Genomic DNA, 60,948 nt, shown 5'->3' with positions numbered 1-60,948 from the left:
TTTACTCTGCAGGAATGGGCAGTAAGCGGAAAAATAATGATATAAAGTTATGCCATGTTCAATAGGACGATTTGCAAACCGCTCTACAACTTTTTAATTAAGATTTCTTGCTTAACTTTGTAGCTACAGAAGCTGGGCAGCTAATTTTGATTAATACTCCCGTGTCACACAGGCTACACCTCGAAAAGAACTAAAGGAGGGGCAACCTAATTGCCCCCTTGCTTTTGTCCTCCGCGTCGAACGTCGCCTTCTTTTCAACCTCGTCTGACGACTCGGACGCACTCTGACTCAAAACATTTGAAATGACAAACGCGCCTTTCAAAATATTTCTCTGCGCCCCCCACAAGGATTAGTAACTTTTGATTGATTCGCCCGCGCTGCCTTCCCTGCCGCATTCCTGAATTTGCGACGTCTCTTAGCACTCTTTCTGATGATCATTTCCGAATGCCTCTTCTTTCTTCCCGTTGGTGGTTACTCAGCCTGACCAACTTCCTCGGTTACTGTCGAGGCAATCCAAAAGTTTTCCTCTTCTGGCTGAACTACGCCTCCCGAACTAGTTGCTTCATCCTTCTCTGCACTGTGTTCAGCGTCGCTACGCAGCGGCGGATCCTCTTTCTGAATTTCTGCCGAGGAAATCGGAAGAATTTCCTCCTCCAACTTACCTACACCTCCCGAGCTAGCTGCTTCATCCTCCTTCTCTGCACTGCCTTCGGCGTCGCAATACAGCACCTCATCCTCTTTCTTTCTGGTTTGCTGCCCCGTAGAGAAACATTGTGGCCGTGGGAAGACTTTTGATCGTATTGTGCGCAACTTATCTGCCTCCTGAAGCTACAACTTCCAACATACTCTTCGGCCAGCTGGGCAGCACTCATTACAGACACGCCTTCTTGCCTGTCCTTAACCGAAAGGCTCAACTAATCCATCAGGGTCTCGTCAAACGGCTCTAAGCAGATTACATCTGCAAGTTTACTGACGTTATCCGCCCCTACTTGTTTCACCCAATCTGCAAAATTATCCTTCAGGCGACACGCAAACTGGACGAAGCTTTCATTGGGCTTCTCATTTTCCTCTTGAAATCTTCACAATATTTATGCGGAGAGCCTGAATTTTTATAGCAATCTCGCCGTCACTGAACTGTACACGCCTACCTCGGCTGCGCTCAGTCGGGCTACAACCTTCGAGGCTTTTCCTGGAAGCAGCTCAAGCAATCACTCCGGCCATTTCTCCTGGTGAAATTATCGCCTCTCACAAATTCGTTTGAAATTGACCAGGTAGTGACCGATGTCACGGCTGAAGCAAACTCGTCATTTCGACGCTTGGCCTTTATGGCGGCGCCCTATCCACCGGTAAGGTTAATCTCGCTTGCTTGCTTTCGCGAGCTGAATTTCATGCTGCCTGTTCTCCTGCTCATTCTCTGCCGGCATTTGTTCCATCTCTTCTAGCCATTCCTTCTTTTCTTTCTCGCGTTCCTTCTCTTCCTCCCTTTCTTTCTTCTCACGGCACATCTTTTCCCAGGCATCCGTTAACTCGTCCTCATTGAAACGCACTTCGTTATTCTCAGTACAGATTTCGGGCTTCCTCAACCCATGCTTAATATCCATACCGAGCTCTGCTGCCAAGCGGAACAGGTCCTCCTTCTTTAACACTGTTATTTTCATGCTTTTAGAGAGCTGACAACAACTTCCCTTGTATTGACCGTTAACTCGGTTGCGATCCCTCAATCCGAATTGCCCTTAGAACCCTGTGCTTATCGCCCGCCAAAATGTGTTCTCTCAAGCACTCATCCTACGTTGAGGTTGCGAAGGTCGTGCCTACTGCGGCCACGTTCCCAGGTCTGCCGATCGCGCCGATGGTGGAACTGCCTTTTCCTGCTCTTCCTTCCAGTTTCCTCGAGTCGTCCAAGACTCCACGCCATTACTGAGGAGCTTGCGCCTCTCTGTGCCATGAACAAGAGGTCTGCTGATCCCGGATTGGCAGAAGTCGCTTTTCCGTCCGTAGTCTTCCTTGACATAGCGAAGTTCGTGCTTCCCGGAGCCACGTACCCATGTCCGGTGATCCCAGATAGTGAGGGCTGCCTTCTTGATCCCACCGCTGGCATCAGTTTGTTGCGGCTTGTGTGGGCGTTAGAATATGGAATTGACCCAACCCACTGAAGTTTACGTCCACGTGTAGGAATGAACGAAAAAGGGTTTTTTGGCTTAGTTTCGCAACTCCAGTTGCAGAAGCCCACTGTACGCAGGAGCAAGTTCAACGTCCGAGTTCACATGAGAACCTTCTCACCTTCTGCATGAAAAGTCTCCGCATTTAATACCGACGTCTTCTCTAGGCGAGTCGACTAGGGAACCCGAAAACTGTCTAGCAGCAAATCACAATCGTCCAATTCGTTGCAATACCACGCCCATGCTATCGCAACGCTTCGCATTAACGCCGCCTCCGAAGCCCGATGGTATGGAACATGCGGCAGGATAGCAAGCTGCGAATCGAAGGTCGCCGTCGTTGTTCGGTAGCATTTGATGTTGGCCGCCCCTCATAATTACTTTAAGCTGCCAGTTAGTGGCGGGGGTCGTGGCCTTTTGTGGACCATTCAAGAGTCGGTGTCCATGCTGCGTGGACATCTACATATGCGCTGATGGATCGGGGGGTTTGTTTCGGGGCAAACGTCTAATTAACGCCTTTGTGGTGTTGACACGTAACATTTTTCACAAGGAAGTGGCGATAGATAGAAAGAGAAATGGTGAGATGGTGTAATTTGCAAACAGTCGAATTGTTATGCCATGCTAACACACATTTGTTCTATAAAGAGAATGTTTAAAATGCGGACACTATTTAACTACTTAAAATAGAAACCATGGCAAACTTTTCAAAAGTTTAGCGAAATATGCTTAGACAATGAAGAGTAGCACGGTGATATCATTCCCATACTCCATAATGGAACGGGCACTATGTATATTTGACTTCATCCGCCACCCTCGTGTGCGGCACACATCCCATATCTAAAGAGTTCACTAATAGCGTACTTAAGCTTATGACCTTGATTTTTCGCCAATATTTTATGGTCTGCTTCACAAAGCAGTACCGCCCTGCCTGCACCTATTTTTCGTTATCCATAATTCGATCAGTTCCTGCATTGAACTCACACCGTATATTCCTGTAAAAAGTACTACGGTCAAGCGCCACCTCATAACCATAGTTAAATACTTGCAACATACACCTCTCTTCTGTTGTGAAAACACCATCTGCTTAAGAGTTTTATGCTCTTGTAACGCAAGTGCAACTAGAATTTCATCAAGAGAAATTGTGAGTTGGTACTTTCGCTCGTAGAGTCACTGGTAATTTGTCTTGCATGATGTAACGGGGAGTACACAACACAGGAATTCAAGCAAAGTTATATTTACAGAATCTTTCTTAGCCAAAGTAGTTTACGAGCAACGCTAACCGTGCTAGCTGCTCATTTAAGCAAGTCCTTTCCGAGGTTTTATTGCATTACTCGGGGCAACCTCATTTACATGACGGGGCTGGAGTAACCCTGCAGTCTATAGCCAAAAAGTTCGAAGTCATACATATATATGGCGTACAGCTGCAGCACCTGCTGCCTCGATAACTCAGAAAAGTGACGCCTGAAAGACTCATGAGCTGCACGTTCTTGTGTTGGGCTGTGCACGTTCCTGATGGGAAATTTCCATTCTGGCAATCCGATACGTGGCAACACATGCTCCATGTCTTTGTCCAGGGTCTCTACTTTGACAATCATGTTGTACCTGAAATGATAACAAATGATTACATGGCTGATTTGCACGTAGTACACATGGCTTGAGCCAGGAGAAAAATTTTACATACAGTGCTGCTAATTATAGATAAATGTGAACTTGCCAAAGCAAGGAAGGTTACCTTTGAATATATTCAAGCTAGTGCGATAACTGCCAATAAGCTTAAAATCCATCACATGCGTGCAAGCGAGCGCTGACGTTCATGATTGCTCGAAAATTTTAACTTGACAATAAATTGAAGTTCTCATTCCATGGGCAGTAATCTTTTTGCAATTCAAATGTTATTTCAATAAAAATCTACAGTCGGAAACAATAGCATTGTTTACAACTAATACTAAGTATGATATATCATCCTAATTAGAGCTATATGATTACCCAAAGCTTAACAGCATACCAATAATCAAAGCACACTGCTGTTTTGTTTAATCTCGAACGCAGAGTGTCGAACGCAGATTTTCTTTTCAGTTGAAGTCTTGAACAAATCCTTAACTCTATACTTGTTTTTTCATGTTGGTATAATTAACGACTACATTGACGCGGGCTTTTTTTCAACAAAATGGGCAGCATGGGAAATAGAGCTTATACAGGGCTGCCTTTTTTCTAGTAGCGTTACCAATACGACATTCCATGGTAATAAAACCGCCGTAGAAAACAAAGAATGCACACATAATAATTGTAGCTCAATAAAAAGATCATGGACTAGGAGGTTTAGATATCCGAAAGTGGTACCTATTGCTTGGGGGTCAAATATTACGGTACTGTTTTATTGTCCTGAGCAAAAGCAATGCGCTAAGAGGAAATAAGCCCTTTTCTGTCTCAACCAAGATCATGACAGCTCTCATTTGGGTTTTCAGGTGTTGATCTGCATTTTTTTTTATTCAGCAGGCGTAGTTTTACCGGTTAGGCTTTTCCTCACAGTGTTCTGCATCCATTTTTGAGCTATCATGACCAGTAAATTTATTTTTATGTGATGTGTTTGTATATGGAAGCCTGTGTCCGCATTGCGTTCCTTAATTCGTACATACGGCGTATTGCCACATTTAGTTGTACGCGTTTTTCGAGGAAGCCAAATTAAACGCCGGTGTCGTGTTCGTCTCAGTGGAGCGGAGGTGCCAATTTCGTAGGATAATATTTATGTTATTAGTTGAAACATGCTGCCATTCCGGTCGGCGATTAAGGCAGAAGGGGGAAAAGGCAAGACGAAAGATGAATACATTACGCAGAATAAAGCGAACAAGCGGACTAGCCTTTTAGATACTACGCAGATATATACCATTTGATCAATGTATAAATGCATACAGGTAATGCAATTGCAAAACTAATCAGATATAGAAGACAGCATCATAATACATTACCTATAATAACTGCTTAAAATGCAGGTCATACAGTTCCATTAAGTTAGAAGGATGACACAAGATGCCAACATAAAACATATGAGCAGTGAACAGCGCAATTTTACAGGATAAGCAAACAATTTGCGAAAGAAAACCATTCGGGTATTGACTGTGTATCACGTGTGTTTTAATTTCTGCAAAGTTGACTGAGATGATGAACTATGAAGAATATGTGCTATTCGTCCGCGTTATCTGGCCCGGCTGTTAGAAAGTATGAAGCTTTCGCTGTCTGTAGGGTAAGTCACTAGCCACACGAATGTTTTCTATATAGGCTCGCTGCGGACATGAAAATAAAGGCCGTTATCTCGCTCATCATTTGACTGTGCGCTTGTTCCTTTCTGTGGTTGATCCTGCTGTGCTCGGAATACGCCAAAGGCAATAACGCTACCTGATGGCAGCAGTGGAGTCTTCTGATACTCCATGGGCGTTGCACTTTATTGTCACGCGCACTTGGGCGCTATAACGTAAAACTATTCCAATATTTTTTTACTTCAAACTCGTGACGCCAATTTGGGTAACCGCCGACGCAAGCATCGATCTGTTCGGATGTTCGGCAAGCATCGGATTGGTCTGTTCAGACAACCCCCAGGTTGTCTGAACAGACCAATCAAACGCTTTCCTCGTTTACCGGAGGGCAATTTTGTTTTCTTGAAAAACGAATGACATTGTCTACACTGAGCGGCTTGTCTTATCTAATTGGCTGAAAAGCGGCGAGGAGCACGCTCAAGTGGAGAGGGATTTGATAGGGCCGAGCCACTGCACTGATAGTCGATAACCGGATGAATGAAGAAGGTGGTGCCGGCGTCTGCGATTAGTCGGCTTTCCCTTACTTAGCTTGCGGTGGCTCGTCGAAAATCGCGGCGGCATGCAACGGAAGCTTAAGAATGACACTAAAACGAATCCTCAGCGAAGAATAGTTGGCAGAATGAGCTCGTTAACGTACCGGAAGTGCTGGAAAACGTTACACGGCCATGCAGAAACATTTATTATACGCAAATAAACCCATGTTCTCAGGCAGGTGCGAGTACCCAGCACCTGAGCGATCGGCAGCAGCCATATTTTCTTCCCTTCGGAACGGGGAAGCCTGCATCTATTCAGAAGAAAAGTCAGTTTTGTTCGGCATATTAACGCATCTTTATTGCGTACACGTCATTTTGACGCGGTGAGTTCTTGCGGTTTTGTGACGTCGAGTGACAAGCAGGTGAAGCGGTGAAACCCGAAAACTTTTGACCAATAGCCGGGGGCTAATGGCGAAAAGGCGTGGAATCAGAAATAACCAGTTTTTTTTTTAGTTAAATCATGCATAATCAGTGTGTACACGCTATATCAGATGGGGACTTATCGCGGTTTTTGTGACGTCGCATGACACGCAGGTGAAGTGGGGGTGGTCCAAAAAAAGGTTTTTTTTTCAATGGCAAGGGATTGATTACAGAATTGGAATAGAAAAGTTTGGAATAGTTTTACGTTATAGCGCCCCTTGTTTGTCTTTCTCGGGCGACCACAGTTCACCGGCTAACACATGTTAAACGTTATCGCACAGCGCAAGACGCGCCTGCATTCATCATCATCAGCAGCAGCAGCCTGGTTACGCCCAATACAGGGCAAAGGCCTCTTCCATACTTCTCCAACTACCCCAGTCATGTACTAATTGTGGCCATGTTGTCCCTACAAACTTCCTGATCTCATCAGCCCACCTAACTTTCTGCCGCGCATGCTACGCTTCCCTTCCCTTGCAATCCAGGCCGTAACCCTTAATGACCTTCGGCTATCTTCCCTCCTCATTACATGTCCTGCCCATGCCCATTGCTCTACCCGACCATGCAATGGCCGGGTAGAGCAAGGCAAAGGTTACAGAATGGCCTCGTCGCACTCGAACGACCACGAAGTGAGGGGCCTGTTTCCTCTAAGCTGCTTCGTCAGGGGCGATATGATGGTGGAGAAATTGCGAATGAAACGTCTGAAGTAAGAGCAGAGACTTATCGAACTGCGCATTTCTTTGACGGCGCTTGGCTTAGGGAATTCGGCAACGGCCTGAAGTTTGACGGGATCGGGAAGAGTTCGATGCGGGGATAAGATGTAACCTAGAATTTTCACCTGCCCACCGGCAAATCCGCGCTTCCGTTGATTTAGTTGCAGGCCAGCCTTTCCTTAACACACCAAAACACACAGGAGCCGCTGAAAGCGTTTGTTGAAGTCAGGAGCAAGAAACTACGTCGTCATGATATCACAGGCACCTGTGTCTCTTCAAGGCGTTGTAGAACTGTGTTCACCATGCGCTCAAACATTGCGTGGGCACATCAAAATCCAAAAGGCAATACGCCCAATTCTTATAAGCCGTTCGGTGTAACAAAAGCTATCTTCGGCCGATCGGCCTCTGCCATTGGTACTTGGAAACCGTGAGCGCAAATCCAGAGATGAAAAGAATTCAGCGCCTTCTAGACTGTCAATCACGTCGTCTATAAGCGGGAAGGGGTAGACATCCTTGCCAGTGATCTTCTTGAGGCACTAGTAGTCCGAAAAGAACCATGTTTCTTCGTAGCGAGGGTGATAACGTGGGGATGCCCACGTACTATTCGAAGGTCTCATCACCTCATGGCGAAGCATGTTGTTAGCTTCGTTATTTAGACATTCTGTAGGAGATAAATGATACGTATGTTGCCACAATGACAGATGCGAGCCTGTTTCGATGCGATGAGTAGCTGTTTACGTCCGGCCCAGGGAATATTGCCCTACATTGAAAGAAGAACGAAATTCTTTTTAAGAGGCACAGAAGCTGAGACCGCTGGACCGGTGTGAGGTCATCGGCAATAGAGGAACCGAACACATCCTTGAGTGATAGGTCACACGTAGGACTAAAACTGAGCGCACTGGAACTAGAACAGTAATTGTCGTCTGGCACGTCCATAACTTGGACGCCTGCGATCGCTTCTACATTGCTATGACATTCCGCTCGGTGCAGAATGACAGGGTATAGGAACGAATTGCAAATGAAGATAGTGCTGCAACCTGGTATAGTGTCCCCTGTCGCAAAAGGCAGCAGTAGACCTTTTTGAGTGAGAAAGCGGTCAGGTGGATAGAGAATACCAACAGCGTCAGAGATTGCGTTGCAGTACATAGGCAACCGTCGATGCGTTCCGAGGAACGTGGGAGTTGGCATGGACAAGTTGAATCTTAGAAAGCGAAGAAATGAAGGTTAGCGGCCAGAGTTCTATTTCGCCCGGTGCGCAATAAATAACGGCATTCTTGTGTGAGAGAAAACCACAACCGAGGATGACGTCATGAAAGCACGAGGTAAGGAAGACGAATTCTATGGCGCGTTGAACGTCGTCAATGACAACATCAGCAGTGGAATCCACTATGGGCTGGATATTCTGAGGAATGGCTGTGCCGAGGGACAGCCCAGAAAAGGGCGTCGTGACTTTTCGAAGTAAGCGGCAGGGCTTAGCATCCATAACACATACGACGGCTCTTGTGTCCCCAAGTACAGATGCGCGAAAACGGTCAACAACACTTCGATTACGTTCGAGGGACTGCGTTCAAGACTTTCGCATTTCGTCGGTGTCGTAGCCCTTGCTTCCTGGACTGCGGCGATTAGTTTTCTTTGTCCTGGGTTACATGGCGACGTTGCATCGGTGGCAGAAAGCGAAGGCGAAGGAGACGTCGAACGGCGTATAGTTGGCGTCAGGCGCAATGTCGGCGACACAGCCGACGGGGGTTGTAATACGGATTGTTGAGCTGGCTGGTCATGGGTATGCGGCGCTAGGCGGCTGCGCACAGTTACAAAAGCATGCGAGGTAACTGGCGTAGCGGCACGGTCGTCGGGAGTATGCCACCAGTTCGCTGGAGCAGGTCTCATCCATGTCACAAGACGCATAGTATGGGGCAGCTGCTGTTCTAGTGCATGGCGGGCTGCAGCCAGGACCTAGCCACAAAGTCCGCATTTCGGATAGGCATACAGAGAGTAATTGGGTCCTCGCGACGACTTCAGCGTAGCCGAGTGGTGCAGCCACCGGGACCTGTTGCAGTGGCGCAACGACTTCAGCGTAGCTTAGTGGTGCAGCCACAGGATAACGTTGGCGCTGGCATAGCAAGACCTTGGCGATTTCTTTCTTGGTGGCATGACTGAGCGGAGGTATAAAAATCGAGGCAGGCTGTTGCATATGTGGCAGCTGAGCGAATGTCATGAAGAAAGGCTGGCATGGAACTGCCTCCCGGACGAACTCTTTCATTTCTGTTGGCAGCGCTCACTGGTCAGAGATGGTATCCAAGCCAGCAATGTGTTCGTCGCGCGATGAAGGACGGCATCTCAACGAGCGCTGCCTGCATAGCTCCTCGTAGTTTTCGCATAGAGTGACGATGCCAGTCACGGACTGAGGGTTCTGTGCAAGGAGTGTTGAAAGCATCGCCCTCTATTACTTTCATGACATGTCTGATGTTGTCTAACTCCGACATCATCACGTTGACTCTCGTAACGAAGTTCAAAACATCTTCAATGTAGCTGGTAAATGCTTCACCCGGTTTCTGTGCATGTTCTCGGAAACGCGATTCTGCATGCAGCTTGCGCATAGCACGACGGCCAAACATAGCCACTAAAGAGGTTTTCAACGAGGACCCAGAAAATCATTCATAGTTTTTCTACCAGAGATTGGCCACACCCGCACAATAGATGAGCAAGTTGCTCAGGTTTGGGGGCGTCGTCCCATTTGTTGCGGATGCTTACCATCTCATATGTCGTCAGCCAGTCTTTCATGCTGGTGTGGTCCGCGTCGCTTAATATGGCAGGTTTGCTCGAGGCACACCGTAGAGCATGACTGACCGACCACGCGCTTGCTGGAATGCAGTAGCGGGTGTAAGCTGGGATGCGTCTTTAGGCATGGTTGAACGTAGGGTGCGGGATCGAAGTTCCAGGATTGACGTCGTAGGCTGAAGCACCCTCTACCACTTGTAAGGGTGGCTATTAGTCAACTGCATATGAGCTGACCATGATAGCAGGGCACGGACTCTGACAACGAGTGGCGTTGCCCGAGAAAAAGCACTGGAGATACTGACCCAATAGAAAGCGCTGGAGAGGATGGCCCATTATAGCGTTGTTCTTCTTGGCTACACCTGTAAAAGTGTGACTACTAGTCAATACAAGCAGGCAGCTGTTTTATTATATGTTTAAGACAGGTTCACTTGGTTTTCACCATTGGAGGACGAAAGTGTTCTTGTAGGCTTTCATACTGTTCTTCATTTGCAGGGCATACCACCTATGGTGCGAGCGTAAAAATACTATGAAATCCATCATTTACGAAGGGGACCCCCTTAAAAACACAAGCTCGATGTAGAGCTTTCGAAAAGTAGCAAGACAATAATTCATCGCGCGCGCCTTGGAACAGAGTAAAAAAGAACTTTCTATATTGCATAAAACTTGGTTCATCAAGGGATCGCTCCTGTAACAAGCACGAGTAGCATGTTCCCCATCTGCTCCACGAAAGCCCAAGGCACGCGCCACATAGGCGGAAGCTACAACAAGAACTACTCTCCATTGATCCTCACCAACCATTCTTACACATAAATCTGCTGAGTACTTGTCACCAAAAACATTGCACGAAGCAGTAAAGACACTGGAACATCTTTTCGAACCCACAAGCATCCTTGACGAGTACTAGGTGCTGCACTGAATAGTATTCACAATAAAATCAGAACTTTCTTCGGTTATTTGTATTTGTGGGCGATTTCATATGATGCATCATATTCTTTTGTATTTTGTGTCGCAGCTTACATTGAACTGTAAAATCTATGGTCGTGAATTATTTAATGAGCGTGTATTGTTGTTTACCTACTCGGCTTATATGGTAACCTGCTCATCGCAGACTTCATCACAACCTCGTGTGTCTCTTGGGGACTGCACACACATGTGCACGAACTCATTTTGCTGCGACTTGCCGTTGCATGTTATATCTACAGGGTGTCCCAGCTCACTTTAGCCAGAGTTAAAAATATGCATTTTTACTCTAAGACACCACGTCCAAATGCATGTTGCTGACTATTGTACGTAGTAATTCGCAAAATTTTCTGCCATTCTTTTTAATTCAATAGTCACCCAAGTATAATTAACCAAATTCAGAAGCAATGAAGTTACGCAAGCATTGAAATGAGGTTGTACAGCGATTTGTAAGATGTCCGACTCAACGGTTTATAGCTTTTTACTTATTAGGTTTTTTTCCGCTTACTGAAGATTCGCGCGAAATACAAAATAATACCGTGTGACGTGCCCGCTTGCGCTCTGTGATTGCAGTGCTCCCAAATGTTGCGCGTACAAACATAGCATTTAGCCGGGTGGAGGGACACAACTTTATTTTGAATCCGGCAAATTTGATGACACGGGCTCAGGTCTCCCATGAGGGTACTTCGAGGCCTTGCCTCGTCGCCGCCTCTCGGGCTTGCTGGACAGCCCACTCTTGTGTCTTGAGGTTGGAGCTGCGCAGAGCGGCGGCCCACTTCGACGCAAGAGCCTCCGGAGCTACTGCCATTGTAGCTGATGTAACATGACACTCCCACAACATGTATGACAGCGTCACTCTACTTTCCTGACATAATTTGCAAAGAGCAGTCGGGTATTGCGCAGGGAAAATGTGTTGCAATCGCACCGGACTGGGTAAGGTTTGTGTTTGCAATTGTCGCCAGACGACTGCCTGGCGACGTTTCAGCATGGAGTGAGGTGGGAGCAGCAACCGCCTGTCTAGTTGGTAGTGCTTAGTGATGTCATTGTACCTGACCAAGCGTTCTCGCGTGTTTTGAACCAGGAGTTCCGAACTGGAAGAGGGGGTCACCAATTCTGCGCGGCGGGTCAGTTCTCGCGCAGAGCGGTATGCTACCTCGTTCAAATTAACGGGGAAGGGGGGGGGGGGCTTATCGGTGGGGGTGGCGGCGTGCGCTGGAAACCACATGATCGCGGTGCTTTCGAAGTGCTGTCGACCAGCTTTCCTTAGAATCTGGAGAGCTTCGGAGGAAATGCGCCCCCACGCGTAGTTGCAAACTGCGGATTGTGAGTCGCTAAAAACTACCTCGCAGGGGTCCATAAGCGCAAGCGCAATCGCTACCTCTTCCGCTGTTTCCGGGTATTCTGTTGCCACACTACATGCGTGCGTAAGGATGGAGCTAACGTCTACGACTGCCGCCGTGAACCGGTGTTCTGGTGTGTATTCTGCGGCGTCTACAAAGAGCGTAGTACACTTTCCAGCCAAGGAGCGCAACAGTGCCTTGGCACGGGCCTGGCGTTGGCCCCGATTGAATTGGGGGGTAAATGTTTCGAGGGTGAAAGGGCATCGGTTATCCCAGCGCAATATATAATGGTTGCTGATGTCAATAGCACAGCGAATGCCTGTGTCACTGCCCTGTCGTCGTCGCAGCACACTTCGCTAAATGCTATTTGCGGTTTTACGAGGAGCGTTCGGTATCACTCCAATGGCGGCGCGCAAGAGGGCATGTCGTTTAGCATTTTTTTTCTTTTACTTCGCAGAAATCGGCAGTAAGCGGAAAAATAATCGTAGAATGTTATGAACTGTTTCATCGGACAATTTGCAAACCGCTTTACAACTTGCTAATTGAAATTTTTTGCCTAACTTTGTTGCTGCAGAAGTTGGGCAGGTAATCTTGATTAATAATGCAATTATCCACAAGAAAAGTAGGAAGATGCCTATAAAAAAAGGGGTTCAGACAAGGAGACACAATCTCTCCAATGCTATTCACTGCGTGTTTGGAAGAAGTATTCAAGCTATTAAACGGGGAAGGCTTGGGAGTGTGGATCAACGGCGAATATCTCAGCAACCTTCAATCTGCAGATGACATTGTCCTGTTCAGCAACACTGGGGACGAGTTAGAACAAATGATTGAAGTCCTTAATAGAGAGAGTATAAGAGAAGGGTTGAATATTAATATGTAGAAGACAAAGATAGCCGGGCAAGGGAACAAGAGTTCATTATCGCCACTCAGCCTCTTGGGTCTGTGAAGGAGTACGTTTACCTAGGTCTTCAATTACGGGGAACCCTGATCGTGAGAAGGAAAATGAAAACGGGTTGGAGCGCATTCGGCAGACATTGCCAGCTCCTGAATGGAAACTTACCTTTATCATTGAAAAGAAAGGTGTACATCAATGCATTCTGCCGGTACTGACATATGGGGCAGAGACTGGAAGACTGACAAAGAAGCCTGGGAACAAGCTAAGGACCACAGAAAGATCAATGGAACGACGAACGTTAGGCGTAACGTGAAGAGACAGAAAGGGAGCGGTGTGGATCAGAAGCAAGCAGGAGTAGCCGATATTCTAATAGACATTAAGAGAAAGAAACGGAGCTGGGCAGGTCTTGTAATGCATACGCTAGACAACCGGTGGACCAATAGGGTTACAGAATGCGTGCCAGGAGAGAGGAAGCGCAATCGAGGACGCCTGAATACTAGGTGGGGTGATGAAATTAAGATATTCGCAGGTGCTAGCTGGAATCAGTTGGCGCAAGACAAGGGTATTTGGAGATCGCAGGGAGTGGCCTTCGTCCTGCAGTGGACATAAAATAGGCTGATGAAGATGATGAATTCTGTAAATAAGCGGAATACAAAAATTTACGTGACTTCCTATGTGAAATAGTAAGCAGCATGTACTTTCAACCTCTGGCAAAATTTAACTGGGACACGCGCATATGTTCCTCTGCATACGATACTTCGTGCTGTAGATTTCTCGCCGAGCTGTTTCCTTTCTTATTACCTGTGCGTTATTTTTATTCTGTCATTACTGTTATGTCAAAAGAAGTGGCGGTCGCCATTTTAGCATTACTGCATCTGTTTCTTTCGTTTCCATTTGAATAAAGAGCATGCAACCCATATGTGCGTCCTTTAAAAAATCATCGTATATACCACCCATGGCGTTGGCAAAGAAGCTTGCAGATGGAGCGGAAAACAAAAAAAAATATTCAAGTTATCGTATGTATGGGAAAGAGAATAGATGTTTCGAAGCTTCAGCTCTTACCGCACACTACAGGGCCTGCACCGAGTCGTGTATGGTGCCCAGTGCACGTCCCAGTCACTTACTGGGTCCTGCAGTATGTTCTCCACGAATTCTCTGAAGGTGAATGTGCCGTTAGGACCGTGGCCTACGAAACCTCGCTGGTACATTCTTGTCGCTCCTTCTGTAGCCGGCATAGTCGTGCGCACTCGGTGAACATAGGCGGAGACGAGTCTTTCGAACGGGTGCCGCACGATGACCAGCTTCGTGTACGAAGACCCAAGCCGATCTCGCCAGTATGCACTTGGAAACACTGCGTGCGTCCTGTGCTCGAAGTCAACGAAGGTGGCTTCAGGATTGTCCACAGGATTCTTTCCATACTCCACTTGCAAGTATAGTGTTCTGAGGCTCGTGGATGCCGCTTTCGGCACGGTGCAAAACGCGAAATTGTGCTTTGCCATCAGGTGAAGACAACAGACGGCAACGGTGCACTTCGAGTGATCCGAGTTTGTCCTGTTGTCGTGGGTATCGTCTTCGAAACTTTCGGCGTACTTCTTGCAGACGTTGTCCAGCCTCGCCACGCGAGCAGCCATGTCGTCCCTTTTGTTGCTTACAGCTTCCGCGCAGTCACTGTTGCCCTCCACCTGCGTTATAATAGATGAACAATACCTGACGAAGATGGTGGCATAAAATTTTCGATCACAGAGTTTTTTTTTCATTTTCTTTATGAACCAAACTTGGCCTGCGCCAAATAACATGTTAATAGATTTAGGACAGCCATCACTGCACTCATGTCACGTGTTGCTAATACTCGCGGGAGCAAGTAACTATTTATTGTAACCTTCCTTTTCAAGTTTACTTTATTTTGTAGCTTTTCTCAGAGTAGAAAACCAACGCCGGTGGGTTTCGTTTTTTTTTATCTAGGATACGTAAAAAGTATTTGTTTCATGAGGTTAAATTATTTCTGTGCTCCGCATTTTATTAAACTTTTATCTGTTTCATGCCGTCTTATTGCATTGCGACGTAGCGTATAGGCCGGAGAATGCAGACTCGACAAGTGATTAGGCATGTCTTGCACCGCCCTAGTGTTAGAAGTGCAAGAGCTTTATTGATTGAATGCCTGCGAAACTGAGAAACACATAGCGGCTTTCTCTCTTGCGGTGAGAAGCGCACGGTTTCTTAAGTGTGCCCGAATATACTGTTCGGGAGCACAACTGTTTAATCCTGATTATTCGGAAACATTTCAGGAAGACTACGCTGTAGTTTACAAGCTGCGAGTGAATTAGGACTAACACATACAGTCATCGAAGGACTTTTTTTTATTAAATCTCTGCACACATCCACATAAAAATATAGAATACTCATTAAGATACTGCAAGCGGCTTGTTTCTCACAAACACTACGAAACAAGCATTTTCATTTGTTTGTGATAGCAGTAAGACTGAAAAGGAGGCAAAACGAGCTGCTGATTTGAAATTGGCAAACACTATTTTAACTGTTCGGCCCGTATGCTAGCTCATTCATACTTAGCAGAGCTATTAATGAAAGCACATTAAATACTTACATCTCACCGTCAGACATTCGTTCAATAGAAAGCTATATATTCATTTCCTTAATGTGCTGCGTTGTTACGTGTACTGTGGAAAGCGCAAAAAATATTCACTGACGATTACGGTACTTCTTAATGCGATAGTTGAGCGCAGCTCTATACGTCTTTTCATTTTGCGATCTAGTTGCTGGCGTGCGCAATCGGTCTCGTGCGCCAGGTTGCAAACGGAGCTAAGTGTGGCGCAACTGCGTCGCTAATCTAAAGATCGCTAGAACCATGGCGTGACCAAGCGCGTGTGCGACGCGAGGACGCGATTCGCAGAAGCCACCGCCCATAAACCTCCCAGTCGATGCGCGCTACCCTGGCGCCATATCGTAGCCATCATCGCCGCACTACGCTTTTCTCCTAACGCTTTATCCATACCTTCCCCCGCTTTCCGCCTCATGGCTCCGCTGCGCCCTCCTCTCCGCTTTCCTTGTCGCGCCTTCTTTTCTCTCGCCGCTTTTCTTTTTTTCATGCTGCGCTGCGGGCCGCGTTGGCTCTCATCTTTTTCTGTGCTCGATCGCTCGGTTGCCGGGAACGCCGACGCTTGCCGAAGGAACGAGCGCCTAAGCGCTGCGCTCTAAAATATACTTAAATAGAAGAGAGCAACGGTAATGTTATCGGTCTGCACCCTCTCAGCAGCGGAAGTGTGCATTGGCAGAAGGAAGGTCATAAATGACGTCATTGTAGTTAGTACACTGTGAATCAAGCTCGCATGTAGTGGTTAACCAGAAGGGTGAATGTCCACATGGCTGCCATTAGGCTGTTTCACATGGCGCGATTGGGGCGAAAAAAATCGTTCTGCCGCACACGTCGCAGAGCTCACAGCTTTCACATGCGTTTGCGGCAGCGCGATATCCGTCGCAGCGATGCGCAAGTTTGCCTCTTGCTCACAAAGTATCCATGCCTGCATCGTTAAATAAAAACAACATGGAAACTAGTCAAATATTCAAATTTTCCTATCTTTATTCGATAATAGAATAGGTAAACCATTTGTAACGTTTAAAAGGGTTGAGACTTTACGACAGCTTGCAGATACGGTGAGTGAGGCGCTGCACAACACCCCAAGTATGAGCGTGCGGCTTGCGCGGCGTCGGTGGGGTGGTTCCGTTTAGTACACTCTAGATTCGTTGTTACTGGGGAAGTCGCAACTTTTTTCCCTGGATGATTATTTGCTTTTGCGAAGAAAAAACTAATGTTGAGTGTGCATGTATATAAGCAGCTGGCGCGATTTGTAGGGATTAAGAGCTTGACGACGGCGGCAATCAAGTGGGTACGTGCCTTATGTTGAAGTGGCGTCCTTCTCCCGATCTGGATAGCGTGCAGCTTCTCCTTTCAAACTAATTGTGTAAGCGACAGACAAAAAAGAAAATTGGAGGACGCTTAGGCTTCGCCTTCAAGAGTGGAACGCGACAGCGTTCCCGTCGACCCGCCAAGGGGTGTAAGACAATGGGCTACGGCGCAGCGACTACGCGCCCCGCATCGGACGCGGTGAGCGTCGAGCAACGCAGCGTTCGGCGCGACAACGAAATGTGCGCCTGAGCAAGCGACGCACGCCTGAGCCTTAGAAACAGCTCGTTTCTAAGGCAAGACCGCGTTCACTAGAGGCGCTTTTGTACCGCTTTGAAGCATCGAACTGAAGGATCTCACTGAAAGTGTGTTCCCTGTTCCATTATATCGGTTAATTTTTCAACAAGGGCCTGGGCAAGACGTACTTAAATCGGTTAAAAATATGTGTATACCGGCGAACGTTAAAACATTCTTTTTCAAGCTTCACACGGGAACCTTGCCTGTTAAAACGTGGCTAGAGGAAAGAGGGATTTATGTGCCATGGGGAAGCAGATGCTTTCTGTGCAACAAAGCTGAAACGATTGAACATGTTTTCATCGATTGTAATAATGCCATATTCTTTTGGGATATATTACAGAGAACGCTAAAGATAGACCTACCCCTCAATCCACATGGCATTCGTTTTTTACCGCCTGAACGCGATTTTGAACAGATGGATGTCATCTTTTTACTTGGACTGCACGCAGTATGGCGTAGTCTGTTGGCATATAGACATTGGGATGTTAAAGGGCGAACTGTGTATGAATATTTTGTGGAAATGGTTGTGAAGGTACGTGACGTGTACAAGATGAATGACTGTGATGAAGCTGTGGTGTCAATGCTTGATACTTTGACACATATAAAACGAGTGTGATCTATGATCGCAAACACTTTTGAGGCTTGTAGCCAAGCTGGAAATAAAGAAAAAAAAGAACTCGTGGCTCAGTGGTAACGTCTCCGTCTCACACTCCGGAGACTCTGGTTCGATTCCCACCCAGCCCATCTTGCAAGTTGTTTTTTATTCATGAAGTGCCTGCTGGGATTTATCGCTCACGGCCAACGCCACCGACGCCGACACCGACGACACCAGCTTTTCTGCGACACGAGCTCCTTAACGCTGTCGCGTTAAAATGTATGAAGCTCCTAAGCCGCAAACGCTGGTGGGTACGCCCTCAACATAGCTAGAACTGACGCGCGACATTGCTCCACAGAGCTACCAACGCGCGCTGAAACGCACATTGCCCCTCCCACATCGCGCCGATCACTGCGACTGAGCGACGGCGCGACCAACTTGTTGGAATCCAGTCGCGGAGAGCCCACGACGTCGCGGCGGTCGCTGAGCGACGGAATTCGCTGTGTCGCTGACTGAAAATCGCGCCATGTGAAACAGCCTATTGGCTGTTTTCGAGCAGACGCTCTTTCGACGCTAGCGCCATGGTCCCCTTCAGTTCTAACCATAGAGTTTCTCACTATAAAACCTAGAGGGTAATCTGGCGCCACCGTCTATGGGAGTTTCTTAAGGGGGCACCGTGCCGTCATGGGAATGACGGTATATGTGTCTGCGAGGCTCGTGTTGGCTGGTGTTGTAAGAGGCTTCGTCTAAAACGTGGATATGGCTACGCAAATAACGCGTTCTCAAAGTAAAATCTTCATAAAATGTCTCCATTCACGCATATTACATCTTTACTCACCCACGATGCATGACCAAGCGAAGAAAAGCAAGAACAGACGACCAACTGTTTCAAAGCGAGCGCGAACCTTGTCGTCTGTCCTCCAACTTTAGCGGCCCGCTGATACTTTTTACGTAACATGTAGTCGTACACACAATAACAAGTTCTCATAGTTAAACAAAACATGTTTTCGCGTAATAATAAAGCTAAAACAGCTTTTCACGTGCTGTTTTAGTAGAAAGTGAATCATTGTGACAGACGGAACGGTACTTGCCAAGCGCGTCTTCATGGTGTCCGGTCTCTACGAGAACGATGCCAATCCGAATCCACAATATACCGGCATTCCCATGCATACCACAGCGCAGCAGCGCCAGATTTCCCTCTAGGTAATGTAGTGAGAAACTCTATGGTTCTAACCAATGGGCGACGCAGAAACAAAATGGCGGCGCACACGATTGTTTACGTTGTCATCGCAACAGAAATAGCAGCCGCGCGGCGCCTCCCTCCAACGTATTGCTTTTCTTTTTGTTTTTATTATGCCAACCCGCTCTGCTCACTTTCGCCCTTTCCCCCATGCCGCGCGCGCCGCTTACTTTTTTTTTTGTTTTTGCCTGCACGCGGCACGTTTTCTTTTTATCACGCGCGTGCTGCGGAGCACCACGCGCCAGCTCGCAAGCAATGCGCGCGCTACGCAGCGCATTGGCATTGCTTGCGAGCTGGCGCGTAGTGCGCCGTGGGCTATGCGTTGGCACGCACGCAGTCTTACCCATACTTATATTATACCAGCATGTGCCGGGACATATAAAAATTCCACTTCCAGCACAACAGACGTTTAGTGTCGTTTTTTTTACTTTGTTTCCGAAAACAGATTTTTCTTATAACGTGGTGGTCATACACGCTCAAAAAATGTGCAAAAGTGAAAGGTGCGTGACATATCCCTATCGACATCAAAACTACCCAAAGATTGGAAAATAGCTAAAATTATTCTGATCTACAAGTCGGGAGATAAATCCGTTGAATCAAATTTCAGACCAATATCGTTAACTACTCGAACATATAATTCTAAAACATTTAACTATTTTTTTGAAAACGAAGGCATCCTGTCCCCTAACCAGCATGGTTTTCGCAGGGGTTTATCAATCATAACTCAATTAACAGAAGTCATACACGATCTCGCGCTGGGTATTGACAATCACGGCCAAACGGACCTAATCGTACTTGATTTTTCTAAAGCGTTTGATTGTGTTTGTCACACCAAACTAATAAATAAACTAAAAAGCGTTATCGGAGACACAGAAATTGTTGCTTGGGTTCGTGGGTTTTTGTTTTTTAGGTGTCAGTTTGTTATTTTCGAACATACAACATCAGATATAGTATCAGTTACGTCAGGAGTACCCCAGGGCTCCGTGCTTGGGCCCTTGTTATTTCTCGTGTATATTAATGATATAACCACTAACATAGACTGTAAAATAAAGTTATTCGCGGATGACTGTATCATTTATAGAGAAATTAAAAATGATCAAGATCACTCCTCCCTTAACAAATCACTTAGTAGTATTACAGAATGGTGCTCAGACTGGCAGATGATAATCAATGTAAAAAATCAGCATGTATGACTATAACGAGGAAAAAAGAATCTTCAGACTTTTGCTACACCATAAATGGTACAGTTTTGACTAAAGTACAAAAATATAAATATCTAGGCTTAACAATAACGTCAGACCTAAGGTGGGACGAGCATATTCACCACATTACCTCATCTGCTATGCAAAAGTTATTTTTCCTTCGCAGATCACTTCAACTCGCACCCTTGTCAACAAAACTCCTAGCATACAAAACATTCGTTAGGCCGATCCTCGAATACGGAAACACTGTATGGTTTCCTCATACCCAAACTAACATAAAGAAAATAGAAACAATACAAAGGAAGGCCATTCGATTTATCCATAACAAATTTAGACGTGAAGACTCTCCCTCTAACCTTCTAGCAATTTCTGGGCTCCTTACGCTCGAAGCACGAGCGAAACAGGCACGTTTGAAATTTCTTTATCAACTTCTGCATAATTATTTCAAAATTGACATTTCAAATTACATTTCTTATTCACAAACACGACCTACCAGGCACAAACACACAAACGCCTTAGTAGAATATAAATGTAATAATAATGTGTTTAAATATTCCTTTTTTCCGGTTTCCATCCGTGAATGGAATATGTTATCGCCTCTCACGACTAACACAGAGTCACTGTCTCAGTTTGAATTAAAAATTGAAAAAAATTGTTTAGCAGGTTAAAATTGCTAGTGCTATTATTGATCGTGCAAACCACCATGTACTTGTGCCCTGTGTATGTAGTCGGGTATGCAGCGTAGCATACCTCAATTGCCATTTCTTATTTTTTGAAAGTTCGCATGTACTTGTGTTTGGTGTATACATTTTGTAGCGAAAATTGTTTATGTTTGAAGGTGCAAAACTGACGTTATACATGTATTGATACTTAACATTATCAGTGTTCTTTGTTTATGTACACACACACACACACACACACACATATATATATATATATATATATAGTGCCCTCCTGCTCTGGTCTCAGTAGAGACTGGCAGTATTTAAATAAATAAATAAATAAAAATTAATATACAAGAGTACTAATCACAAAGTTCACAGACGGTGAAATAAGAAAAGAAAACGCTAGAAAAAACGAAGGCCGTTTCATGTACACACATAAAATCAAGATTTTTATATAACACCCTCAAGACTGAAATGTTGACGAGCTTCAGATATATGCACTAAGATATTGCACAAAATTGCACAACATGTATGACATAGTCATGACCACTATAAAAAGGGAAGACTCACTGGTAATGGCAAGAACAATGACACGCAAGATACCTAAAAATAGAATAAAATGCTAACATTGATTGAGAGCCATACCAAAAAAAAAAAGAGCTTACTTATTAATCTGCACGGAAGTATATGAAATGCGTGACATGTTCATTACTGCTGAAAAAATTGAAAAAGAGATGGCAGAAGAAAAATAACATTGTACTAAAAGCTGAAATACACATCATCACATCATTTTGCACTTGGCGACAACTTCAGTAACGGTGGAAAGGGGATCAGAAGGTAGTCGGCTTTTGCAGCAGCACATAGAAAACATTTGGAGAAAGGCTTATTCCTCAATCAAAGACCAGGTAAAATAAGCCAACAACACGACTTTTCTTTCGACCCAAACGCAATGCTTAGCGAGGAAATTAAGTCACTTAAGGCACTAAGTCGTACCTACCGGGCACTCCTTTGTATAATAAACACGAGCTGCAAAAATCCGCATGTAGGACACTTGCAAAGCTCATGCTTTCCAGAAGAAAAAAAAGCGTATCATGCCTACACGTGAAGGTTGTGCACGCTGTTTTCCCATCGGCGGTTACTGAGATAGTACACAAACACGAACAGTAATTTTTCAGCTGTTAGTACGTTTGTAGAACGTGGCACACAGAAAAAGCACTCAGGGCGCTATGGAAAGCTTTGCAAGTTACTGAAGTTCCAGAATGAGACGGCACAGAAAAACCCAAGTCATTGACCAGGTGACAATGAGGGGGAACATCTATTTGTCAGCTTTCTCTACCGGGAAGAGGCAAGTGTAGCACAATCAGGGCGCAACGACGTAAGGGGCCTCAGGGAGCGCACACATGGACAGGGCTGTGTTCGTGTACATGCGCCTTCTGATGTCCTTGGGTCTGAGCGCTCACCTGTTGTCTTTAGGCACCCGGAACAACCTTTCAGGGTTTGTTTTTGAGGTATTTGTGCACCACTGCACGAGCGGTACGAGTCGTGAAACGGGTGAAACATCGCGGAGCACAAGCACACAGCTACCGAGGACCACGAAACTGACGAAACTACAAACGCCTGTCAACACACAGCAGCGCACGCTTCGTGATAAGAGCAGATAACGAAACATGAAACGTCATGCAGCGGGCTGAGCTGGCGCCGGGCAGGCGGGGCTGCACGGCATGCGTGCGGAGACATTCGAAGTTGAAGGAGTTGCGAGGGAGTGCGATTGGAGAGGAGTTGGGGGGGGAGGGGGAAGGGCTCGGCCACATGGATCGGCGCGCGTGCGCGGGACGATCTACGCGGCCATGCAAGGGAAACAGATTTTCCGGTTCGCCCAATACAGAGATGGCGCCAATTACCTCTGCCACCGAAACCGGGGAGTTTCCCCCCGCTGAGTCAACTACCGAGCGGTGCACATCACCAGGTCCTCTAGCGGCTGATGCTGGGTTCCATGCGGCATGAGGGGCAATAACAATTTATTTCAGTATGGAGGCCCATTTTGTTCAGACATAGTAACATTGCACACCTAGGCGTTTCATGTGGCATGAACTCAAAGAAACGTTCGCACCTCTGGGGCTTGTGTTGTCTCTAAACAATAATCTGCTATGCACACGGTATACTGCGCACGCGGTGCGTCCAGCTCTGGGGCGATATCACCTCTATGAGTGTGACAAGGCATACATATGGAGCAAGATTTAATTACATGAGGAATAATTGGTCTAGAAGCAGTCTAGCGCCAGCGAACAGCACGACGTCTTTTGCGATCACCGCACGAGTCGTAGTCGTCTTCGGGCTGTCATTGAAACCACGAGGCTCATCTATTTTATAACGGTAACCACGGGTGCGAAACGGAGCAACACTAGTGACTCACAGCGCAGAGCCGATGAGGGGATCTTAATATGGCTTGAGAAGGCCAACGTTCACTCACTGTCTCGCGACCCCGACAACGATATAGTTCACAGGTGAGTCAACGTAGGTGATACGGTATAGACCATGCTACAGCGCAAGTAGTTCAGAAGAAAGGCCAGGTTGTTAGGCGGTATCCATGGTCAAACAAGGGTACCAGCAGGGAAGGTGGACATGGCCTGATCGCTGTCATGATGGCTTTTTGACGCCTCTGTTGCTTAGTAACTCAGGGGACCAATTGCAATGCATGCTCACTGACCTGGAGAGGCAAAGCAGAAGGGTGGGTCTAAAAATTAATGTGCAGGAAACTAAAGTAATGTTTAACAGTCTCGGAAGAGAACAGCAGTTTACGATAGGTAGTGAGGCACTGGAAGTGGTAAGGGAATACATCTACTTAGGACAGGTAGTGACGGCAGATCCGGATCATGAGACGGAAATAATCAGAAGAATAAGAATGGGCTGGGGTGCCTTTGGCAGGCATTCTCAGATCATGAACAGCAGGTTGCCATTATCCCTCAAGAGAAAAGTGTATAATAGCTGTGTCTTACCAGTACTCACCTACGGGGCAGAAACCTGGAAGCTTACGAAAAGGGTTCTACTTAAATTGAGGACGACGCAACGAGCTATGGAAAGAATAATGATGGGTGTAACGTTAAGGGATAAGAAAAGAGCAGATTGGGTGAGGGAACAAACGCGAGTTAATGACATCTTAGTTGAAATCAAGAAAAAGAAATGGGGGGGGGCATGGGCAGGACAAGTAATGAGGAGGGAAGATAACCGATGGTCATTAAGGGTTACGGTCTGGATTCCAAGGGAAGGGAAGCGTAGCAGAGGGCGGCTGAAAGTTAGCTGGGCGGATGAGATTAAGAAGTTTGCAGGGACGACATGGCCACAATTAATACATGACCGGGGTTGTAGGAGAAGTATGGGAGAGGCCTTTGCCATGCAGTGGGCGTAGCCGGGCTGATGATGATGATGATGTGTTCTCGATTGCGAAAAGTAAAGGCACTGTATAATGGCCCTCCCCTGTGTTGTGCTAATGCAGTTCTTGTTTAGCCCTCCGGTGTTTGCACTGCGCGCGTTTTCATTGATGACATCCTTCACCACATTCAGTTCGTGGTGCTGTCTTCGTGTACCTAAGCGATGATATTGGGATGAGACTTCTTGTCCTCCGCCTCAGCTTTCATCTCTTGCCGTCAGCGAACTATTCATATGATGTACACTGAATCTTCGTCCGCTGTCGATTCTCATAGCCTACGTTTAGTCACGTCTACCGACTGTTTCGTTCCTGCGGGCAATGAGAATATTCTGACACTGGCTTCCGACACTATTCTTAATGGTGATGTGCTCCTTGCGCCGAGCGGTCACTGCATTTATGGTGGGCTTAGCATTGCTCCTAGCCTTGTGCGCTTTGAGGACCGTAGAGCGTTAGTCGCTGTTCGTAACACTACTTCTTCGCCAGTTGTGCTCCACCAGGGATCTGCTGTGACATGCCTTCTCTCATACCGAAACTCTTTTGCTGGTACCGCTTCACACCGAATCACCACCTTCGTCTACCACAACTGATTATCATACTGCTTCCAGGTCTTTAGCGGCCGCGATAAATCCCCAACTGATTGCTGCGCAGAAAGAAGACCTTTTGGCTCTCCAGCAAAAACACAGCGCCTTATTTGACGTTCACTCCAAGCTTCTGGGGCCCATTTCCGTCGCAGTACATCGCATCGAAACACAAGGCAGTTCGATTGTACGCCGCCGCCCGTATCGCGTGTCTTCCGCAGAACAAAAAATTATTGCGGATAACGTTAATGACATGCTCAAAAGAAACATCATTCGGCCATCGTCCAGTTCTTGGTCGTCTCCTGTTGTGCTGGTTCGCAAGACAGACGGCTCTGCACGATTTTGCGTCGATTATCGAGCCCTTAATAAGGTCACGCGCAAAGACGTATATCCGATGCCAAGAATCGACGATGCCATTGACTCCCTCCAGGGTGCAAAATAATTCTCTAGTCTAGACCTCCGATACGGATACTGGCAAATCCCCATGCACGAAGCGGACAAGCACAAGACAGCCTTTGCAACCCCAGACGAACTTTACAAGTTCAACGTCATGCCCTTCGGTTTATGCAGTGCTCCTGCAATATTTCAACGCATGATCGACACAGTTTTACGTGGCCTTATGTAGAACAGCTGTCTGTGCTATTTAGATGGCATCGTTGTTTTTTTCTAGAACTTTTCGTCAGCACCTTGAGCGTTTGGACGAAGTTTTCACATGCATTTCCAACGCTGTACTCCAACTCAACTCAAAGAAATGCCATTTTGCTAGAAAAAACATCAAAGTGTTGGGCCACCTTATCAGCAAATATGGCGTTCGACCAAATCCCGAAAAGGTTGCTGCCGTGCCTCGCTTCCCTCGCCTTGAAAATCAAAAACAATTAAGTTTCTTGGGCCTGGCATCCTACTTCCACCGCTTCATCAGTCATTTTGCTGCCTTGGCGTCGGCACTGCACAAGTTGCTCTTGTCGGGCACTGCTTTCCCTTGGACAGACGACTGCGAACTTTCTTTTGAAGCCCTCAAGCAAGCATTTACCACCGACCCTGTCCTCTGTCACTTCGATGAGAACGCACCAACTTGTTTGCACAACGACGCTAGTGGCCATGCGATCGGTACTGTCCTTCTACAGCGTGATACCACCTCAGGAGAAAAAGTTGTTGCCTACGCCAGTCGCGCACTAACAGCTGCCGAAAAGAACTACTCGATCATAGAAAAGGAATGTCCCGCAGTAGTTTGGGCGATCGAAAAATTTCGACCATATCTTTACGGACGCCACTGCACGGTCATAACCGACCACCACGCCTTGTGCTGGTTGTCATCAATAAAAAATTTGTCTGGACGCCTTGGTTGCTGGGTGGTCCGCTTGCAAGAGTGCAATTTCGACGTTGTCTACAAGTCTGGGAAAAGCATCAAGATGCCGACGCTCTCTCTCGCTGCCCGCTGACACTATTATCTTCGAGTACATCTTTCCATTGCTCGCTACTTGATGATGAGACTAAGTCGCCACTCCCGTTATTACCTGTAGCGGTTACTGACACGTTATCTTTCAATCGCGTCACTCAGCCCGTCTCGTGTCAACGTTCTGACCCCTACTGTAACAGCATTATCCAACGCCTGTGCGGAACTACTTCTGCACCAAATGCCTGATTACGTCGACAACTGCGGCTATTTAAGCTTCACAACGATGTGCTCTACCGCTACATTTACAACTCCGACGGACACCGCTGGGTACCTATCCTTCCACGTTCGACGCGCACACAAGTCCTTGAACCCTTTCATGACGATTCATCTGTTGGCCATTTGTGTTTCCACAAAACATACCACCGCGTTAGGAGCCGTTTCTTTGGCCAGGCATGTCTACATTTGTGGCCAAGTGCGTCGCTTCTTGCGTCCAGCGTCAACGGCGGCAGTGACCAACTTCGCCTCCTGCTGGGCTGTTACCGCTCATCCCATGTCCCGAGACACCGTTTGCGATCCTTTGGATAGACCTAGTCGACCCTCAGCCCATAACGCCGGCAGGTCATCGATGGATCGTGACAGCTGTTGACCAGCTCACGCGTTACGCAGAGACCACTCCTCTACGCTCTAGTCCGGCCTCCGACGTTGCCACCTTCTTTCTGGATGCCATTGTGCTGCGTCATGGTGCGCCTTGCGTACTGTTAAGCGACCGCGGCAACGCTTTCATGTCAACAATGATCGCAGAAGTACTCGGAGCTTGTGGCACAGTTCATAAGACGACATCCGCATATCACCCACAAACAAATGGCTTAACCGAGCGATTTCATCGCAGACTAATAGATATTGACACGTGTACTTATCTTTATCGGGCGACCACGTTTCGCAGCCTAACAAATGTTATCGCACAGCGCGGGACGCGCCTGCATGTATCCGAAGTTTCTGGAAAGTTATCGATGCTTCTATCCGCTGTCTGTTGTCGCCGAACCTTTATCGCCTGACGCGAATGGTTTAGAACGTTGTGGAAGGCACGCGGGTCCCAACGATTAGTCTGGAACGTTCGACGACTGCTGTATAAAAGCCGACGCGCTTGACCCGCTGATCAGATTTTCGACGATCGCCGAGTGTGTTCGCTGCTACCGTTGTTCTTTGAGTGTAGCCTGTTTTTGAGGGCACAAGTTCGCCCAATAAAACGCTCATTTGGTTAATCACAGTTTTGCTGCCTTCTTAACCGTCACTATCACGCGACAATATGATATCAATGTATATCGGGCCAACCACGACAACTGGGACAGACTTTTACCTTTTGTGACTTTTGCTCACAACACCGCTATCCAACGAGCTATGGGGTGCTCACCGTTCTACCTAGTTTACGGCCGTTCACCGCAATTCACCATCGACGCCGCTTTCTTCAATGGCTTAACTAACACCTCGGCCAGTATACCCGAACAGTTCCGTCTCGAGACTTAAGGAATGCCGTCAACGTGCACGCTTCAACACAGAAGTCAGCCAGCTAAATCGCAAGCAGCGTTACATCTCTGTAACGAGATGTAACGAGAGAAGTTGTGTGCGCAATTAACCAAGCTCCGTTAATTAAATATTCAATAATTTATCTTAGGTTGTAAAAGAAAATGAGTTGCTTGGAGCCCGTCCTCGGAATACTTAAATTAAACGTGCGTCTGCATGAGCTATGCGAACAAAATTTTGCCAAATAAACGCTGTAAAGAACGTCTGTAATGTCGCAAAAAACAGTGGTTCAAGAACAACTTGAAGCGCTACTCTTTCGGTGAAGAAGAACTAAGCCGTCAGTCAGTCCTTGAAACCTGCAGTCCACCTGGCTGCACCTAGCCTTTTGTGATGTCATCTACAGTATGGTTCTGTGAGCATGTTCCTCGTGGCCATTCTGCTTTCAATGTTTATTCACGCTGCTTTATTTTTGAAGGCAAGCAGTTCAGTTTTAATGTCAATGTAGCAGCAAAAGTGTAACGCAGGCTTGCTTGGTCGCAGAAAAAATGCATGACGCAATAATGGTGCAGATTTAGTGCATCGCTGGTATCAAGACAATCCGCTGATAACGATAACGATAGTGAACAGATGGGTAGCTACTCACGGAGCCGTGCCGATGGTCATGGTGCCATCGTGACGAAATCTGGGGTGCCGTTATTGAAGGCTCAGATGTTTTTTTTTTTCGCTGACTTCGCGTTCAGAAAGAGATGAAGCTGCAAATGCGGTGTCGTTCGTTCTTTTTACGCAGATTTAAATATGCGTTTAAATGTACTCGATATCCCATTCATTCCCGAGAGTGGTTGTAAGCGTAGAAATGCTCGCTCTTGCTCGCTCGCTCGCTCGCTCGCTCACACACACACACGCACACACGCGCGCACACACACGCACACACGCACACACACACTCACACACTCATCACTCACTCACTCACTCACTCACTCACTCACTCACTCGCACGCACGCACGCACGCGCACACACACGCACTCACTCACACACACACACAGAGAGAGAGAGAAATACGACACATATTTGCCCGCATTCACATTTACACACGCCCATGCATGCATACACGCACGGAAATGTACGCACGCACGCACGCACGCACGCACGCACGCACGCACGCACATGGAACGGCATGCACAGACAAACGAGCTTATGCTCGCATACGCATACACTCACTCGTGCACACGCATATTCAAATATTGAGACACAAAGACATTTGTCGACGCAAATACAAGTGCTCACGCACGCACGCTCAAGGTGTACCGACCCATATACGCTCCCTCCCCTCCCCTGCTGCCTCTCAAAAACATGCGCCTGATAACAGGCTGAATGACACTCGCTCTGCAATTACCGTTCAAACTTCAGCTTTAATAAATCGCTCGACGGTTTAAATTTGGCGTTTCTTGAAGTCAATGTACCTTCTGCCGAGAAGGTTCCTCTTGTGTGACATAATCGCCCATCTCTGCTCAAAACACTGCTTTAATACAGCACCAATTGTTAGACTAAGTGCATAAATGGGTATGTTGTTAGAAGAGACTATCGTCACGTCGCACCCGCCGTGGTTGCTCAGTGGCTATGGTGTTGGGCTGCTGAGCACGAGGTCGCGAGATCGAATCCCGGCCACGGCGGCCGCATTTCGATGGAGGCGAAATCCGAAAACACCAGTGTACTTATATTTAGGTGCACGTTAAAGAACCCCACGTGGTCGAAATTTCCGGAGCCCTCCACTACAGCGTGCCTCATAATCAGGAAGTGGTTTTGGCACGTAAAACCGTGTAATTTAATTTTTTTATCCTCTCGGCGCAGTCATATAAAATTTGTCAATATTCGGCCGATATATTTAGATAAAATTTTCTAGAATGTTGCACATTCAGTTTTGCATGTTCATTGCCATGAAGTTCCACAGAATTGTGAAAGTACAATCTTCAGAATTTCTCAATATATCCATCCTACAAGGCAAGATCTTGCCTTGTAATCTTGCCTTTTTAATGTAAAACTACGACATGCTTGTTGTTTTGTTGTCTAAGGAATAAAAATCTGATAATAAAATCAATTACTTAACAAATCAGAAACCCCATTGCTACCTTTTAGGAAGCAAATATAAAAAATATAATGTATGAAGATCACTCATGAAAAACAAAAACTGAAAACCAACCTTGAGTTTTCTGTTTAGGCCATCTGGTTACCGCCGAACTCAGTCCTACGTGTCGCTAAAGAAAATATCACACAAATATCACGCAGCACGATATCAAAGCGCTGCGAGCATGACGTAGAATACGTCATTCTCGCAGAACGTTGAATACGTAGAACGTAGAATGACGTAGAACACGAGCGATTAAACCACTCGCGTCACGGCCAAGGTAAATATACCTGGTAGCGAAGCTTCCATAGGTGCCCATACGTTCAAAACATGACGGTCCATCGGCGGTTCATGGGGCTTAGCGCCATCTGTATGTTGTGGGACCACTTCCGGCGGAAGAGAAAATAATGTGACGCCATCTCCGTTAAAAGCAGAAGTGACGTCATTTTGTTTTCGAAGGCGCGAAATTTGTTTTGTTGTACTTCCTTTGGAGCTATATATTCAAATGCCCCGCCATTCGACTTCATGGGCGTTTCGAGCTTTCAGCGTGGAAAGCGATACAGGAAAAGCCCAGCCGTACGGTTGTCGAAATCGCATCCCTGCACAGAAAATAATTTCTTTGGAGGTCGATGAAAGCTTTAGGTGTAGAGTGCTGATCCTATTGTCGGATGCCAAGCCCGCCGGCCAGCGCAGTCGCACGAAAACAACTGCACAATTATCTGGCGGTCGTAGCTCACTACTTTTGACTGAACAGATTAAGAAGCGATGAAGCTACCCGCGTCACCAAATTCAGACAAACTTCGACAAGCAAAACAGCACAAACTGTGAGGAGGGCGTATTTCAACAGGTGAACTTTACGAGTGCGCCTTTCTGCCCATTTCAAGACGTGCATTGCATTGCGAGTGATAGTGGCGTCAACGCCCCCTGTAGCGATGGGCGCTGAAAAGAAATGCATTTATTACTAGTAATAAAATTAAACTTGTATTTTCTTAACTCGTCACGAATATATAAAATTGACTAGGAATCTTATTTTCGTTGAATGAATCTAACTGTGTCTCGTTTGAATTAAAAAAAACGCTTTTTTTCTTCCCAATGTTTGTTCTCTCAAAACATAGTCGCGCTTCAATCGCTGCTCCCATAACCCCCCATGTTGATGTCGGTGACAATCTGTACTGAACCACATTTCGCACGAAGCTTCGCGACCTATTTGAATCGACCTTGTCACGGCTTCCAACGCTTCCGCACTGATACGCTCGGGTTTCTTTCGATACTACCTGAATTTGCACGACTGTGTTTCAAAAATAGCGTTTGGGAGCAATGTTACGCCTTGTGTAGAGAATCAAAATAGTCATCTATCGAAAGCTGAGTCTGCGGTCTGCATACGCTGTAGCGGCTATTAGTATAGCAGCCGTTGTTTTATCACAGTTGCCGTTTGTGTCCCGAAAATCAAGTCCAAATTTTTATAGTTTCCTAAGGCTTTCATTGCTGCACCTTTAACCGCTCTGGGAACGAAATTCCAACTTTACATAGCACGATCAATCTCTGTCACCTGCTTTTCTCAATAACCGCCCTGAAGTTATCATTATTAGCGAAAAACCCACTCGTTGCATTCAAAATGCGCTAGCTTGGCGCCACAGCTGCTTGGGGCGCTAATTGGTACGTGTCAAGATAAGCTGGATATGAAGGGTACAGGAAAGAATCATCTGAGGTATACCCGTGTGGGCAATCTGCCTGTAATAAGTACCTACAGGATGAGGTATTCTGATTCATTTTAAGGCAAACGGACAAGGTATATCCTGCTGCTAGTTGGGCTTTTGCTAAGCCATTTCCCTCTTTAATTATTCGGGTGGGTTATTTTCATACTTTTTTGCTTCTTTTATTTACCGAGCACTTACATTGTCATAAAGGCATTATAATCATAAGGTGGCGCAAAACATAACCTGTAAAAACATAAAACGCTTTTTGCACAAGTATACTCACAAACAAAAGCACTATAACATCAGTTAGGGGAATACATAATGATGAGCTGAAGCAAGCACGTTTTTCTGGGGATAGCGCATATACAGTTGTTTCGCAGAAGCGGTATCAGAGTCTATAGTAGAAGAATTCCTTGTTGGACACGGTTACTTGAAATACTGTTCCGTTGGCTTATTGACCTGGAGAAAAAGACTAGTATAATGTGTTTGTTGTGGAGTTATAGGCTGAATTATTGTTTCTTATCACAGCGAGTGTGTGTATAATCTGCTTCCATAAGAAAGTTGTAGCGGTTGATACCTGTCTTACTGTTATTCATTCGAGGCTATAGTTTGAGATTTAGCCTTTGCCTACGCACATGTAGGAGATACAATCCCAATGTGGCCTTTATTTTTGAAACCCTCGAATATGGGCTGTTTTTATTAAAACCAAGCCTTCGGGCGTAGCCTGTTTGGAATTTTTACGAATAACATGCAGTATCCTACTAGTTTTTGCTATGACGTCGTCGATCTGTTTATGACGAGCGATCCGGTGAAATAGATTCCCATGTACTTGTATTCCTACTGTATGTCGAGAGGCGCGCCATTGATTTTATATTGGTGCTGTAATTTGGACAATTTTCTCGTGTAACCTATGCTAAAAGCAGAGTATACTGCACTTTCTATTATATAAATTTATATCCCGTTTCTTATACCACTTCGCTACCTTATCCAAATCAGTTTTGAGATATCTACTTCATTTTCAATAATAATGTCTTTGTACATCACGCAGTCGTCGGCAAATTGTTTTACGGGTAGTGTAATTTTTTCGACAATGTCGTTTATGTTAGATTAAAAATAACAAGGGCCCCAGTGCACTTCCTTGAGGAATGCCCGAAGACACAGTTTTTGATGAAGATTTGACGTTGTTTAGGAAGAGAGACTGGGTTCTTCAATTTCACGCCACCTATTCTAATCCAAATTGTTAAACAAATTGAAAAGTTCAATAATACATATAACCACGTAGGTATTCTCGCTCTATTGATGAGCTGTATTAACGGCACATTAAATAAAAAAATAGATTTTCAGGTGCATTAGGCGCCCATTTACAATCGAGCATAGCTTTTGTTGTCCTTAGACAAGGCTTCTTAAGCCCCGAAAGTCTCAAAATGAAAAGGCCGTTAGCGGCGTCACCTTGAAGGTCCTACAATAGAGCACTGTGACATCATTGATATTAACACCGTCTCATCGGGCCCAGGTGATTTTTCATCCTTAAAGGTAGACTACACTGCGTGCTAAAATAGCCAACGCGAGAAGCTTGCAAATTTAAAAAATATACACGTGAGACCTTCACTTTTTCGTGCAAAGATGAACCTATTACCGGAAAAGCAAGCGTATCTGGAGGTTATTACCTTACATATTACCGTAGAAAGCGTTTTGAACGAGCATTATTTATGTCTTAACTTATTTGGTGTTCCTCATTCGGAGGCCTCTAAATTAATCGCGAACTCATAGTGCCACAATGTCGAACTAGTCAATCCGTGGTAACCGGCTCCCTCTCGGTCGTACTCTTCGCGCTTGCAGGGTTAAGCGAAGCACTCGGAGTGCAACAGCGCTCCAGTTCCTATTGGTACATCCAACGCGAGTATTGCTGTTCCTTCAAACACATACCTTTGCACAGAGGGGCTGAAAGTCGAGGAATATGAGAAAACCAATGACCACAGCGAGGACGAGAAGGTCAAAAAGCACGACTTTTGTCAGCATTCTCATGGCGACTACTTCCGACTGCGCAGTAAGTACGTACGCTTTTTTCGACGGAAGAACAAAGCAACAGCGTTTCTGGTGCCAGCTGCATATTCCTGCTCTAATTTCGGTTGCTCTAAAAACGTCCTTGTTCCCCGTACGCATATACAGCTGTTTCCGCTGTTTCCTGCCTTGAATACGAGGTGACATTGGTGCAAGTGTACGTAATTTTCAACTGCGCAGCCAATAAAAAAAATCTCACTTCCGCTGGAAATGCGGAGCACCAATCGCGATATAAAATTAGTAGATAGCTGTACGAAGTAAGCATAATAGTTTATCGGCCCTGTAAACTTGTAAACATTCGCTTCCTATCTCAATTAACAATGATATAATACGTAAGCGTGACTCAACGAAGATGTAGAAAGAAACAGATACACGGAGACAGCGCTGTTTTTGAGTGCCTGCTTCTTTCTACGTGCTTGTTCAGTCGCGCCTACACATTCTATCATGGATCCAAACCATCTAGCCCGTCAACATGTTTTAACTAAATTAACCAGCGCGGTGTCACACGCGCACAGGTAAATATGAACACATCTCGCTCGATGACATGGGGACTGTCTGTGAAAACGCTGGAGTTAGGAATCGCGGCGGCAGTCGCGAGCCAATTGACCTCCGTTCGTATGTCGCTGCAACGGGTGCGAAACGTCGAAAACACAGTGCTAACGAAGCTACCGGCACGACGCGCCCTCTGCAAACATCGCAGATCGCTTTGAAGATGAGGCCCGCGCGGGCGCGCACTTTATTGAGGTTACAGACCGTTTAAAGACACACGAGCGCCGGCAACGCGGCCCTACGGCGTCCGCGATTCGGATGGATAACGCCGCAGTAGACGCCGCGGTTGTGTCCACTCTGTACGGAGCGGCGGGCGAGGAGGACATCGAGGAACCGTAGCAGCCGCCGGAGAACGCCCCTCTTCCCTCGACTCACCCCCCTGCCTCGCGTGCCACAGGAGAGGGCACGCATTCGGGCCGTGTTCCTCGATCGCGCACGCGAGATCGAACCGCGTTCACCGGCTCACTCTCACACACTGTCACACATACGGAACCTAACGGCGACGGCGACGGTAAAAATCTGCCTGGAGTGTCCACATAGTTACGTTTCACTTCGTGAACGCGGGTGGCGCGCAAGGGTATGGGGGCTATTAGCCCTCAGATATTTGAGTGGCGCCCTCTGACGTGTGACGTTAGAAAGGGGACCCCGCTGTCGTGCTGCACAAGCGCTTCCTACGTGAAGGCAACTTCACGGCGCAGTGAACTGTAGCGATCCAATCAAAGTGATCTTGCGGCCCCTTTGGGATGAGCAATTGCAGCGTTTGTCTTTGAGCTACTGCGTCTGCGCTGCAATATTGCGCTGCCCTACTGCGATGCTATACTGTCTGGGGCCTACCCCTGCTGCGTTGTCCCCCAGACATTCCATTTACGAAAGTCATTTGATGTCATTCTCAGGAAACGAGTTCGTGTGCTGCCGTGCGGTAATGCCTTCACTGCTTTAGCAGTAGTGATCCAAAATGCGGTCTGGAACGCCTGATAGAAGAGTGGACAAAATAAGTGGGCAAAACAAAGTTGGCGCAGCTGGTTTCTTCAAGATAATTTGAAATAAAATTATTACTTCCATCGTGACACAGCCAGGTCCTGCAAGTTAGTTGGCTGAGCGTAAAGCTTGCTTTCTTTCCTTTTGAACGTGGGCAGCGAGCACTTATTCCGGGCTTGGTTCGTCCACCGATGAAAATTAACGCTGTAAAAATAGGTGACAACCTTTTCTTAGATCATTGTTTTCCATATACTTTCTTCTGTGTGCGTCATACATATTTGAAATTAAAACAAGATACTTGAGACCGAAAAAGGAGCTGGAGCGTTTAACACACTAGAAAAAAGGGGTTAGGTGGATAGGGGTGGAGAACGACTTCACGTACAAAGGCACAATAAAAGGTTATATAAAGATATTTTGATTTCTACGCTGATAAAGCGCTGTTGTTCGAGTGGTCTCCGGTGTTCTGCCAGTGCTTTGAACAGGAATGACAAGAACCGTGTACTTCAGCGGGAGTCCTCTTTCACGCTTCCCTGAGAACACTCGGTGCTATTTAGTGACGCCTCTGCCAAGCGAGCACGTGGCCTCCCAAATTCACCGCACGCACGTGCGTGCGAGCCCTGACAAACTCGTACTGCGGCAAACAGGCTTCTTTTTAGCACTTCTTTCCGGACACGCGGTGCAATCTCATGGCGCTGCAGAGGAGTTCACGCGGGGCATCCGAGATGACAGGCGTGGCGCTCCGGTGCTCCAAAAACTGACTGTGTTCCGAAGCGTTCCGCACACTAAGTGGCGCATATTCAGTCACTCAATCTAGCGAGTCGTTCACTGAAGAGTGGCAAATACCCAGTGAATTCGTGGCGCTGCTCGCTTAGCGCTGTCGTGGAACACGTTTATTGAAAAGTGCACACACCTAGTAAACCTGTGGTGCAGCCTGCTAATGTCCGGTTGCTGTCCTTAGGAACTCTTGCGATGAGATTTCGATTCCGCCCAGCATCGGATAAATTTAAACCATCTTCTCAGTGGTTTTGGAGCGGGACATTCTCTGTTACAAACACCCAGTTGCCCAAGTAGGCATCAAAGGAGTTCATTAAAGAGCGGCACACACCCGGTCTTCCGAGTCGGCATTAAAGAGGTTCAGTGAAGAGCAGAACATGTCGCGTGGCACGTACATAGTGCTTCACATTTGCGTCAAAGTGTTTCCTTCCACTCTGATACCTACGCAGTCCCGCATCTACAGTGACCCATGGATGCGTGAATAAGCTTCGCTGAAATAGGGCACCAATGTATACGTTGCCACATACCTTACTAAGTAGGCCAAGCTGCTGCGATGCACGTCTCGTGTTGAGGAAGTGGTCAGTGGTAAAGACTGGCTGCGTTTTGAGTTAAGTGGGCCGCTGGCGGTGCCAGGGCACGACTGCACTGAGGACTCTCACCCACAGGGATTTACGGGATTTTCATGGCGCGGGCTTCTTTGCCAGAGCGATTCATCCCTAAAGAAAGCCGAGTGTCGGGCAGGGGAGCGCCTGTGCCCATTTAGATAACCGGTGGGCAACCGGCGGCCGCGTGGTTTCGAACCCAGGACCTCCCGCAGCCGAGGTGGACACTCTACTACGCGACCACGGCTGCGGTGGGTGGTTGGTTTGGAATCCTGTTCCTTTACTACAGCAGCCCGTTTCGCTACCTATTCCACGACGCACTGCCCAGAAACCTAGGTTGGCAGAAAATAGTTGGAGACAAACATACGTAGTTAGCCCCCAGAAAGCGCGTAGTCTCAGAATGTTAACGCTTTAACACTATTCAAAATCAATGGCGAGCCCGAGGGCCTTAATGAGCTTAGATTGGAACTGCCGTCCTTTATGGGTTGCGGCTCGAAGACAAACAAGGTATACAACCAGCGAAGAAAGTCGATGAGAAGTCATCTGCTGGAGAACCTTTCGAGGTGCCATAACTCCGCCATACATGGAACAATCAATGGCTATGAAGCAGTTTTGATAAAGTACAGCAGGAAGAAAGAGCCCGGTGATGCCGAAGTAGACGTGTTGGAAGCGTCCTAAAGATAGGGAGAATGCTACATGCAGCAGGATGATGTGCCGGATAATATTAGTAGGTTGGCGTTGAATGGTGGTGCATGCCCAAGTTCGACAATCATGCTACGTAGAATGTAAAACGCGGCGGTCAGCCAAAAAGCGTGTAAATGTGAGGATAGGCAGATGTGCTAGGTGTTGCATCTCGTTAAGGAGGCCACGGAGATGCGATGAGGGCACGCACTGTCTGGGTTGTTCGGTGAATATGACACAGCAGACACTGATTTTCGACTCAGGTAGCTGAGAGTGCATAGCTGGAACAGTGTGCCACATTTAAGGAGTTAAGTTCAGCGTAGGTTGTGCGAGCGTCTTCAAGAACGTCCTTATTCATGCGCCAGCAATTGATGCGGGATATATAGAATGTTACGCACTGCGTGCTTGGAAGAAATATTCAAGCTATTATACTGGGACGGCTGAAAAGTAAGGATCGATGGCGAATATCTCAGCAACATTGCCGATGACATTGCTCTTTCAGCAACACTGCAGACGAGCTATAACAAATGATTGAAAACCTTAGCAGGGAGAGTATAAGAGTGTGGTTGAAGATTAATGTGCAGAAGACAAAGATAATGATGAATAACCGGGCAAAGTAACAAGACTTCAGGATCACGAGTCAGCCTCTACAGTTTGTAAAGGACTACGGTTATCTAAGTCAATTAATCACAGGGAATCATGACCATAAGAACGAAATTCATAGAATAAAAATGGGTTGGATTGCATGCGGCAGACATTGTTAGCTCCTGACTTGAAGCTTATCATTATCATTGAAAACAAAGGTGCATAATCAGTGCATGTTACCGATGCTGACATATGAGGGCCGGGACTTGGATCCTTACAAAGAAGCTTGAGAACAAGTTAAGGACCGCACAAATAGCGATGGAACGAAGAATGCTAGGCATAATCTTGAGATACAGAGAGAGAGCGGTTCGGGTAAGAGAGCAAACGTGCATAGCGGATATTCTAATTGACAGTAAGAGAAAGCAAATGGCGCTGGGCAGGTCGTGTAATACACAGGTTAGATTACCGTCAGACCATTAAGGCTACAGAATGGGTACCTAGAGAAGGGAAGCGCAGTAGAGCAAGATAGAAGACTAGGTGGTGCGATGAAACAAGAAAATTCGCGTGTGCTAGTTGGAATCGGTTGGCATAGGTTGCGTAATTGGAGATCCCAGGGAGCGGTCTTCGTCCAGCAGTGGACATAGAATAGGCTGATGATGATGATTTAGACGACGATGACGATGATGATAACGATTATAATTATGATGATGCAGAGAAGTGTCAGTGGCCAAATTGCCCTTGCCGCTGACTGGCTTTATATTGGTGATATTTATTTATTTATTTATTTATTTATTTATTTAACCATACATTTATTCTTACCTACAGGACCAAAGGTATTAAAGAGGGGAGCGAGTTACAGCAAATGAGATAAAGACATAAATACCATCACTTAGGACGTGTAAGTACAAATGCTCCTAATTATAAAGTTTTAGCTAGGGTTTACAACGTCAGGATATATTGGTAGCCAACTAAGATAGTAAAGCGGTAAATACAAACGCACTTAGGTTACAAGCACACAGTTAACAGCAAAAATAATGCTTGGATGGCACCATGATAGCTACAACTGCACGAAATTTTTGGTTATCGTAAATGGATGCGACTTCACTAGGAAGGTAATTCCATTCCGTGGATGACCGAAGAACAAATGACTGCGAAACAGTTTTAGTGTGAGATAATTCAAGAGCAACATTACAGCGGTGGTCGATTAGAGGCGATGCGTATTGCGGCTGAAAAATGAAATCGTTGCGGAGTGGTGAATGATGGTATTATTTATGAAGAAGAATTAAACATGCAATTTTACGACGAGAAGAAAGTGGAGTAAGTGCATGGTTGGTTTTCATGGCAGACACACTTTCACTTCTGTTGTATTTACGCAAGATGAAACGAACTGCATAATTTTACACCAGTTTCAATGAAATAATTAGCTTGTCAATGGCAGAATCCCACACAGGGCATGCGTACTCATGTTTCGGACGTATCAGGGTAAATAAAGAAGCATTTTAGGGGATAAAGGCGCGGTTGAAAAGATACGGCGTAGGTAGCAAGCATACTCCTAGAATTGCGGATTACGTACTAGGTATATGAACATTCTAAGATAAATTAGCAGCTATGTGCACTCCTAGGTGTGTTGAAGTATATCCTGGCCCTACACAGACCGAGATGCTTAAACAGTTATTAGAGGGGCAGGATACTCTTCGTAACAATATACAAGAACTGCAAATGCATTTCTTGAAAATTGAGAAGCTGGTTCTGGAACTTTATAGCACGCTTAACAAAATGCAGACGCAAAACATGCAAGCAATTGATACCCCAGTAACAAACACCCATAGTTTACAGTCTATTGAGCACTTGATCAGCTTTCAGGCGAAAAGCTTACAGACCTTGAGGATCGAAGCCGACGATCAAATCTGATAATTCATGGGATACCTGAAATTCCAAATGAGACAGAAAATGCACTCAAGGTTAAAGTTGTTAAGGATGTATTTAAAGAAAAATTGAATGCACAGTGTGATTCTGTCGGTCGGATTCACAGATTAGGAAAGCAAGGTGACAAGCGACCGGTAATTCTGTATCTTCAGAATTTTAATGAAAAGAAAGAAATACTGCAAAATGCAAAAAAACTGAAGGGAAAAAGTATTTTCATCCAGAACGACTACTCGCAATCTACCTTAAAGAAGCACAAGCTTGTGTGGGAAAGTGCAAAAAACGATAAACTTCAAGGAAAGAAGGTGTCACTTATACACGACAAGCTCAAAGTAGACAGGCATGTTTTCTTTGGGACGAATCGCAGAACAAACGGGTACAAGTTGCAGATGGTGGCTCTCGGCAAACGCAGGCGTGAAACAATTAACCTTCAAGGAATAAGCAACTGCGATTATTAAATACTAATGCTAGAAGTATTGTAAATAAAGCAGATTCCTTAGAAATACTGTTACTTCAACACGACCCTCACATTACTGTTATTACGGAAACTTGGCTTCGCGAAGATATTAACCATCAAGACATCTTTCCTCCCTGCTATAGTGTTTATCGCGTGGATAGGTCGTCTAGGGGAGGAGGTGGGGCGGTCCTAATTAAAAATCCGATAGAGGCTGTCGTTCTGGACATATTACCTACGTCGGAATGTATATGCATAAAAGTATCTCTTTGGGGTTATACCCTCGTTATATTCGCAATCTACAGACCTCCTGACTCCCCTCCTGAATTTTTGCATGAATTACGGTCTTGCATGCATAACTATTTACACAGTAAGATTATCCTACTAGGCGATTAGAATTTACACGGTGTAGACGGGATGAGCCTTCAGCCTGGGCCACATCACAGTCAGAATATTAATTTACTCTTTGATATCATGTTAACACACGATCTCAGACAAGTTGTTTTTGAACCGACACGTGTGCAAGGTTCTTCATCTTCAGTTTTGGACCTTGTTTTCTTAGCTCGGAAATTCGATGAATTCACGGTGGTGACCGAGCAGGGGCTATCCGACCACTGTCTTGTTTGTGTTTGCTTACAGCTTGCTTCCTGTGATAAAAGTAAAAAAATCATCTGTCCATATTGTCAAAGATTACTCTCGCGCGAACGACGCATGCGCGATTGATTACATGGAAAATTGTCTAACTGAATTTGACGAAAAAAATGTTAACTTACTTTGGGCCTGCTTTAAGGACAAGTGTCATTTTTGCCTTGATAAATTCATACGAAATAGGAAAAAACAAGTTCACAAGCAAACACCATGATCAATCGCAACCTTATTCATATGAAACGTAAAATTAAGAGATTAAAAAAGGCCCGTACGCAGCCAAACTTAATATCTGAACTACAAGACAAGCTTGCACTTCCCGTGCGTAAATCAAAGGATTAATATTTTAATTCATCTCTGCCTAATTTTATTACAAACGATCCAAGCAAATTTTGGAATTACATTGCCGAGAAGAAGAAACCAATATCCGAAATGACAATAAATGGACAGATGGTTACGGAGAAGGTTGAGCTTGCTCATCACTTTAACATGTTTTTTTCACAGTGTCTTCTCAACTCCCAGTAATTGTTCACGTAACTGCCCAGCGTACGAACCGTTTATATCGTATGCTTGTCTACTGTCTACGGTGCTGAACCTAAAACCGAAATGTTCAAGTGGGCCTGATAATATCCCTAATTTGTTTCTCCGTAGACATGCTGCAACCTTATCAAAGTTTCTTGTTATAATATTCCGTGCTTCATTATTGTTGTCTGAGTTACCGAATGACTGGAGAATAGCCCGAATAGCACCAATTCATAAAAAGGGAGACCGCGTACTTGTAGATAATTACTGTCCTATTCCTTTAACGTCATCATGCTGCAAACTCATCGAACATATCATAGCAAAAAGCATAACCACATATCTAGAAAAGCATTCAATTTTAAAAACTTCCAGCACGGGTTCAGAAGAGGGTATTCGACTGTCACACAGCCGGTCACTGTAGTTCATTCTTTTGCATCAACCCTTGACAAGAACGGACAAATAGACATAATTCTCCTTGACTTCCGTAAGGCATTCGATACGGTCCCTCATGGTAAATTAATCCTAAAACTTGAAAATGCAGGAATCCCTCAGATGTTTATCTCTTGGATTTCTGCTTATTTGTCTAACCGGAAACAATTCGTTGAGATAAATGGCGAAAAATCGGGCTGCCTTCCGGTCACATCGGGTGTTCCCCCTGGCAGTGTGCTCGGTCCTCTTCTTTTTGTTCTATATATTAATGATATTGTTAACACGGTTGGATTATTTGCCGATGATTTTGTGGTCATTAAAGATATTGTTTCTCTCTATGATCAAACTAGTTTATGTTGTAGTTTAAATAATATTCTTGCATGGTGTGGGTGCTGGGGAATGACACTAAACACAGATAAAAGCGTACTACTGCGAATGACACATAAGAAATCACCCCTGCTTTATACATATAAGTTAGGTCCATCACCTCTACATGAAGTCACTAGCTATAAATACCTAGGAGTGACCCTTAACAATTCACTATCATGGAATGATCACATAACACTTGGAGCTTCAGACTTCAGAAAACTATGCCTGCTGAGACACAAACTTAAGAAAGCCCCACCTAACGTTAAAATGCTATGCTACATCTCCCTAATTAGACCTAAGCTCGAATATGCTTGCATAGTTTGGGATGCATACATAAAAACTAATATCAATAGTCTTGAGAGAATTCAGAGAAAAGCGGTCAGATTTATATTTCACAAATTTTCCAGATGTGATTCCCCCACCGAACTTATGGAAATTACCAACCTTGAACCACTCGAACTTAGAAGAAAAAAAAACAGAGGCTTGAATTCCTTAAACTACTTCACACTAACAATTTATCCCTTGACCCATCTGAACATTTATCGCAGTTATCGACCAGAACTACACGCCACCGCAGACATGATGCATTAACCCCTTACTTTGCAAGAACAAACGCATATAAGTTTTCTTTTTTTTTCTCGAACTGTAACCGAATGGAATTGTATAAATTGACCACTTCCTAATCTTGTTTTTCAGTGTTCTGTTTGTTTTGTCAATCTGATTTTCTTTCTATGCACCATATGTCGCCCTCCCTGCTTGGACCACGTGTCCGAAAGTATTCAATAAATAAAATAAATAAAATCTATTAGCGTGAACTGATTCCAAGCGAACATTATTTAGGAAATGTGCATGCATGCTGTTAGTTATTCGGAATACCTGGATCACTTTACATTTCTCAACGTTCAGTTCCATTAGTCAATGTTTCTACAAGAGAGCTTCAATAATTAGATCAGACTGAAGGTGGTTAGGATCCTCTGCAATAGTTATTTCACGAACGATAAAGCAGTAATCACCGAATTAGTGAATGGTAGACGATAGTGAGAAAGGGAGCTCCTTGATATTGTTACGGGGATGTTGCAAGTATATAAAAACTATACTTGCAATATATATACACGATGAGTCAGAACAGCTAAGACGGCTGACCACCAACAACACGCCGCAGCCAGCGCCTCCGATCTTCTTCCTCTCCCTTCTCTCATCCTTCCGTAACAGGACCCGCGGGTGGCGAAGCGCCGTCTCGGCGCATGGCAGACGAAGAAGTTTTTCCAATTTTGTTTTACTTCCTGTGCCAGGTCTTGTACCCCACCCATGTATTTCTTTATTTGTTATTTTTACAGCTTTAAGACCAAATACATCCGTCATTTTTTGTACCACTGCGCGTGCTTTTCTGTTTTTTTTTTTCAGTATCCCACTTTGTACCCGACTGCATTTTTTATATTGATAAATGTTTTTACTGAGCACGCGTTTAGTTCCTGCGTTCTTATCATGCCCTAATGCTGTGCCTCCTTAAACACTGCCAACTGTTCCTGCGCCTAGAATCCGCATATTTCGCTGTTTCTATCTTTGGTTGTAGTTTCTTTTATTTTTACTGTCGACATTGTGATTAGTATACCTTATAGTTCTTGTGTGCAGTAGTGCCATATGTATAATGCCAGCCAATATTTTTTTTTCCTGCCCAACTTTATATTTGCCGTCATACCACATTATCATCTATTCCTCTCCATTTATTTGTGTTAAATTGCAAATTTGAGCCGTATGTTTGTACGCTGACGAGTTAATTTGCACTTTTATTACCCCACTTACTCAATGCCCTGTCAAGGGGACTGTAAGGTTTTTTTTAATAAATAAATCCATAAACAAATAAACAATTAAATAAATAAATTGCGAGCGAAGTATGGCTTCAGCCGTGAAACGTGCACGACTTCGACAGGCGTCTGACTTGAGGATGCATCAAAGTGTAGCGCCGAAATCTGGTAATTGACGTCGTTAATTTGGCGTAGGACTTCATTACGCCGTGTGTAGCGAGAGAGAAGCTTCTAGCAGAGGCCAACTCGACGACATGGTGACCAGAGGAGCACCTAAGCACCTGGCGCGAACTTAACGTCGCCACGGCAGCGGTCGTAACGTTCCTTCTGTATATGCTGTGAGGCTAATAAACGAGATTGGGCGACTTGACGTGCCATGCGAGCGCGATCGACGACTTCACGAGCTTACTCAGTTGCAACACGTGGCACAGAAGGGAGGGTGGTGTCAAACGGCAGTGTGGGGTCGTGACCATACAAGAGATAAAAGGGTGAATATCCTGCGGTGTCATGTCGGGACGAGTTATACGCGAACGTCACGTAAGCGAGCGTGATGTCCTAGTCACGGTGATCGTTGGAGACGTACATCGACAGCATATCTGTGATTGTTCGGTTGAGACGTTGCGTAAGACCGTTCGATTGCAGTTGGTAGGCGGTGGACAGCTTGTGCTCAGTGGCCCAATAGCGGAGGAGGTTGTCCACAACTCGAAACAAGAACGAGCGACCGCGGTCTGTAAGTAACTGTCAAAGTGCACCATGCAGGAGAATGAGGTCATGAAGGAGAAAATCGGCGATGTCTGTTGCGCAACAAGTCGGCAACGCCTTTGCTATCGCGCAGCGCGTCGCGTAATCAGTAGCGACGGCGATCCACTTGCTCCCTCTAGTCGTTGTCGGAAAAGGGCCACGCAGGTCAAGGCCTACTTGAAAGAACGGTTCAGAAGGAACTTCAATGGGATGGAGTCGTCCGACAGGTGCCAGGGGTGGTTTCTTCCGGCGCTGACACAATTCGCAAGTTGCGACATAACGACGCACAGAGCGGTAGAGACCAGGCCGGAAGAACCGGCGTCGTACTCGCTCGTATATACTCAAAACTCCAAGGTGTCCGGCCTTCTGTGCATCGTAAAGTTGTTCGAGAACGATGGGTTGTAGATGACGAGGAAAGACAAGCAGCAACACAGGGCCGTCAGGGCTGATATTGCGGTGGTAGAGGATGCAGCCATGCAGCACAAACATGCGGCACGTGCCGTCGGTGCTGCCAGATTGCATTCCGGCGATGATGGACTGTAAGGATGCGTCAGGTTGTTGTTCAGCGCTCATGTCGGTCATGTCAGTCAAAGCCATCACGCAGGTCACCGGATCAAGCGCAACAGGATCGGGAGGATCCACGGGGTGACGCGAGAGGCAGCCAGCGTCCTTGTGGAGGCTTCCAGTCTTGTAGCGGACCCTAAATGAAAATTCCTGTAGCCGCAAAACTCAGCGACCAAGCCGCCCAGTCGGGCGCCGGAGGGAAGACAGACAGTAGAGTGCGTGGTGGTCTGCGACGACCTAAAACATACGGCCGTACAAATATGGCGGGAACTTGGCGACAGCCCAAACTAAAGCCAAGCACTCCCGCTCAGTGATGGAGTAATTTCTCCCGGCAGGTGACAGCATGGCGGCTGGCGTAAGCTATCACGCACTCGGAACCACTCTGGTGTTGGGCGAGAACAGCGCCGATGCCGTAGATGATTGCATCAGTGTGAACTTCGGTCGGTGCACACTGATCAAAGTGGCCAAGTATGGGAGGGGTGGTATCAGAAACGCTATGAGAGCGGCGAACACGTGAGCTGGCTCCGGGCCCAATGAGAATTTCATGTTCTGCTTTAGACGATCTGTCAAACGCCTAGCAAAGTTGGCGAAGATTTTGACGGAACAGTGAAAGTAAGAACACCGACTGACGAAGCAGCGCACGTCAGAAGCAGAACGTGGCTCAGGGAAACTACGTACGGCGTGATCTTTTCCGGATCTGGTTCGACACCGGATGCGTCAACGAGGTGTCCCAACACGGTGATCTGGCTGCGCCCGAATTGACACTTCGTGGACTTATGTTGAAGGCCGGCTTTTCGGAAGACCGCAAGAATTACAGCCAGTCGGGTAAGGTGGCTGCCGAACAAGGGAGAAAAAACAATAACGTCGTCAAGGTAACAAAGACAGGTGGTCTATTTGTAGCCCCGCAGAAGAGAGTCCATCATACGTTCAAATGTCGCAGCAGCATTGCATAGGCCAAAGGGCATGACTTTGAACCGATATAAACTATCCCGCGTGATGAAGGCCGTCGTCTCACGGTCCATTTCATCAACTGAAATCTCCAGTAGCCGGATCGATGATCGATGGAGGAGTATTTAGCTCCGTGCAAGCAGTCCAAGGCGTCATCGACGCGTGGTAGTGGGTAGACCTCCTTTCGCGTGATCTTGTTTAGGTGGCGACAATCGATGCAAAGACCATCTTTCTTTCTCGATGACCCCTTTGTCCACTTCTGATTGGATGACTCGACGTTCAGCATGCGATACACGAAAGGGACGCCGACGAATAGGATTCGTATCTCCAGTGTTTGTACGGTGGTGAACAACAGATGCTTGGCCTAATGGCGTCACCGAAATCAAATATGTCACTGTGCGATTCAAGAAGAAGTGATATGTCCGTGGCCTGCGCAGAGGTGAGGTCAGATGCAATCCTGTTCGCAAAGTCAACCGTTAAGGAACCAGAGCTGTCAGCTCCAATTGGCGCTAATAAGCCACACTCGGCATTCAGACTCTCAATCTGAAATTCGCAACCACTAGAAACGCTGGCCAAGGACATGCCGGCCGGAAGCACTTGAGGGTACAGGTTGAAATTGAGAAGTGGTATAACGACGTCGTTATTAGTAACCGTGACCAACATATGCGGCACAGCAACATTCCGGTTCAAAAGCACGTCGATGATGGGGTGAAGCACATGTTCATCGTCAGGAACCTGTGCCTGAGCAGTCGAAGTGACGTAAGTAACTGCCTCGGGTGACGGACGCACATCTTGAAGCGAGCACAAGCGTGGCGAGGTGGTACTCGGAGCATCGGCGAGTTGAGGCAGTTCTAACTAAAGATTTAGCTCGCCGGTCGCGGAGTCGATGAGAGCACAATGTGTGGACAAAAAGTCCAATCCAAGGATAGCTTCGTGAGGACAGTTGTCGATCAGCGCAAAGAGAAAAAAAAGTAGGGCGGCCGGCTATAATTAAACGCGCAGTACACATTCGAAGAACAACCAGCACGCCGCCGTCGGCCACACGAAGCACTCGGGCAGCTGCTGGCGTGAGGACCTTCTTTAAACGTCTATGTAGGCCAGCATTCATCACAGATACGTGGGCTTCAGTGTCGACGAGTGCTTGGACGGGTACGCCATCTATTTTGACGTCAATTACACTTCTCCTTGTGGGCACAGACAGAGGATTTGCTGCAGTAGTCGGCAATGCAGCGCCACATCCGAGGAATGCATTTCCTAGTTTTCCGTAAGGGTGGACCTAAGGCCACAGGGGACGAAAGGTGACGTGGATGCGGCGAACGCGAAGATGGGCGACGTGTTTGCGGTGAACGAGACTGGCGTCCGCGCGGCGATGGTGAGCGGCTGTACCACGCGTTCCTAGCAGAGTTGGTGGCGCTGTTACACTCGGCGGTGGGCGAAACATTGCTGGCATTTCCATTAAAACGGCTCAGGTTGGTCGGCGTGCGAGGTGTTGATGGCCGCGAGTTGGGACAGTATCTGGCGAAATGACCAATGCGGCGACAGGTGAAACAAGTCGGCTGGTCGTCCGAAGTTCTCCACTCAGTCGGGTTGCGATAACGTGGAGAGAAGCGTCGGGGTGGAGCGAAAATAGTAAAAGGGCGTTCGTTAGCTCTGGTATTGGTGATAGCGCACACAGACTGTAAACCAATGTTTTCAAGTTCCTGGCGAACGATGACTTGTATGAGGGGAATTGAAAATGTGGTAGCATCAGGACTACGCGAAGAGAAAGCTGCGGGTGCCATCGCATCCACTTCACGTCTAACGATTCGCACCACGTCCTCTGATGGCACGCATGCTGCTGTGAGGGTTGATCGTCACACATCGATGTTGCGGCAGTATTGGAAAGTCTGGCGAATAGTAGCAAGATGCGTCGGCTTTTGGCCTGCTCGAATTGCCGGCACTTTTAATGATTGCGTCAATTGTAGATCAGCTCTTGCACATGAGCAGATTAAACGCGTCGTCAGCAATGCGCTTAAGCACGTGCCCGACCGTCTCAGCTTCTGTTATGTCGTGATCAGCTTTACGACAAATTGCCAGCACGTCCTAGATGTACGAGACACAGGACTCCGTGGAGGATTGGGTACGGAAGGCCAGTTCCTGCGTTGCGGCAATTTTACGGCCAGCTAGTTTGCCAAACAACTCTGTCAATTTCTCTGTGCATTGGTCCCAGCTGGTTAGCTCCTCTTCGTGGTTTTCGTACCACACCTTTGGCGTGCTTATTAGAAAGATCAACAGGTTAGCTAGCATAAGCGTAGGGTCACATCTGTTGATTCCACTCACGCATTCGTACATCGCCACCCACTCTTCAACGTCGGCGCCATCGGTCCCGCAGAAAGTTCCAGGATCCTTGGGTTGCACAACAACAACCGAAGGTGACAGTGACGTAGCTGGCGACTGTGACTTTGGAGGCGGCTACGACTTTGATCCCGCGTGCTCACCGTCATTCATGGTGCGGACCGTGATCCGACGTCCGCTGCGGAGCTCCGTTTCCAGCTGTGGTACTCCCCACCTCTCACCAATATCTTACGGGGATGTTGCGAGTATATAAAAATTATACTTACAATATATATACAGGATGCGTCAGAACAGCTAAGATGGCTGAGCACCAACAACACGCCGCAGCCGCGTCTCCGATCTTCTTCTTTCTCTTCTCTCATCATTCCGTAACAATATAAGTGGGAAAGAAAAGACGCCCAAGTACTGAGCCTAGTGGTACACGGGAAGTTACGCTTCGAAGTGGGGAGTTATGGCCGTTTGCAGTTAGAAATTGAGAGCGATTAGATAGGAAGCATTCAATCAACTTTAGGATGCTAGTGTCAAGGTTCAGTTGACTTAGTTTATTAAGTAAAATTTTTTGACAGACCTTATCAGATGATTTAGCGAAGTCTAAAAAATACAAGCTGCAAATGACGAACGGTTGAGAATACGATGCAATTTGTGCAAGCTGAGTTTCACCCGAAAATGTTTTTTTTCTAAATTCATGCATAACTGGAGTGAAAAATGTCTTGGATTTCAGCAAGTTAACACGGCGTTTGAACATTGTATGTGCCAGCAATTTACAGCAAGTCCTTGAGAGTGAGATGGGGCGATAATTAGCTGTTAAATTTTTGTTACCTGATTTATGCAGTTGAACCGCCTTCCCAATTTTCCATTGGGTAGGCTGAGTAAGTGTATCCAATGATTGCTGAAAATGCTTTGTTAGCTTAGCAGAACTGACGACATTGGTATTTTAAAGAAATTTTGAGTTAGTAGAGTCGTAACCAGGAGATCAGTTTTGGTTCAGCGAATCGATTAGTTTCGCAACGTCACCGTATCCACGATCACTGGAGGCATAACTACGTAATCGTAATGGCGAGTAGGGCGCAGGCAGTCAATGGAGGGGACAGAAAAATTTTGCACACAGGCATCATTAACGGCGGCAGCCCGCACTGTTCCTTAGGTATACGTATTCCCAATGGGTCTTCCAGAGTTAGGTGCTCATCATGCAAGGGGTTGATTACCCCACAAAGCTTTTTACCGCTGGTCTTTAACATTGACAGTAGTGCGTTGGAGAGAAAGTTGATGTAGCGTTATTCAGTACTGTTGCGTACATGTCGACTGCGGACTTAAAAACAGACCAGCGTGCGTCAGTTGGCGAGTGCTTTGAGGAGCAATTTATGCGTGTTTTTTTTTCGGTCCGTTGCCAGTGCAGGGTGCAATCGAAACTGTGTCATACGCTGTTCTTCACGCGCAGCAACCGAACGCTATGCCCGCGAGGCTTGACAATTGCTTTTCTTTCTTTATTTGTTGTATCACGCTTGCACCTGGGAACGGAGGGAATAACGCTATCTTTCTTGCCAACCTCTATCAACTTGCTGTGGAAGCATTCCACAGGTATACGTGTCCAAGTGGGAACAGTGAGTACGCCCGCTCTTATAGCTGACAATGATTAAGAGAATTAGGCCAGAATTAGACCCAGCTGCAATCATCCCGCAGCTAATTCAAAGTTCGATTTGCTGAACTGTATTCCAACAATGCGAATGCGACAAACCAGGCTGCGTGGGGAGGCCACCTTTAGTGAACCTTTCTTTGGCGCATTTGAAGGCGCACTCGCTATTTGCGATTCATACGCGTAATAATAGAGCTAACATTCTTGGCCAACTTCCACCACTTCAGATTGCAAGTACAATTACGTTCTGTAATATGCTTTGTCGCTACACTGATTAAACTCTAATCACATTACTATCGACCCTCATCGCGAAATGGGTTATGCCGAATTTCTTTCTTAACTTGTCCGTTTTTACGACTGCTTTACTTGAGTTCTGAACACAGGGTATGATGCGGTTCCGACAAAAAAAATTTTACCTTTTCATCCGTGTTACCTGCGTCGTCAATTATTCTTGTTTCCTGTCTCTAACCAGTTCCTTCAAAATATTGTGAGCAGTGCGTTACTTGTTCACTGTACTGGACATTACAACATACGATCATCTACAGCCAGAAGGCAAATACAAACATAGAGATAGAGGCGTGGGCAACGTAAGAAGAATCGAACTTCGCCACGTCATAGGTACAAAGCTTAGCAATAAAAGGCGGCTTTTATTTCGGCCCTGTTATACCACCGAAAGTCGGTAGCCTAGAAATAAAATATAAATGAGGCATAATATGGTCGAAACAGATGGGGAAGAAACAAAGCAATGAAGAAAGGAATCTTTCGGATTGAATTTTGGTACGGTGACAAATGTGAACTTTTAGAGCTCAGACGTGTGGAAGCTGTAGACCGGTGTTCACGTTAAACTAGATGCCATGCGTTTAGCACGTTAGTGATGCTGCAGTCATTACCGTTGCTATTTCTTTTGCCTTGACCTGATTCTTGGTCCACTAGCCTGCTCATGTTGAAAGTCAGATGTATCTAATAGCGCCAGTGGTCTTGCAGATGCCGATACTACGTGCGTGGCAGGGGCATCTCCGGTTGCTCGTGACGTGGTCACGCTTGTTTTTCCTTGCGAAGAAGTAGGCATTGAAGAAATGTCTTCGGAATTTGCGAGAGGTGCACTTTTTCGTATTCCTTCCTCTTCTAAAACTTCCGGTGGAAGGCGCTCGTAAAACGTGTCCTCTGTTGTCAAACGAGCTGTACATAGTACTGTACATTGCAGGTCGTCTGGAAATGCTGCAGGTCGCCTGGTGCTCGCCCATGTCGGTGTCGGTCGGAGGGTCGCCGGTCGGTCAGCCTTTATCCTGCTCTGACAGCGAAACACTTTTTGTTCTCACCCACAAATCTGTAACGGCCTCGCGTTCCTCTGGAGACGCTCCCCAGGTCGGTGGCTGTGGCGAAGGGGTTCTCTTCAACGCGGAGGCCACCTTCGTGCACACTTCCTTCAGGCGAGGCCGCAGACGAGTCGCAGGTCCATCGAACGTCAGCTTCAGATCCTTGGGGCGGGCGGCAGGCTCCAGGCGAGCGCGACTACAGCTGGGTTGTGCCGCGTCCTGTGCAAGCCGGAGCTTCGCACGCGATGTCTCGTCACCGCCAAGATTGGAACTGTCGATTGCGGTATGTCGCTTGTCATTGTCCGGAACTTTCTTTTTTCGTTCTTTTCGGCATAGTGCTGCTCTTTCAGCACAGGACCACTGCAAAACTTGCTATTTTATACATGTATGTCTCTTTATTAATGGCACAATGTGGCAGAAAATTCTGCTTCACTAAGTGCCTAGACCAACGTGTTCCTGTCGTTATCCAGAATGTCTGCTTCTTAGTCATTCATGTGGTGGACAAAGAAACTTCAAAATTCTTCTGACAGCTTGTGTCGTAAACACATTCAGCACTGAGCGTGGCTTATAGTTCAACGCAGCAGACGTTTGCTCTTGAAGGAAAAATAAGATAACGGTGACAGCAAACTCTATTAAGATGTTGGCACCCTTTTGAGTTTAGCTTGTCCCACAAGAATAATCGTCTTCTGCCTTGCTTTCGTTTCCTTTCTTGAAAACTATACGCTCGCAAATTTGTCGTCGCACCATGCTATTTCACGCTGATAACGCGCTTGCAGTTCGTGACGTAGAAGTAGCGAGCTCGCAGCGGTAAAGAAAGGAAAGGTGCGCAAGGCATTACCATTGTCTTTGTGTGACAATCGCAATCTTTTTTTTGCATTTGCAAAGAAAACACCACGTGGTTCACAAGCATGCAATATTATTTCAAAGCTCATAATTAGCGTTCTTGAACTACTGAAACATCTGATTTAAAATTTAAAATAATGCTGGAGTCTACGCTACAAAACTACGACCTGATTATGAGGCACGCCGTCGTGAAGATCTCCGGAATCATGTTCACCACCTCTGATTCTTTTACGTGCAACCCATGCTCGGTTCACTGGCATTTTTTTTTGCATTTAGCCCCCACTAAAATGCGGCCCCACCCGCCGTGGTTGCTCAGTGGCTATGGTGTTGGGCTGCTGAGCACGAGGTTGCGGGATCGAACCGCGGCCACGGCGGCCGCATTTCGATGGGGCGAAATGCGGAAACACCCGTGTACTCAGATTTAGGTGCACGTTAAAGAACCCCAGGTGGTCGAAATTTCAGGAGTCCTTCACTACGGCGCGCCTCATAATCAAAAAGTGGTTTTGGCACGCAAAACCCCATAATTTTCTTTTAAATGCGGCCCCGTTGACTGGATTTGATCCCGCGACTAGCCACCTAGCAGTGCAACACTACAGATACTAAACGACGACGAGGGCGAGAAAAGTTGTTATAAGTTAATAAAATTCTGTCGAGCTCAAGGATCCTTTACCAAGAGCAGTTTTGCCACAGGCACACTGTATGACTGGATACTTACCAGTTCTAGCTAAGCGACAGGTGCTGATTCTTTAAATCGAAATTCACAAAACATAAAAAACAGCGCATCTGGTCCGCGGAAAAAATAGAAAGAACAGATAGTAAAGCAATGTCCGTGCTGTCAAAGAATTAGACAGTTATAAGGTGAGCGTCGGTCTTGGTTCGTTCCGTTGACACTTCACTTGTTCAGGCATTGGGAAAAAACAGTTGCTGATGCCGTTCACTATCGGCGGGCCCCACAGATGCCAGCACCACGCAGTCAGCTTGGCAGCAAAGGCTACATCGGCTCAGCAGCGGAGTGATTACGGCGACTTTCTCAGCTGGTGGTACGTTCAGCTGAAACGAGTGTTGTGCGAACGGGCACTGCAGCGTTGTGCGAGTCATTAGCATATGCTGCCCTGAACTTGCAATAAACGACGCGATAAGAAGGTATACTTTGCTTTAAAAACCTGATAACAGTATAATAATGTGACGAATTGGGCTGTCTCATGTGAGCCGCACATGGATGATGCCAATGAGTCGCGAACTGGCCAAAGGCCAATATGACGCTACGGTCACGATGATAAGTGTGGCAATGGCTGCGACGACCTCAGGATTCCGCTGCATGCAGTAAAAGTATTTCCCAGGCAAATTACATTCATCCACGATAAATGTAACTTTTTAGAAGCAGTAATATTGTTATGAAGCCCCAGTGTGTTTCTTCAAATTTTCTGCCTCTGAATAGCTGCGCAGAAGTATGCCACTAAAACACATGGAAAAGTTCTGATATCCGTCTTTTCTCAAGGAATCCTTACCAAAAAGCATATGCTCCTTTGTCGTGTGCTATGCTGCGGGAACTTCTTTCTGGTTGCTACTCGATAGGCCTTTTGAATGCCTGTCAGTCAGGAGTATTAGTGAAGTGCGCGTTAAAGAAAACCGAACTAATTTTAATGCAGTATTCCAATATATGCTCTAGCTATCTCTTCTGGATCGCGCGGGTCCACATGTGTGAGGAATAAATTCTCAGTTTGTTATGCTCGAGTAATATGTAAGAGGCACGCGGAGAAAAAAGAAAAGAAGAGGACGATGTTCACGGATCCACCCGCCGTGGTTGCTCAGTGGCTATGGTGTTGGGCTGCTGAGCACGAGGTCGCGGGATCAAATCCCGGCCACGGCGGCCGCATTTCGATGGGGGCGAAATGCGAAAACACCCGTGTGCTTAGATTTAGGTGCACGTTAAAGAACCCCAGGTGGTCAAAATTTCCGGAGTCCTCCACTACGGCGTGCCTCATAATCAGAAAAGTGGTTTTGGCACGTAAAACCCCAAATATTATTATTATTATTATTATGTTCACGGATCCGTCCGAACAGCACGTGCCCTTGAGGTGCGTGACCCGAGCTGTGATTGGGAGAGAAGCGGCGCTGAGCTGGCATTATCGACGTCGCTCTGGGCCAAGAAGGTTGGAGCGTCAGCATCGCACTGGCGACGAGAGCCATGGAGGTTCGGTCAAGCCTATAACGCTGGCGACCGAGGGTGTGGCCGTCGACCTCGGCGACGTTCGAGCGAGGCTCCTTGGACCTGCTGCAGCCTCTCACAGCAGTGCCGGGTACTCCAGGAAGGATCCCCCTCCAGAGGCAGACCAGCACGTACGATAGTCGCCGGGGCGTCTGGTCGGCACGCGAAGAAGTAGCGGCGGAACCCGGAGTTATGCCTAGCCAGCAAGGCCTGAGGGCCACGTCACCGACGGAGTTCGGCACACTGGCATCAGAGACGGACGAATCGCCTGGCCAATAACAGGGCAGCAACGTTTACGGCGTCGGCGAGAGCACCGACTATGACGAAGATCTGACACGCACCGGACCCGGAGGACACGTACGACGTCAAAAGTCTGTAAGAACGATCATTTCTGTTTGTGAGCAGCCATAGGCTGGGGTTGCCAGCCTTTCGCGTAGAAGGCGCTAAGGACTGACGTCGCCGGCAATTGGGACGTGTTTTGTGACTATTAAGTCGGTAGCATAAGTGCTAGTGTTTCATTGTGTTTTGGTTTCCATGAGTTTTGCCTTGAGTTTGGGTTAATTAAAATCTGCTTGCTGTGCTGCTCTGCGTCTCCCAACTCCATCTCGCCTAACATCCGCACGCTCTCGAGATCTGTGACACGCGAAAAAGTTCGCGACAAATTGCCCAATTTGTCCATTGACCACGCACCATCGTGCTAGCAGAATGCTTCGGACCGTACCATTACGTGCCTACGTCCAGCGCTAGCTTTTGCTCCAACGAAGCTCGCCTTCTATGCCAAAGAGCTGCGCAGCCCCCAAGATTATACGAGCTAAACAGGCCACACACAGCTGCAATGGTGTTACAGGCCTCTGCGCATTGAATACAAGCAGCGAAACAAACACTTATACAATAAAAAAAATAATTATGCTATGTGCCCTACGGAGTGCGTCCCTGCCGGAAATGACAGGCCGCACGACGGTGCTGTGCCACCGTGGCAATACTCGCGTTCGTGATATTTAGTGTTTTTTAGCGTGTGTTAGCATAGAGATCATGCTTGGTGCAAGCATAGGTTAAGTTAAAAACAAGTTGGGGATAGTTCGTTTAGAATCAAATAATGATGAAGCTCCCGGATTGGGTGCGCGAACTTTAAAGGTCTAAACCAGACTCGGAATTCCTAGCCAGTTCCCGTTTCGATTGTCAAACTACTGTACAGCTGAAATGACAAGCTTTACACGGAATGTGGCAGCTTCGCCAGGTGGCACTTGTGTGTCGTGCACTCAGCCATTTCCGGCAGGGGAGCACTCCGTAGTGCGCATAGCATCGTCCAAAAATAAAGCGCATTTATTAGAGAGATGATTAGAAAGATTGTTTGAAAAGCTCGATTAAAAGAAGAATGATGCAGTGCCATCAGTCCCATGTTTCTGACAGAAGAACAGGTCACACTTACGAGAAAATGAAGGGGTAGTACAAAACGAAAAGCACAAGGACGGCGCAGAAAGAGGCTTGCAAGTTATTGTCCTCAAGCAGAGCACAAGCTACAGCACCAAGAAAATAAACGCAAGTTACGGTTCGCGATAATTCCTCAGCCCATTGTAACATCATTTTGTATCCTAACCATTCATTCTCCTGATCCACACTTGCATCAAGGTGGGGTTCTCCGAGCGGCAGCTCTCCTTCCAAGTAGTCTGTCGCACCCTCTACCGGCTGCGTCGATGTTGCAGAAGGATGTGACCGAGCAGCTTCTATAAGAGGGTTCACCGCAGACGAACCGGAAGGGTGTGGCCGTGTCTTCTCTAAGGCAGACAAACATGGGTCACGGGGTATCGTTAACCAATCAGAACTCGCTCCCGGTGTGGCCAGGCTGTGCATTGCGTCAGGCGGAAAGGACTCGAGCGCTTCCCTCTTGTTTTCAATGCCTTTGTATCGCGGCTGGCACAAGGCGGCGCGTCCTGAGGCACGGGAAGCAGGCGCTAGCAGCTCACATTTTACACCGCTGTTGAAATCTGTAGACGAAGAACCTTCATCCTGGCCTTTCATCGGTACACGTTTTTTTCTCAGCCTGAAGTACTTAGATCCTTGTTCCCCCTTGCCAGAACCTTGCAGGGTTGAAGTCTCACGCGAAGCGGTTTCGGTCAGTTCACAGGTCTTGTTCCGATGCAACTGTTTGTCACAAGTCTTTCGCCGAGAAGCGGAGTCCTCGTCGCTTGACAGCCTTCCAGCTTCGGGGTGAAATTCCGGCCTGGATGGAACATGGCTGCTGTCCAATGCTTCCACGTGCTCTGCCTGCTGGCTTGAAGCTTGTTCGAGTGAAGTCTTGGAAAGTGATGCCTCACCGCTGTAGTCCTTCGAATGTTCTTTTTCGGTGCTAAGTTCTTGGTCAAGCAGATTGTCTGTTGTAGCGTCGTCCGGCATACTGATATGCTTGCTGCGATGTCGTATGAAAATGTTCGTGCCTCACTACCACGCCTAAATGACTTCAAAAGGATCACCGCTGCTGCGGCGGCCCCAAAAACAGTGCTTCCACCTGGGAAAATAGTTCAGCGCATCCCTCCTGCTCCTGCCGAGAGGTATTTCTTTCACAAAAAATGTTTCTTTTTAAACGTGGTAGACCATTTTGCATCTGATATAGACATTGACACATCTATCTATTGCGACATTGACGAAACGCTTTCCTCCTTTCCTTTTTCTCTGGACCTAGCGACACCAAGGCTTATATAAACGGCAGTTTGACTAGCTTCGTTTACGTTCGTGGCCCAAGCTACGCAAAGACAGTACAATCCTAGGTGAATTTCTACCAGTGGATCTTGACAAACCCTACAATACCTCTTATCTTTCACAAGTCAGGATGGAGGTTATGATAAACACTTTAGGAAAACTGGACAAAGTTCACCAAACGAAAGAATTGGGTACCTACTTTTGCTACATCCTTCATTCGCATTTATCTAGCTGGAACGTGTGAAGCAACACCTTCTTCCGCTATCTTCCCTGTTTTTGTCACAATTTATTTTATAGGCCTTCGGGATCACCACCGAAGCGTCGGTGTTCTCAGTGCTACTATCGCATTTCCAGGCATTTTTTTCGGATGCTTTCCTACATTATTCGTATCCGCTTAGGCGGACCGTACACTGCCCTTGATTAGCGGATGCGATTTTCGGAGCTGCGGAGAGTTTTCAGCATGTGCAAGTGACCAACGCAAGGAAGCAGTTATAACTTTAGCGTAAGTTAAACGGGATGAAGGCGAAAGCATGCACGTTTACGATCCGTTGACTAGGTCACTTTGACATTCCCCTTCGAATGCGCTGTTCTTTCCTATTACATTTTCTTTTTATATTTACTTGTCTTTCGTTCGTCTAGCCATCGCTACTGGTTCTGCGGGGTTAATTGCACGTTAGAACAGTCGTGGTAAGTCTACGAAGACCATTATGACACATATGGCAGGTTCGCTGAATGAATTCCTCATTATTTTCGACGAGGGTAGCTACATGGGCTTGTATATATGGTGCATTCTATTTTACCTCCTCCTCTCCTCTCTCCCCAGCGTAGGGTAGCAAGCCGGATCTACCCATGCTGTTAACCTCCGTGCCTTACCCCTTTTTATTTCTCTCTCTCTCTCTTTCTTCTTTCTTGTAGCCCACGCAGAATTGGACGAACACGGAAAGGCAACTTAGAGAAAACACAGCGCTAACTTGCCACAACCGGTTTATTTCGAGCACTCGCAGGAGTACGTGTATTCTTCAAAACGTCATAAGACACGTATACATTGCTCGGCAAAGAATAAACTTTGGAAAACGACACACAGCCACTTTTGTGGCAACACTGATTATTTAGAAGGATATCCGATCAACTGGAACACAGATAATCGAGCTCCGTTTTCTTTATTGATAAAGAAATACTGGCGCATGCACTTGAATTATGGTGCCATAACGCCGGACGGTCAATTTTTTGTCCCATGCGCCATCGAACGCCTTCGCATTAAAAACGTTCGTCCCTGTAACTGCGATATATAGGCGAGTCCACACCACTGGCAGAAACATTCTTGTTTTTGATTTCGCATTCTCAGCGGAAGAAATAAGTGTACTGCTTAGATGTTCCATCGAGGGAGCTTAACTCTGTACTTCTGGTAGCAGCTAGGCGGAGCTGCTTCTGCTGCTCCATGATTTTAAAGCTTTCATTCTAATAGCCTATAACACGGATGCTCGAGGCCCGTTCCCACATGCATTGCCACCGCCGCTATCTTTATGCGTTGCCGCAATCGACGTCAGGCGATGTTGCGTTTCGCCTGCGACGCGCGGTTTTGCCGGCGCGACTGCGGCGGGGCGGCAGACATTTTGGCCCGTTCGGCGTCACCGCAACGCTCCCCGCCAGGCGTTTCCAGGCGTTTCCAGGCATGTTCCGATGCCACGTGTCTTCATGTGCGTGTGTGAGTGTATGTGCCATTGTGCCCGACCGGCGGCGATGCGACAGCAGGGGGTCACCCTCTCCTTCCAGTCATTGTGCCCGACCAGAGGCGCTACGAGAGCCGAGGTTACCTTCTCCTCCCAGTCTTTGTGCCCGACCGGCGGCGCTACGACAGTGTGCATTGTACAATCACGTGCTCGTCTATTGAGGGGTTCCTTCTTGCCCTCAACGGCGAGGGTATAAAAACAGCTGCCCCCGGACGCCAAAAGGAGGGCTCCGATTTCTTCTGTTGAGTAAAGTGCACTCCCGTCTCCCTACTTCGGTCAACCTGACCGCCAACTCTTTGCGATGTTAAAATAAACAAGTTGTTTTGTTGTTACCAGTCGACTCATGCTTTGCCGGGACCTTCGGATGCTTCCAGTTGTACCCCAGGCCGCCAGGCCAACGCTACCCTTGGGGCTTGCGACCCAGGTACAACCACGGGCGTCAGCGCCGAGTTCCCAACCGATCGCACCAGCGGTGCGACCACAACAACTCGTACCAGCGGTGCGATCCAAACAGCGAGCAGCTCGAGCGCGCAGTGTTATGGTGCTCGCCGGAGACGGTGCGCGCGGTTCGCTGGGAAAACGAACGGCGAAGCGAAGCGAACGCACAATCAACCCTCCGCACCATCTGTTTGGTGTGACGAGCCGCGAAAGGCGTTCAGCCTTTTTGCAATTGGCACGACCATTGTGAACAGGCGTACTACAAGCGCACTAGCGTTTACGCTGAGCTGCGGTGTGTATCTAAAGTCCGAGCTGGACAGACACTAAAGCTCAACCTGAGCTTTGGTTCTGATGACGATGAAGCCATTTTGTACAGACCAGATACGCCGTACGACGAACTCTGTCCGAGTCAGTTCCGGTTTTAGTGTTGTTCAAACGCACTGTTCAAACGAGGTCATCCAGACAACCAGTCAAGACCGCATTAAATGCGCTAGCTACTTTCCAACCAAGTTGCAAAAAAAAAATTATGCTTCCGTGCTCTTCCAAATGTTCGTTCGCAATATTTCAAGTTATACCTTCTATCACGCTGAATATTTATTTGATATTTCCAATAGCGACCTTCAATAAGCAGATGCAGGGCACTATACACTTGTTTGTCAGTTTTTGGCGCTGGGACCGAACTGCCTGCGCTCTTGTCAACGCCAGCTGTCCGTGAGGTCCACGTCGCGTCCGGCAACGCCGGTAGTGTCCGGCACGCCGTGAATAGCCGTTTGACCGAGACGATAGCTGCAATGAGGTTCTGTCTGTGACAAGAAACTATGAAGTTCATAGGGACCAGTGCACAGTATGATATGTCGTGGTGTGGCGTGATGTGGGCGTGGCCAGCATCAAGGTTGTGGCTAGTATCATCTCTAACCAATCTGCTTTGCCAGCAGTCATTTCATGCTTACATCTACTCTCGATTACGGGAGAACCAACAATTTTTTTTTCTAGAGCAGCACAACTTGTTGAAATAGCTCCTGATTTTGCCTTAGCCATTATCAACTGGTGCCAGGTAGATGCATCTTTATTTTTCTCAGATTTCGCAAGGGAATTAGACAAGATCTTTTATTCTAAACTGGTTCCGCAACTGTGGGAAGCTTTGAAAAACGAACGTCTTTGTCTTTGGATCCAAGTTTATATTACGTTCCGAAAGCAATGTATTATTATCAGTGAATCTTGAACATGCTGCCTGTGGATTCAGGTGTGCCTCAAGACGCAGTATTAGTGTTGTTCTTGTTCCTCCATTCTATATATGATATTCTACATGCGCATGGTGTTAACTTCAGAATATATACAGGAAATTTTATGGTCTG

The 60,948-nt window shown here is 46.7% G+C and overlaps 1 protein-coding gene across 1 annotated transcript; it reads right to left on the bottom strand.

The window, feature by feature from the left end:
* Positions 1-3,236: 3,236 nt before the first annotated feature.
* On the bottom strand, positions 3,237-33,885 carry LOC142564994 (carbohydrate sulfotransferase 14-like). Its single transcript, XM_075676226.1, has 3 exons — positions 33,690-33,885; positions 14,166-14,785; positions 3,237-3,758 (listed from the first exon to the last, which is right to left on the bottom strand). Exons 1-3 carry the CDS (start codon positions 33,786-33,788, stop codon positions 3,503-3,505), a joined length of 975 nt encoding a protein of 324 aa, XP_075532341.1. The 5' UTR covers positions 33,789-33,885; the 3' UTR covers positions 3,237-3,502.
* Between the last annotated feature and the right edge of the window lie 27,063 nt (positions 33,886-60,948).

The sequence above is a fragment of the Dermacentor variabilis genome, chromosome 11 (assembly GCF_050947875.1).
Source record: "Dermacentor variabilis isolate Ectoservices chromosome 11, ASM5094787v1, whole genome shotgun sequence".
Classification (NCBI taxonomy): domain Eukaryota; kingdom Metazoa; phylum Arthropoda; class Arachnida; order Ixodida; family Ixodidae; genus Dermacentor; species Dermacentor variabilis.
Note: the sequence above shows the minus strand (reverse complement) of the source record. Positions and strands in the feature narration are given on the sequence as shown.

Bases quoted from the DNA above. Each gene is read 5' to 3' on its own strand.
- LOC142564994 (XM_075676226.1), bottom strand. From the start codon at position 33,788: ATGAGAATGCTGACAAAAGTCGTGCTTTTTGACCTTCTCGTCCTCGCT. The intron at 14,786-33,689 runs GTATGTGTTTGA...ATTATAACGCAG, and splicing joins TTCAGCCCCTCTGTGCAAAG to GTGGAGGGCAACAGTGACTG. The intron at 3,759-14,165 runs GTAAGAGCTGAA...TTATCATTTCAG, and splicing joins TGCAGGCCCTGTAGTGTGCG to GTACAACATGATTGTCAAAG.